This window comes from Rhododendron vialii, chromosome 1a, assembly GCF_030253575.1.
Source record: "Rhododendron vialii isolate Sample 1 chromosome 1a, ASM3025357v1".
In the NCBI taxonomy this organism is placed as follows: Eukaryota; Viridiplantae; Streptophyta; class Magnoliopsida; order Ericales; family Ericaceae; genus Rhododendron; species Rhododendron vialii.
The window spans coordinates 33,600,119-33,672,207 of NC_080557.1; the positions used below are offsets into that span (position 1 = coordinate 33,600,119).

The following is a 72,089-nucleotide window of genomic DNA, read 5'->3' on the forward strand; positions in this document are numbered from 1 at the left end:
CCTACAGCACCCTCCGATCCCAGCTACAGGTCAACCTCATCTTGATTCCATGGGCTGCGGAATATCTAGCTGCCATGTGGTTAATGGAGTGCCGGCACCAGGAAATTTCCATCCCATTCGGATGCATTCTGGGAACGAGTGAGTATCCTTCCCCATATTCACCACCCTCTATTCTCATTGATACTCCATTCAATAGTTAGCACAGCATAATCAATAAAATGAAAGCATGTTTCTTCCCTTTCCCCATTTATTTCCCCCCTCCCTCCTACTTATCACATAACTTGGTTTATTTCTTGTCAAGTCGAGTTTGCAATGTAATATAATGAGTATCATAGGATAGGCATATAAATGCCTGTGTCATGGCAGTTACAATGGGATAACACGTCGATGTGAAGAAAAGGACTCATGGATAGTCAAACTGCACATCATGCCGTTTTGAGTGTCTGTAATATAATTAGTTGAGTAGGTTGGTTAGATACGTTAACAAGGATCCTTTAATTCCAATTGAGCTAACGATCTGGCCACCTCCTTCGAGGCTTATTATCTTGTTACCATGCCAAAAAACATATGAAAAGGAAGAGAAAAAAATGACCTAGTAGTCTGAACTCTGAAGTAATATTATGCTGAAGTCAAACTTTTATTAGCTCAGTGTAGAATCACAGGTTTCTTTCTACTTCCAGTAATTGAACTTTCCATAAATTCGGCTAATATGTGTTGCTTTTCCCTTTTTTAAGTATGGTAATGGACAGCAGCACAGCCGATGTGCCACCGGCTCTCCCACCAAGCAGTGCCATGTCAGACATGGCCGTGAGCCCTCCATCAGTGGCATCTACTGGCCATTTCCCCTTTACTGCTTCAGAAATATCAGGCATGGGAGTAGACACGTCAGCCCTTGACACAGCATTTACTTCTGATGTTGCGAGTTCAGTAGGATTGCAGCTTCCACCAGATAATGGGGCAGGGAATTCAAGAGAGTCCCTCAGATCACTGGCTCAGATACCCTGGAATTTTAGTCTCTCTGATCTGACAGCAGATTTGTCAAACTTGGGAGGTAATTTGGAGCATTTTTCAACTGTTATATGCCTTTGTAATAATGTAATGGAAGAAGGGCTTTTTGTGGTTCTGAGTCTCTAACTATCTTAGTAGATCTTCAAGGTCTTGATAGAATCCACTGTAACTACAAGTAAATCTCTTAGAGCTTGTCAGCTTTAAATTATTTGGTCCTGCTAATTGGTAATTTTTTTTTCTCCAATAGACACTAGAATAAAAACTATTTAGGAAAAAATTCCTTCATAAGCAATGGTATTTCTTCCAGAAAGGAAATTGTGGTGTCAGTAAATTGCAGGCCTGTTATCTGCAATTATTGACGTCCATAAAAGATTACAAGTTCAATTAAAACGACCCCCGTTTCAATTAGGATCCAATGACTTTCTCAATGAACTTGTCTTAACCCTCTGACTGACATAACAGTTGCTTTAAACATTTTTGGTTTGATGGTGGGATTTAGGCAGCCAATGTCCTGCATTCATGGATACCGTGTTTAAGATCATCCTAATACGAAAGGAGCATATAATGCTTTTCGATTGCATAGAGGACTTCTCTTATTGATTGGGTTCTCTGTCGTTCTTCTTTCAGTTTCCCGCCCTTTTCTCTTTTGTAAATTTTTGCTGTTTCCTAAAATTGTACTTCTTACCTTTAAATTACTTGCAGATCTAGGAGCCTTGGGAAATTATCCTGGTTCCCCCTTTTTGCCTTCTGATTCAGATATATTACTTGATTCCCCAGAGCCAGAGGATATAGGTAAAGCAGAATCTTATCTCTTGCTAAAGTTTCTGCATCATTTTCAGGCATTTTCCTGAAAATGATAAAATGATGCTAATTTTCCTCCCCTCTTTTTTTTTTCTTGCTTAAGAGAAACGATTAGAAGCTATTCAAATTTAGTAGTAGTACACTGTAGCTGCCAATGAGCCTCATGTTCAAACCACTTGGGTTTGGTATTTCCATGTCATCTAAAACATCTCAGGGGAAGAAAATTAGACAACTAAAGTAAAATAAGACAGAATTTTGTGTTAGAGACTAGAAAATACTTCAGAACACTAAAATGTACAGCCTTCTACAGAATTTGTAGGAACAGGGACTTTTGAGGCTTAAGAGTGCTTGCTTGTCAGCCTTTCTAAACATGGGAGCGATATCCTATATATGATTATCCAGAAACAAGGCAATGGACGCATATAGCATCCAGTCACTTGTATTGTCTACTTTCAACTCTAAGAAATACGTAACAAGCAACCTCTATTTCAGTTTTGGGGTAATTGAATTGATTTGTCATTTTGATTGTTGCTTTTCTGTTGCTTATTGGATAATAGATCCTTACACCGGAATACAGCTGAAATTCTACGCAATTAGAATTGTAATTCCCGCTCCCTCCTTATTCAAAATAGTTCTTACACCCAGTCTTTCTATGTTTCAGTGGAGGAGTTCTTTGTTGATTCAGCCCCGGGGCAACCAAACTCTCAATCCGATGAAGAGAAACCTTCAATCTGATTGCAGTGTGGGCCTTCTAATTATTTAGGTTAGGTTATGTTTGTTGTACAATAAAAAGTGAGATGAAACTGTAATGTTGCATATTTTAGCTAGGTATTCAAGGTTAGGCTATTAACCTTTTCGAGCATTTGAGGTTCAGTAATGTAGTGAGATCTATATTTCCTCGCTGTTCATGATTTGTAACGTTAGTTTAATTTCTCATAATCATTATTGGATATTGAATTATCTTTTGGAGAGCTTGACAGTCGTAATATGTAATCAAGTGTCTGTCTTGTTACTTTTTTTTTTTTAATTTATGGAGGAACTGTATGTCTTATTACTACTAGTGCCAGTCTAAAGACAGGATTCCTTTATATCCTTCATTACTCAGATTATTGCAAAATCTAATCCATTTGTTTCTGTCTACTTTATATCTTCTTTTCTCATGCAACCCAGTGAACTAAGAATAACTTGTCCAACGTAATGAGCATAAAAATTGAATTGGGTCTCTAGGCATATCCTCTTCCTTTTGCCTTTCATTTGGTGGCATGGCTCTAATACATAAAGTTCCTTGAGCTTCCTATTTTTGGAGGTAGGGAGGGGGAGCAGTATCCTAGTTGTAATTTTTTTTTTTTGAACAGAAATTTTTTATTATTATTAATCTTGAAAATGTTACAAAAACTAATAGGAGTAGAAAAATTGCATCATGCTCAAAAAGCAATCGTCTGTCCAATCTGATACCCAAAACCTATGATTGACAAGAAGTTAATCAAGGATACTCTCAAAGTCCACCTTAATAGGCCGAAGCCCTGATACTCCTATGGGTCTAAATATCCAGATAATACATTCAGCTTAGAAAACAAAAGCCTACTGCCATCAAAAGGCCATCGGCAACTTGAGTCCCGCTAGAGAGTCCACCACCACTGGAGCACCATCTAAGCCCTAATTAGCCCGGGTCCAAACCACAATACAGAGGACGGCCCGCTGGAAACCATCTGCCAGTAACCCTGTCGAACAACAACCAAAACCCAAGATACCATAACCAATCTTAAGCCCAAAGCAAACCCAAACTCGCCAACAACCACTGCGCTCTGTCAGTCACCCTCCCTGCCACCACACCATCGCCTGGGAACCCACCAAGCCGCACAATCAGATCCACCGAACACAACAGACAACACCACCACGAGACTTGCACCGAGCACCGGCACCATGCACCGCCATGTTAATGTCTCCCATGAAAAGCTCCGGTTGTAATTTTTTTTTAGAGTAGTTATCTTGTGAATATATAGCCGAATTTTAGATCAGTCTTCACCTGTCCCCTATCAATTGGGAATTACGTTAGTATTGGTATTGTTAATAACTTATCAACTTACGAAAACTAAAAATAGGTTTATGCACTTAGTCGGGGTTATAAGTTTCAAACCGAACAGATCCAATTCGTCGGTTAATCATTGATAAGTTTGTTCCGTGCCATAAAAAGACTGAAATGTTTCCTCAAAACAAAGAGAAATCTTGAAATTGTGGAGAAATCAGCATTTGCCCGGGATTCACAATTAGGCCACGTTTGGAAATGGAATATAGATGCATCGGTAGAGGGAAATGATAAGGTAGAACTACGATCAAGAAATAAATTGAAAACCTTGTTCACCCGTGTCATTTTACTTCCATTCGATAAATCCCTTGCAATTTTACTTCCATTCGATAAAATCCCTTGCAAATCCATGATCCAAACACAATTGTTTCTGAAGTAAAAAAGCAGGAATGGAAATCACGCAGTGATTACCAGTTTTTGGTTAACTCCCAACACCAAATCCAACACCAAATTTTGAATGAGTACTCAAAACTATGGACTTCATTCCTTGAGGCGTTTAGTTTCTGCTTCCCCCAGACAAATACTTGCTAGAATCAAATGAACTTGGACATCAGTATAAGACCATCAAATTTTGTCATAAATTTAGCTACGCATTAAAATTTACCTTGTAGCATTATTACCCCTGAAAGACCAAACAATACAATACAAAATTGAGGTTAATGAAACAGATACGTTGATGCAGCTCCATTGTCAGGCCTTAAGCATGGCTTATCTCAAGTCGGATAAACGATTGTTACCCAAATGTTAAAAGAGTGCCTCACATGACTACTTCACAAATTGAACAGGGTTGCATGAACTTGCGAAACGGATGGGAAAATGCAAAAAAAAAAATAAAACAGCAATAGGGAGAGTGAAGGTGAAATCATGCATCTTCTACTTCTATACATCTCAATACATGTCAAAACCCGACACTTTTGAAAAGAACCAGAAAAACAAACACGTTATTTTCTAGTGTACCAAATATCACAGGCAGGTAATATTATGCTGTACAAGTAGTTATAATTGGCCATGAGCAGAAGAAGATCAAACTCTATGCATACACCTATTTCACAAGTATAAAAAATTTCAAGATTCGAGTTCAGTCAGCACACTGTTTCTAGTGCCAAGAGCCGGGTGCAACTTCATTTGGAGAGACTTGCTGAAAGAGGCTGGAAATTTGTGTTCCCGACAAACCAGAAGAGAACCCACTTTAAATTGTTGAGAGTGTACTTGAGAGCTCTGGTAAAATTTTCTTCTTCGTTGAAGCTTTGTGCGATAGAGTAGTTTCCAACTCTATCATTCTCAATCCTGCAAAAGGCAGCCCAAAATTCTTAGAGGCCGCCGCTAAGCACGGTGAGAATAGGCATTCCAAGTTATTATCAAAATTACCTGTTAATTGCTTACAGAAAACCCAACTCTAGCACAATAGATGGGCAATTGATGGTCAAATTATTCACATTCAAATAATTCAAAACTTTTCAGGCAAATAATTCAGTATTGCTCTTTAGCCCAATACAGTATTGCTCTTTAGCCTACCACTCTATTAACATTCAAATAATTCACAACTTTATATTATTGTAACTAACAAGTATTTCCATTAAGCCCGACTTCCAAGCTACTAGAAAACATTTTCAACAATTTGTGTGATAAAAGACAATTACAAGAACCAAGTACTTCCAGGTTTCTGTTTCATGCCAAATTAACGGAACTTTTAGGCGTGTTTCCAATAGCTGTGGCTACAAATTTCAGATTCTAGATTTTAGAGTCTAGTAGAAGTATAAATACATGTTCACTATAGTTGTGGCCCTTGTGGGATTATAATTAAGCTGTGGTAAACGCTGGTATTGTTTACTGCAAAAAGGTGAAAATCAGCTTGCAAAGTAGTTAGATTTTAAAATCTGATCCAAAAAGCACTTCAAACCCAGCTTCTATAAAATCAAATTGTATTTTCTCTTTCAGCTTCTAGGAATCCGTATATTCTCAAAATCTGTTGATAAGAATTTATGACAAACACTTACAACATGTAGTGGGCCAAATATGCTAGTTCGGCCACAGTCACTACGTTCAGCGAAAGGCCGGGTTAAACTCCTCGATTCTATTTGATCTGATCGAGGCATTGACTGGGTTGCTAGGTCCGATCCGGTCGGGCTCAGTTCGGCACAAACGGTGTTCGGAAAAGTTAGTATGACGATCGGCCTATGCTGAGGTTGACACTCAAGCTCTCTTTAGGCTCGGACATGGTGGTTCGGCCAACTTGTAATAAGGTCGAGTCGAGCATCAAACTCTTAGGTTCGGATAGATAGGCTCGGTGGCAGCAACATTCGGATATGGAGTATCCAATCGCCAACTCATACAGAGGTCGGTGCTCCTAAGGTTCGGACATTAAGGTTCGGCCAACTCATACTGAGGTCGACGCCTCTCACTATGGTTCGGACATTATGGTTCGGCCAGTGCTCCTCTCTATGGTTCGGACATTAAGGTTCGGCCAACTATACTGAGGTCAATGCTCCTCTCTTTGGTTTGGACATTATGGTTCAGCAATGATGATGCTCGGGCAGGCAACTGGGGCTTGTTGGTCCTTCGGCAATAGACATAGAGTCGCTACAATCGGTCTAGTGCTCAGACACTAAGCACGGCGGTGAATATTGTGCCAGCCCATTCATATACATGTAACCATCTTATCCGGTATGACGAAGGTGACGTCGTCATCCGAGCAGTTATGCGAAGAGATAATCACTAGCGCACGTGGGTATGCCAGCTCATGCGTAAGGTTGTTGGCAACCTTATCTCTTACATCAGCCGAAGCATGCCTACTTGGGGAGCATGTAAGGATGCTCTATATAAAGGAAGCTAAGCAACCCTAAAGAGGTACATCATCTCCTACCCTCAAAACCCTAGTGCTTTACCTTCTTGCTCTGCACTATCTCACTCTCACGCCGGAGGACCATTCCGGAGTCCCTCCGGTGTGGTTTGTTAGTCGTGCTTCGCTGTGCAGGCTAGATAAAGGGTTAGGCAACCCCAGTCGCTGACCAGGAGGCTCAGGTGAAGGGCTAGGCGAATCCAGTCACTGAACCAGGAGGTTCAAAGGGCTAGGCGAGAACCCATCTATCCAAACTAGAGGCTCAGGCGATGTAACCAGATCTTTGATCGATTGCCCCACACAACTTTTTAAAAGCTAAAATCTCAAAATTTGCTCCTACGATTTTTCATGAACACTCACAGAATTTTTTATAAACACCCACGAAGAACCGTTTTCATTGTGCCATTTTCCTGTCCAACGAATTGAGAGGGGCAACATATGAAAATGTCCATTAATAAATGAGTCTGGGTTGCATGCTAATTATGGCACCCATAAACCAAGAAATTGTGACATGCATTTTCACAAACCATTCTAAATGTTGTTGTTAACAATTTGCATACATTTTACTAGAAGGCTGTTCCACATGTAAAGTCCTCCATCCAGTTGGAGATGCAAAAGTAGATAGAATAGAAATAAATTACCAATAAGATTGGCTACAAAATTTCTGTCTTGATGGCTAAACAAGAAGATATTCATGTAGAGGGGAAGAAAGTAACTGCAGTAGTCTCATTACACCCGACCTATGGAGAACGAACACTTTGTCAGACACTTGTCCGACATCGACACTCTCCTGACATGTGTTTGACACCCAAAGCTGAAGTGTCCTAATTTTTCTCAGCGTTTTTGGTTTGGACACAAAATGCTTCGGATACTATAGGGACACTCGCACTACCTTGGGGATGTTAACCAATTAGTAGATTCTCGTAAAGAGTAGGAAAGTCTTTTTTTTTGTGATACATGATTTATTAGTAGTAAAGATACATAGATGACGAAACGCCTTTGGTTTATTCTAGTACTTTTGTGAATGACGGGATGAGAGATTTAAGGTATATATGGTGTTACATATTACAAAATTAGAGCCTTCTTTATTCATATAATTGAACCTCTCTTCTTTTTTAAACGTGTCTCCCAACATGTCGGTGTCCTCTATTTTTTTCCCCTAAAACTTAACGTGTCGATGTCGTGTCCGTGTCAATGCTATATAGCACCCAACAATGTTACCAGCATACTTTTAAAGTCAAACTCATCCTATTATATGCCATGTTCACACAAGCATGCTCACAACGAAGTCTTCGATTTTCTACAAGATAGCGACCATAGCTATATCAACATCACAATATGGAAATCTGCTCAATTCAAATTTCAAGTATCAGAGGGACTTACTTAAAAGGCAGCTTGAAACATTTCTCAGGTGGGATGTTGTTTTCTTTATCCTTGGAATTTGCGAATTCTGCAAACTCCTTAAGACAAGTCAAGAACAATTTCATTGCTTCGTCGTATCTAGAGCTCCAAAACAAGTTCACCGGGCCATACCTAAGAAAAAATATCAGTTATACACTCTAATAGGGAAAAAAGAAATTACGCGCAATGGGAAAAGGAAAAATGACCCCAAATATCCAATGCGAACCCAGGCCACACGAAAGAATGCACCTGAACGGTCAGATGTAATGAACAAGATTAGGAGACTGACTGGCCATGAAATTGTGTGTGATGACACAAACAGAATAGATATTATGAAACAAGTTTCCTTCATAAACATGGTCATAAAAGAAAAAGAAAAAAAGAAAGAAAGAGAGAATAAGAAATCCAAGACAAAGTACTTGGGTTCTAGGCTATATCATTGATGTAATAGTTAACAGGTTAGGAAAGAGAATTGACTTTGATCTCAATATCCACACCACCCACATAGGTTAAAGAACCTCAAGGGGCATGGGTCACCAGGAGAAAGGCTTCCCATTCCTTGGCAAGAAAGATGTGTCATGAAAGAGGGTTCAAGGCAATTTTAAAAAGTTACTGGGGAAACAATTAAGGAGCAGAACAAAACACCCCTTCATGTGCCATGTTTTGGTGGGGATTAAGGTTCTAAGAAGTTATTGTGGAAGGTAGGGATTAAGGTTCTAAGAAGTAATTGTGGAAACACTTGAGGAGAACACATCCACCCATTAGGTATTTATGCAATTTTAAGAAAGTTAGTAGGGAACAATTAAAAAGCGAAAAAAATCCCCCCTTCAAGCGCCAACTTCACAAGGCTAAGCTGCATTGATTTCCAAGTCTCAATGAATTTAGAATGACCAAAGAATCATTACTACATGTACTTACAGCTCATACTTATTGCTCCTGCTGTCCATAATTTGAGAATAACTCCCCATAGGAAGAACCTTTATCCGGTATCTGACAAAAATAAATTAAGGATAAAAAGATCCTCATTCAAAAGGACAACATCTGATAGAGTTAAGTGGGAAACAAGGTAGCTTCAGATCAACTGGCATCACCCAGCTTGGGCCCCGCCCACCTTTAGTCCTAGACTCCCAGGTTATATTGCCTTGGTAGTAGAAACAGCAAGATCTTTTTCCGGAAACATAATTGAGAAAAAACAACTTATGTTGAGATCTATCTAGCACTAAATGCTTAAAGGTTCTAGGAGGGAAATTCCCTGCAGTTTCCTCAAGGAGGAAAGCAGTTTAAATCAATATTTCAAAACAAGGTTACTTATAAATATATATAGTTCAAAACAAGGTTGACTCCATTCTGCAAATCTCATTAGCCGACTACAATGGTATATCCAGCCGGATCATCCCTTATACAACTACAGCTCCTAGAGAATTCAATGACATGATAAGTGTTGCAATCTCGATAGTAAAATGCAGCTCATAGAGAAAAACAAGAACCACGTAGTGATGATACAGCGTTTGTGGTGCCAGCACAGTTTGATGCCACACAGAGGCACATGTATGAGAGGTTTCACACAAAGATTCCACGCGTGTTTTAACATAGAGACCGCCATAACTAGAAAGAGATGTGGAATTTTGGTAGCAAAATGCCTCTAAGCCCCTTCAAGTTAACTTCCCACTATTTCCCATGTACCGCATACATGCTCTTACTCTTAATTTTGGTCCAAGTACAAATCCATCTACTTTAATGGAAGCTCAATCAACTCTGTGCCTATGTTTCTCAACATTGTCTGTCCAGGTGTACATACACTGCTACAAGGCTGATCAGATATTTGCATCACCTTCAGTTGACTGACGCAACTAAATTTTAACAGCAGAATGGTTTCTATAGAAACACAAGAGAGATGCATGTTCCGATAAAAAGGATACGAGAATTTCGGCTGAAAATATTGAGCCATGGTATGGAGAAGAAGGCAAGCTTGGCCCCAAGCAGCATTTTTCTCGTCCCACCCTACCTAAGCATAATCAAAACATGGAAACTCTGTAATCGAGCGATCACTGCAAGATACGGAAAATTAATATAAAGAACAAAGTTTTGATTGTATTCAAGAGTGCCATCAACTGCCATTTTTCTGGCCAATAAACCATTTGAACTTGCAATTGTAAGCTCGTGTAATAATGCTCATTGCCCATTAAGGGACTCTCAACTATCAATCCCTCAAACAAATTGCAATTAGGTTCTTTTTCTCTATCAAAGCACAACATTGGGTTGATGGGTGGTCACAGGACCCATTCAAGTCAACTGCACCTAGAATATGTAGAGAATGACAAACAACTACGCAAATATATTTGTTCAGCCCCCTAATAATTATTTGTTCAGCCCCCTAATAATTGCATGTTGCAGCAGAGGCAAAGAGAAGGGGATAGATCTCAAGTTGAATTGCTCAATCCAGAGAACCCCATTAGTGAGAACTCTCTCCCGATCAACATAAGCTTATGCCGCTTCCTAAAACCAGTTCATTAAAACATAATGAATAGGATAATAGGAGTGCAGACATCAAATTGGCCATCCAAGGACATTTTCAAGTAACAACCATGCATAGTATTCAGACTGGAAATGTCATGGAACTCTTAATTGCTTCAAAAGGTGCTAGAGTGGGAAAAAGAAGGAAGCGGGTTTGGGCGTGATCTCTCTTTGTTTGATGAGGGTGATTTGGCGTGAAAGAAATTCGAGATGCTTTAAAGGGTCGAAAAGCCTTTGTTTAAAATCAAAAGTTTTTTGTTGAATAGCTTGTATAGTTGGGACAAGAGAGATTGTTATCCGTCTCTTTGACCAATTTTTAGATCGGTTTGAGCTTTTTCATCGTGGGAGTTTAAGTGTATAGGGCCTTGTTGTCTTGTGGCCTTCTTTTTGTAGGCAATATCTACAAACCACCCAGTGGGCATCCTAGATGTGGGCCCTAAAGGATTATGGCTTTGACACATGTGCCTGCAATGCACAGTAAAATGGCAGTGAGACATGATGTAAAGGTTTGGCTTAAAAAGACATTAGTAGTCCTATTTTTATTTTAAATCACAATACTAGGTAGCAATTTCTCCCTACTTTTTTTCCCGTTACTTTACGACTTTTTACTTTTCCCATTTTCACTAGTTTCCAAACCAACCGTGCTATTGAGTATTAACACAAATAAGTTTGCATAGATTTGTGTACAGATTTTTTGCAGAACCCACTTTTGGATCTCACACAAATAATTCGATCCATTCATTAATTTTAAAATATTTGATCCCGTAAAAAATCAGCTCAATATGATACATGTAAGTGCTTGATCCAATTTTATAACTTTTCATTCAGGATTTTGGATTAAAATTCTGAATGAAAATTGTAAGATTGGATCAAGCACTTACATGTATCCTATTAAGCTTATTCTTTACATTGTCCCTCAAAAAAATATTTTAGAATTAATAAACAGATCGGATCATTTGTATGGGACACAAAAGTGGGTGCCAAAAAAAATCTTTGCACAAATCTGTGCAAAGCAAACTGCGTTCATAGTAAAGTAGCATGAGATGTCCTAATGCTTGTACTCTTTGTTTTTACTGCTTTAGGCTTTCGAAATGCTGCTGGAAACAAGGGTTTAAACTTTGAGTGGTCTGCTATATAAAAAAAAACAAAAAACAAAACTATAGGTGTTAAGAACAGGAGCTCAAGTCTAGAATTGTTGTGGTATGTTCAGTGTGGTTCTTGTGATTTCAAGGCAAAAATGGACAAAAGGTCTTTGCGCATAGATTCTACTAGACAGATCATGCACATATTTTTTCGAATGGCTCACCTCGGGTCCCTAAAAATGATATGAACTATTCATTTTCTTAAATTTTTTTTTTTGTGGGGGTCTTAGTAAAAAAATTCAGCTCAATCGAATATCAGTAGGGATATTTTCAAAATTTGTAAGGCAAACCACCCAGTTTCACACTATGAATGCTGAAGAAACCCTTCTCAATATTCGACTGAGTTCATTTTTTATAGGAATTCATAAAAAAAATTTAGAAAATAAACAGTTCAAATCATTTTTGTAAGACCTTAGGTAGGTCCCACAAAAAATGAACTGTGAAGTAAAATTGGTGTCCATAGCACTGTCCAAAAATTAAAAAGTGAAAGAAATAGGAGAGAGAAAAGTCAACCAAAAGTATCTTTTCAAAGTTCGCATATACTCTCTAAGGTTAAAATCGGCATTTAGAGAAATATGAGAGCTAGTGTCATAGAAGTTGACAAAAAAAGAATAAACGGGAGTAAAAGGCTGACAAGTCAGACTTTTCTGTGCAGTTGGGAGGATTACCCCTCTACCGAGGCGATGCCCACTGGGTAGTAACTAGCAAAATCCTTTTGTGCATACGGGCGGCAATCCTTAATGCCTTTTTGGTAATATTATCTTATACTTATAAAAAAAAATAGTATTCTTACCAAAATTTTAGGAAGTCGACCCAATCGGAAGTTGCTAATTGTTCCAAATTCTCCATCACTCAAGATTGGGAAGGCATCATTAAGCACATTGGTTTTCTTCAATAACTCCAAATGTGCTTGCGAAACTTCAATCTTAGCCAAAATTGCATCCCTCTCTTCCTGTTTGCCGGGGGGGAAAACCCAGTTAAGTTGTGGAAAAAGCACTACCGTTCTTAGTACTTCAGTGCAACTAAAAGTTCTCCAAGATAATCAGAACGTTTGACAGATGAGGGTGAGATGCCCAGCTAGAGTTACCAGATTAAGGCATAATCCAGGTGGCAACATACCATTTTCATGCATGACATGGAAAAGGTCATTGTCCAGCAGCAAATTTTACATAAACATTAATATCAATTCACATTATTACTGTCAAATCCCCCACCCCCAGTTTCCCCTTTCCCTTGGAAGGGTATCGGACTATCGGGAACAGGTGCAATTAGGGGATGTAATTTACTCACCAGAGGATTTGGTTGAAATATTTCAAAGATAAGTATGTGAGTTGGCCTATAACAAGCAGAAGTTATCTATTGAGGACAAAGCTACAAAATCCACAAAAATGTTATGCATGCAAAATCATCGGAGGTAAATGATGTCCTAAGGAAAGGACAAGCAGCAAACACCTGGTGTGAAATTAGCTGGAACTGGAAATTGTTGAACTTGTGCCAATACCTGGTATACATGTGATTAAAAAAATGGGAGAATTAGCAACAAAAATTTCCTTGATTGACATCATTCACAGTAAATAGCATGTTTCAAAATGAAAAAAAAACCCTACAAAGTCAATGGCCATTTGGCCCATTCCACATTTCATCAGAAATCGTTCAAATAGGCACTTTAGTTTTGCGCAAAATTTCGGGGAAAAAAATTTACCGCTCTTCCAACTCTGTGAAGCAGATAGATTTCAACTCCAATTCCTTTAGTTCGCTAGTCACTTTCTCACACTGTTTTTCTGTCTCTTTAATTGCTGCTTCAAGGTTCCGTTCTTCTTCTTCAATCTTAAATTTCATCAACAGAAGATAATATGACCAACAAACATATTGAATCCAAAGCCACAATTTATGCATGAGATTTCAACTAAAACTAACAGGTACTTTCTCTCTCTTAATAGGTAATAGAAGCTCTTACTGTCTAAAGGTTTAGGAGAAATACATAAATAGCAAGTACGATCAAAACCAAGGTTCTGAATACCATACCAGCTATGGAACGGGTTTTTTCCGGGTACCGTTTCCATTCTATTGATGTAATCATGTAAAAATCACATGATTAGTATTTACATTTGTTGTTTGGATTAACATGAGTAATTAATATGTTTCACCAATAAGCCATGACTTTCAATCTATGAAGTATGAACAACTTACTTAAACAAGCGGGTGATTAAAATGTGAAAGTTATATATACATTTGGTTGGGCAAAACGAAAACCATGAAAAATGTGTACCCCACTATGTATTTCTTTCCTTCAAAATTGAAGTGCATCAACTTCATTGTCCAATGTGTAGCGAATCAGACTACCTCTTGCAGGCTTTCATTGAACTTGTCCAGCTGTATTCTCACAAAAGACTCATTTATTCGTCTCTCTGCAAAAGAGATTAAGCAGCAGGCACCCACCCAAAAGGAACGAAAATTACACGGAATGGCCAGTATGGCCGAGATCAGCCAAGAATCACATGTAAATATGGAGGAACGAACCTGGAAGTTCATGGTACTAGTTTTCAGGTAAAACAGTACGTACCAGACCCTACCGGCTGTTATGGTAGGGTATTCAAAACCTTGATTCGGACAAACTTGATGTTGACGTACTTATCAACATACATAAAAGTACATCCAACATAGATCCACACAGGGCTCGTTATTTTGCGATTTCTCGAAAAATTGTACGGCAAACCCTTTGCCTCAACTAGATGAATGAGTATAAATTGTACAACAAGTAGCCAATAGCCAACAAACAAGGGGCAAAGAGCTCCAAGAAGCACGAGTTTTTACCATAATGTTCACCAACTAAACTAGATATATTTTGGTGTTTACTTGCCGTATTAAAGAAAAATAAGAACAATAAAACTAATGCAAAATTAGCTCTTGTAGAAAAGAAAATACAAACCAAACCGAGCCTTATGTCCTAATCAATTAGGGTCGGCTGACTTGGCTACATGAATCTTTTTTCTCCATTGAGCTTTGTCAAGGGCCATTTGTTCACTCAAACCTATTAGACTCATATCTTTGCGCACAACAGCATCTAATGTCAATTAAGGTCTTCCCCTCCCCATAGCGTTACTACCCAAAGCTATCCTATCTGCTCTCTTAACTACTACATCTCCAGGTCTACAGTAGACATGCTCAAACCACCTTAGTCTATTTTCTCTCAACTTCTCCTCTATAGGTGCTATACCTACCATCTCACACACAAACCGTTTCATTTCTAATCCGCTACACCCATCTTGCACACCTGTTGTTTCTTAATCATGAATGAACAAATGACAACCCTAAAAATTTGGTCTCGGTGACTAAATCAACAACTACAATCTTGGTTGTTCCAATCGAATAAACAGTTTGCAAGTTGCATGTCCTGTAGTATAAGTCAATAATGAACCAAAAGGATTGCCTAGCATCAACATTACATTACAAAAATCAATACTCTAAAGGGCATAGTTCTCTAAATACCCAAGAATGAAAATTTTCGGTAATGGTTGCCCAGTGGTTCATGGTCAAACGCCCACTGGGCACACCATGTCTCTCAAGCTGCTAAGAAAATAATTTAGTGGAAAACAAAAAGAAAACCCACAAAATCAATTACCTGTAATTTTACTCATTCCATAGAAAACATTTGTTGGTTTGTTTTTATGATAGAAAAAGCAAAGTGATCGAAGCATGGGAACTGGATGGGGAATAAAGCACCTTTAATTTCTCCTTGAGAAATTCAGCTTCACTAAGAACATTGGGTGCCTCCCCCTCTAAGAACTGGAGGCAGGCTTCATAAGCTTTGATGTCACTGTCAACATCTTCAGCCTCCTTATCAAGTGTATCAAATAACACTCTCATGCACTCCAGGCATAATGGTTGCTCAACCTGGAAAGGAAAAATAGAAAAAATACCAATTCCAACAGTTAAGTTCTGAATAAATAAAAATATGAAAGCAGTACAATTCCCACTGAAGCTCCTTCTTCCATCACGGAAATGATAGTACTCATGAATACCTGCATCTGGGTTGTAGCAATACCAAATGCACGCTGCAAGACAGTTATGATCGAGTGCAGCCCAGAATTATTTGACTGCATAGGAGAACTCGTTCCTCCCTGTGATGATAAATGAACCCCACCTTCATCAGATGTAGAGTCACACTGGTAGACAGACGCAGCCGGTGGAGGCAACACCACGAACGACTCTTCCATTGCCTTCCCAGACTGACTTGAATTGGGCTGCACCCCTCCGCTGCGAGGACGAGGAGGAACCCCCTGAACCTGATTTCTCTGCTTTGGCAATACAACAAAAGAATGGTCCATACTTGTGGACCCTAACACACTTCCAGAACCGTTGATCAAAGAACCGTGCATTCCTGCATCGTTTTATTTTTGAGGAGGAATTAAAAGCTAATGCTTTGAAATCTTTGTCGTGTTAAAAAAAGGAAGCCCTACGAATTAACATTAGAAATAGATCAGTTCAATGAGAAAGACAAACTGAAGAAATACAAGAAAGCTATGAAGTGATATTTTTTAGCAAAAATTCAACTCATCCATAAACTCCAACATCTTCAAATAACGGAAAGAAGCAATATCATATATAACTTGACAAACACACTACTTTTCTTATACAAACTCAAAATGACGTCATTGGCACAACTTTGTAATCCCAATTGGATTTGAGGTGGAATAAACACCTGACTCCTTTAAACAACGGTCATGTTGTAAAACTGAAGTCCTGTGAAGCTTAATTCACATTAGATACATTAAGAGACATAAAAAATTGAAAGCTCCATAATCAAAATACCCATCTCATTCATAAAACTCAAACACTTCTTTGAGTACTATTCTCAGCAATATTTCTATAAAATGACAACAAAGTACAAACACTTCGCTATTACAAAATCAAACCAAACCAAACAAAACTAGTTCTTGTGTTTCAATGTACTGGTGTCCCCTATATGTATCCCTTTTTGCCATTCTGATATGTCAGGAGCCATATGACAAATCCATCTTCCTTTTTACCACAACTTTCCATGCCAATTTAGGCCTTCCCCTGTCCTGGCATTTTCACTAACAATTTGCATTGCTTTAGAACAAGTGGCGGCCCAATTCCTTGATCAATTGGACCGGTCAAAGCCTCGGAAGGCCAAACAATGTTTAATTGTGGATTTCCCGAATTGGCAAATTTCAGACGAGCTCAGAATGGGCCCAAACTAGGTGGGCTGACTTATTTTTGCGTTGTGGTCAAGACTCACCATCCTAAGGTGTGACTGATGGTGGATTTCGGCCTAATTCCTTCGTTTAGGCCTTCCATTTGATATTTTTGCCATTTTAGGAAAGTTTTAGAACGTTAATAACTCTTAGCGTATAATTCCTTTTCAGTTTGATCTTTTTAGGAAAGTCTTATTATTCTTCCTAATTTTTAATTTTATTAGTTTCCCCAATTTTCAGGATACTGCATTTTTTATGGTAGGGTTTGCTAGGGTTAGGCCTCTTCTCTTATAAAAGGGGTTGTAACAACATTATGCAGTATCTTTAATCAATAATACTCTCAGACTTTGTCTCTTTCTCGTGGATTCGAGTTTTACCTTCATTTGGATTAGTACGCAACTAATCTCTTGTTAATTCCGCTGTGTCATCCTTACTGCTTTTTCCCCCCTTTTTAGAAAGATATTAGCATTGAAAAAGAACAACTAAAAAGAAGGGAAGGGGGTAGCCATTGAACCCCTGACTATAACTACACACTCAAAACACCTTGAGTCACACCAGAAACAAAAACTACATAGCCTAGCTACGCACTTGGCAGAATTACTGACTAGTTCCCTATTCCAACCATACATTCCAAGCACTACTAGTCTACCAAACTATTGAATCTCTCATACAACCTACAAGAACATACACTTCAGAAATATAACCAGACGATATTTAATTGGGAAATCCTTAAAACATTTGAGGAGGCAAAACCATCAAATTCATTCAGCACAACCAAACAATCAAGTTGGTTTCACCATTGGACATATACATGTATGTATACTTGTATACATATATATATATATATATATATATATATATATATATATATATATAGATGGCCAAAAAAGACTATTCGACGCTGTTTTGTTATGGCGAAACAAATTCGGTTAGCCATACAAAATTAAGCAGCTAGACGTCAATTTTATTTAAGAAAGAGCATATGATGATTTGAGAGTTACAACACAGAGAGAGAGAGAGAGAGAGAGAGAGAGAGAGAGAGAGAGAGACCGGAGCGAGACGAGGAGAAGGTATCGTCGAGGATGCAAAGGTAGTTGCGGCAGTTCTGGCAGACCCACGTCTGGAGGTTCGGGTCAACAGGCAAGATCCGACCCTTATCCGCCATGATATTGCTGCTCTTCATCGCCTTCTCTCGGTTTCCAGTAACAGATTTATGCTCGTGTCATGTCATTGTCAAGTGAAGAAAGAGAGAGAGAGAGAGAGAGAGAGAGGATCAGTAGAAGATTGGCATGAGAGAAACTCTCTCGTTTCCGTTCGTTCTTAACAAAGTAATTACTTATATTTATAATTTTCCAGCTTAAAAATAATAAACTTATTAAATTAATTTTTTAAGAAATATGAAATTTATTCAATAGATTTTGATGACATTTTTTGAACAATGCAAAAAAAATCAAATAATTATTTTTTGATAAATATATTATTTTTTAAGTTTAAAAATTATAAATAAATATTTATTTTTTACGAACCTTAGTAGAACAAGCCACATGCTCAGTAAGTAAAGTCTTACCATTAATTCTTATCCCCACGTTTATATAACAAGCAAACAAAAATATGGAGAAACCAAGTTTGTCAAATTGATTGTTAGGGCTATGGAAAGCCTTTGAACTCTCCGTTAACCAACATATTAATACCTCTGATGTATAACGTATGACAAAAAAATAGTATATATTAAATGTACAACGATATTAATTCCTTCAATTTCTTCAATGTTTTGGTGATATATTTCAAGTTGTAACATTCCAAAATTTTAAAATATAAATTCGTAATGTTTAAAAGAAACTTAAAACTTTGATTAACTATGCGTTAACAAGAAGATTTGCCTAATGAGATTTGGTATTATCAAATTTGACTTTTGAACATAGTTGTCAATCTTGTACAAGCCGGTACATACCAGATTTGAGGAAAACCGATACCCTAACTTCCAATACCGTTTCGGACCAAATACCGGTGCTTACTGCTTGGTACCGGCCGTTTCGGAAAATACTAGCCCAGACAAGGTTACCGAAAATCCCGTCTAGTATTTTGCAGAAATAGAATTTTTTTTTCCTGGGTATGATGTATCTCTCACACGTTATTCGGCATCCTCGAAAAAATTAACCAAAAAAAACAAAGAGAGAGAAGAAAAAAAAAACGTTGTCTTTCATAATTTTAGCAAAATGTGGGCTTAATTATAGTACGTGTGCGAGGCTCAAATCCCGGATTTGCACCCCCTCTGCGCGTGAATAACCCGTAATGCGCACCCGGTTAATTGGTTTCCGAATCAATTTTTTGGGCTTATTTATAGTGTACATGCGCGAGGCTCAAATCTCAGATTTGCACCCCTCTGCGCGCGAATAACCCGTGATGCGCACCCGGTTAATTGGTTTCTGAATAAGTTTTTTCAAATTGCCTTCGGCCACGACCCATTTTCCTAAGCGCGCGAGACCTCTTCTTAGGTCGTCATTCACAAGCCCACTAGTGTGCAAAATCATTTAAGATAGAAAAGAGTTTTGTAACTAGGCAATGTGAGACAAAAGACAAACACATAGGTATTTTATGATGAATTGCATGGTATGAGAGATTTTTTTTGAATTATAATTATATATAATTATTATATATATTGTAGTTGCGATAAATTCGAAACGGTACCGGTATTTGATCGATACCGGTACGTACCATACCAGTAGAAAAACCGATACCCTAGAATGAAGATATTCTTGTCATGGCTAATCCATGATCAAAATCAGAAACGTTTATTGTTTGAATTAAAATTTGAGCCGTTCATTAATGAAATGGATGGCCGGATAATGCGAGGTGCACCACAGCGCCCTGAAACCACGTCCTCCTCTTCTCAAACCACCGTAGCAATCCTGGCTTGCTCTAGAGTCTAGACCATGTAAGATGATTGATACACTCAAATCAATTTCAGCATTAATGGATATGCCACACTCCTCTTCTAGTCCAATCACTGCCCCATGGCCACTTTCCTCTCACCTCCACGAAACCCAATTGAAACACATGCAATTCTCTCTCTCCTCTCTTTAAACAACTCAATTTCGTCCGTCTTCCTTGCTAAACTTTCAGAGCATAGTCACGGAGAGTAAGGGAACCCTAAGCTTGAGAGATAGAACTCCATAGCTTTTTGAGAGAGAAAGCTTGAGAAGAAGGAGACCAGCAAAGATGGTAACAAATAGCAACTCACGTGGAAGCTCTTATTAGAAAAGAATTCGTCCCCAAAGACCAAAGATTTATGCGGACCTTGGACTTGATTTGATTATATACTAGACAAAAACGAAAAGGAAATGGATATGAAGAGGGAGAGAGCACTTGATTTTTTTAAAAAAAAATTTTGGTAATGAAATGTATCTCTGGTTAGCTTGTGTGCACTTCAAAAGCGATTCCTAGATCCCTAGAGTTGTTAGCACGGACAAGGAGAATCAATTCATTCTAACTGCCGTAGGAACAAAAACAAACTCTATTCAATTTATTTCTCTAGTTGGTCACCAAATGGAAAGCAAAAAATAAAAAAGCTAAACACTAGTTCATTGTTTTTGTCAGCTATCACCAAGCAAGAAATTTAGCATTGGAAATTGAGGCTCCGTTTGTTTGAATATGAAATATTTTTAACAAAAAACAAATTTGAAGCCGAAGAAAATTTGTGAATTTTGATCACAGGAAATAAGATTTGTAAAAGAATTTGTTAAATCAAGTCCACTTATTGCCACTTAGGGTGCGAAAAGCCATAATTTGACATTTTATTTTTGGCAAAATCCAAGTCCACCAATATGCAATTTTTCATTTGGATTTTGCCAAGCCATTGTCATCTCTCTCACATTGTCTAAGCCATTTGATTTGCACTATAAAATGACATGAGTTTAATCCAATAGTATTGTTTTGAGATTCTAGCAAAATGTTTCCAAACTGATGTAACAACATTGGAGTACTTTTTTTCCGGCAAAAGTAACAATTTATTAAGAAAACTTGATAAGGGTACATCAAGTTGGAAGGAAGGGAAGGGAATTCAACCAAAGGTTCGAGTATTAATTTTTTGGCATTGTAACACCGTAGCATTAGCAAGCCTTAATTGCAATTCAAAGAGAAAGCAAAGCTTGCTGGACTTCATTAATTGTTATTTTCGTAAGGGTTATGATGAACTAACTGACTGATTACAACTACACCAAATTGATTTATTTGCTGATGTAATTAAACCGCTATCTGAACAGAAAAATTCAGTAGAAATGATGTGGAAGAAAATTCCAATGTACTGCACACACGCACAGTGACGCACACAATAGTGAGGGTAGATTTTGAGCAGAATTACAGGAGCTGCTGAGAGATCCGAATTGCAACGACTTCTCCATCAGTTCCAGCTCTCATGGCATGGTATTTTATCTGGAGTCCTGCTTCCACAAAAAAACCAGACATGGAGATACTTATGTTGGACTGAATTCTTTCACAGTTTAGCCATGTAGAGTTATAAAAACAGGAAGATCTAAGTGCCATGCATATAAATGTTCAATACGAGTGAGCCGTTCGACTACAGTGATTCATTGGCAATGCTTTGTGCAGAAGTAATAATATATGAAAGGGAGATTCATAATTCAGGAGGCTCTTTTACCTTCATTTTCTTGCAAATTGGTGTTGACTGCTACTCCATGAAGTGTTACGATAGCTTTCGGCTGCCAGTCATATGTTTTGCCCACCCATGATTTGAGATCAAATACCTCTGCCGATGCATTAGGAAGTTCGTACATCAATGGACAGAAGTAACTACCCATTTCACTAGTGGATATTAAGAATTGCGGGACATATAACAGCTCAACACTCATTATTTCCTCTGGTTAAATGTTTATCTATCGGATGAACAATTTGATACTATAGTCCTTTAACATATTTTGAAGCAATTGCAAAACGCATCATTCATAGACTATATCACATTCAGGTTTCTAAGAGAAGATATTGACAACTAGTGACAGAATGTTCCAACTTACAAATGCTCAATGAACTTGCAACCAGTCTAGCAAGATAATTAAGGTCTTCAAAAACAAGAAATTTTGTTGGGGGAATATGGTGATTTATGATTCATCAGAAAGAATTTCTGTAATCTTTCCTAGATGAGTCAAATTGTATATAATAGCCAACTTCTCTATAGCATTATTCGAAAGTAAAACTAAGTCAGTATTTCCTTTTCCAAAAGGGACCTCAAGACTTGTTCCTATTAAACTCAAGTACATATTCCATAAATGAATTTCTAGTTGAAACGAAGCAGGTGTCATTGCAAGATTCACACAATGTTGGTTAGCTTAAATTATTATTGGTCACTGTCTCACAGTTAGTGCTGTTTTAGATTAAAACTGAAATTCAGTAACAGAAGTTACCAGACGTTGATGGATCCCTAATATGTTTGACGTCAAAAATGCCACCAGAAGCTCCATCGGCATGCTTTTTGATATCATAAGATCCTAACACCTCGTATTCCCAACTCCCATCCTGGTATCCCATGCTCAAGAACAGCTCTATATGCCTTGCGTCCAGTGTCTGCATTGTTCCTGTAAAACACAATGAACTTTAGTCCTGATTACTTCCCCAGCCTCATTCAACCTTCTGTTTTTATATGAGATTGTTATTATGGGCTCAAAATGACAATTACTGAACTAAAAATCATTTTGTACTAAGGTACTCAACAAATGTAAATGTACTGAGACTGTACTAGAGGAAAATTTTCTGCAATTTGAGTGAAAATGGAGCTCTTAAGAACCAAGTCGTCAAATTCTACAAGTCATCAGGAAATTACAAATGGTTTGGGTCACATGCTTTAGTTTGATAGTTTGATACAATTCAAAATTGTTCACAACCGGTAAGAAGAATGCTGGTTATAATTTTAATTCAATACACCTAGGAAATGGAAACAATGTGACTGTTGGTTTGCTATTACTGAACAAGAGCATGAAAAACACTATCCAAACCTTTTTATGTTACTTCAGCAAGACATGAGGACAACACTTCAAAACTTTGTGCATGTGCCCTTTTCCCTACAAGGCCTACTGATGGACTTCCATATGCATCATAACCATGCTCCACAACCACCCATCTTACTAGCCGTAATTGATTACATGGAACTTCAATTATGGTGAACATATTCGCAAGAAAAAGAGAAGAATTTCACTAACCATCACAGGTGTTGAGGTCACAGACAGGGCATCGAACTAGCTGTAAATCTGAAAAGATAAACAAAGAGAATATGCAGTTGGGACAAGTGATTGGAATTTTGAATGCTCACTAAGAAGTTGTGAAGGTAGTAGCATGAACTTGGGAAAACTGACCGGCTATCCAGATTCCGGTTTTAATGTTGTTTAACTTGCAAGAGCCGCTTGACTGCAACATTTTCTCTGTGGTTTCTTCTTGTGATTTTCTCACAGGAAGGATCAGCTTCTCCGTCAGAAATGCTACTGGCGAATCAAAGAAAAATGCTCCGATTCGCATCCAATCTGATCCAACCATCAAAACAGATGTATATATAATCATGAACCTTTTAATAGATTGGAGTTACAGCATAGATCGTGTATCTCACTCGCTCTTGTTTAGCTGAAAAGTAGTCCAAACAAAAACATCCCCCACTAATTTCTATCCCCTCATGCAGCACCTCTGTAAATTTTCTATACATGGAGATTGATTTAGATTGGAATTTAAAGGAATATTCAGCTCCTTGTTTAGTACACAAAGTCACTTCGCTATTAACGTGTCCTCTATAGACGAGAACGGATCAAATCAAAGGTAGAGTAACCTTAGGCCATCTTTCTGCTCGGCATTGACTGTTAAAAGCACCCTCACTTAATGAGATGCGTATATTCCAAACGCTTTTAGACATAGTTATGCATCCTCAGCAGTGTACAGATCGACGTGTAGTACCTCATTCTACTCACAAGTTCTCATTACAGATTCAAGAGGGATACAACAGTGGCCTTTAAAAGAGCTGCACAAGTGCTCTACACATAATCCCCATGCCACTCATTGTCCAGCTTCTTGTTTCATACATCCAGTCACTTAAACTTATAATGTCTTTCTAGACGGGAAAATGATCTAAAATATCCCGATATGATGGTTTTTACTTTTCTGCAATCTTTCTGTACTATGCACTATTGGTGGCACGTGTATGGATGCTATGAGGGAATACAATTAAAGCTAACATGCAGGGTGAGAAGGTAGAGTCATTCAGTCAAACAAATATGGATAATTAAGCAACTTAGCCAACGTTTGATTTACTGGAATGAAATGGTCATTTCACGATGTCCATTGGCTAAAAAGTTGCAGAATTACTTCGTTACAAATGAATCATCATTAACCAATTAACTTAATGGCCATTACATTGGAAGGCCAAAGAATGACCATTCCTTTCCAAAATCATTCGAATGAACTAAACACGACCCTTGACAATTCAGAACTTATGTACCCACTCTAGGTGGTGCACAGATTATGTACCCATGCTAAACAAAGGAATATAACATCCCGAAGAAACAATTTATGAAAAGCCTTAAATCCAGGGCCATAATCTTCAGGTATGTTCTGAGACCACAAAAATCTATTTTCACCAATCATATCCCTGTTAATCTTTGCAAAAGTCCTATATAGAACTACTTGAAGTTGGGGATGAAAGGGGAGATTTACCAATATGTTTCTCTGGCTGACGGAACATGTAAGAGTGACTTCCATCTGAATTAAACAACCAAACTTGGTCAGATCATTAGAATCTCATTAACACACCAATTTATCTAACTTTGTTGCTCTACCTACAAATGCAACTGTCAAGAAAGCTTGGAAAGTCTAGATCATTTACTGAATGCTGAAGCATAGAGTTGGATCCATTTGGAAGCCACAACTTGAGGATAGGGGACCTGGAGATCTCGCAAACAAGCAAACTTCCATATGCTTTCCTCCATCATTACTTGGTTAAACCACCTGCATGTTGATGCGAGCTTCACCAGAGATTTACCGTCCAAGTACTTGGCAATTTCAGTCCATAGATCATCTTCATACCTTTGTAAACAGAATAGAAACAACACCGATCAGTATGTGCAGCAAATGGAATTACAATGAAATAGAACTAGTCACCGATGGAAACTACCTTCGAAGTTTAGTTAAATTTCCAATGGAAATTCAAAGTCCGAAAAACCAAAGAAGGTGAAAAGTATGAGATGTATGTTATAATCAATGAAATTCAAGAAGTACCAAGCCCTAGGTCACGTAATCCTTTGGTAGGTAGGACTCCCCCTACTAAGAATGTTTGGCCTGGCTCATTAGCTGCAGCTCAAAAGGTGCTTTCATGCTCGCACCCATAGCTCACGCACGCACATTATGTGACTTGGCTATCAACTAAGACTCCCAGGTTGGTTCAAGTTACAATCACTTATTTTCTAAGCAGTTGCAAAAGGAAAAATAAATAGAAGCTTTTAGTTTTTTCTAATTCTCCTTGCGGAACAGGAGTAAATGAAAAACCTTCAACTAACAAAGTCTAAACAACAATATATCAATAATCAGCACAGCATTTTCTCCGAGAATGATCCAGAATGCGATCACATTGTTAAGATCGACGAATATATTCGAGTTTAAATAAGAACGGCAATCACAGGTTCAAAATTCAATCAAAAGTCTCAGACCCCAGTGACCAGTTGAGTCGGCTGCAAACGAACCGAGTTGCTCATGGCGGCTCGGCTCGCAAACAGATCGGTTCGTTTTTATAGGCTCGCCTCGTTTAAAGAGGCTCGTTAATTAAATTAGCTAGGCTCGGCTCCTTAAAACAAGCCAAGCTTGAGTTTTAGGCTAGTTTAGCAAACGAGTCGTGTTAAGGAATGTAACTGAGCTCAAACACTACGGATCGTTTACACCCCTTCAGCAGATCAAAGGAGGATCTAGATAGTATTAGGATCAGAAGTAACTCAATCTCCAACATCTTATGCTTTCATTGATCTACAAAATTACGAAAATGCCGTAAAATTTGACTTGACTTCCTGATCGAATTCAAAGTCCGGGTAGGGAGAACTGTATAAAATTCAACCGAATTTTAAATGCCTTTCGTTTTAATTTTATTTTTCCTCGGAAAATTAGAGCCTGTATGTAAGAATATCTACGTAAAACATGCACACACAGCAGCAGCTCAATCCGACAAATATCTTCTAATTGATGTCCGAAAATTCAATTCCTATCGAGTCCACTCGATTTCGAGGTTAAATTTGAAATGCGGAGTAGATTATGAAACTCGAGCGAACTTCAAATGCTTTCAGTATTTAACTATTTTCGCTCAGAAATGCATGTAGAAATACCTATATGTACGTAGATCTCACACACACAGCAGCTCAATCCAACAAATATGTGCTCATTGATGTACGAAGAATCCTAATCCTATCGATTCCGTCTCGATTTCGAGAGTAAATGTAGAATACGGATAGAAAGAAGTTTACGAAACTCAAGAGAATTTCAAATGCTTTTCGTATCTAACTCGTTTTTTCTCGGAAAATTTGATCCTGCATGTAGAGTACCTATACGAACGTAGGAAAAACACACACACACACACACACACACACACAGAGCAGCTCAATCCAACAAATCTCTGCTTATTGATGGGGGGAAATCCCGATCCTATAGAATTCAGCTCGATTTCCAGATCAACTTTGGAATAGGGATAAAATACAGCTAACAAAATTCAATTCAATTTCAGATGCATTTCGTAATTCAACTCGGAACATTTTGAGAGAGAGAGAGAGAGAGAGAGGACCAGGAGAAAGTGGAGTGAGGAGTGAGGAAGGTGTGTCGAGGAGAGAGGCAGGGGCAGATTGCCTTGGCTCGTCGCAGTCGTTTCCCCATTGGAGTAATTGTTTTCCGCTTCTGCAAGTCCAAAGAGTAGAAGTGGTATTATGATCGGAGTTTGAATGCGAGAGTCTTTATTTATATTTATAGGCGCGGGAACACCAGCTTCAAATCGAACTCCTAATTAAAAATTCAAAAAGGGAAATTGGCCTGGTTGTAACTTCACATGTTACTTATTTACAGACTTGTACTATAACGGTATTTCAAAATTAAAGCATAGGGACCTGTTTGGGGGGTTTTTACGTTGCCCATTTTCTTACTTGTACAGTTGTAACAAGTATATGGAGTATTATTTACTCCAATTAAAACAACTACTACTGGTAAAACAAAAATATGAGTTTTTGTATTTTAAAAGAGAGATAATGTTGAAATAGTATCATTGACCAAGTAAATACTAGGCAATAATATATCCCTTCCAAATAAGCGACCAAACAAGACCTTATCACATTCATAGAGTTTTCTTCTACTGTCTTGCCAGTAATAACTGCCGAGCAATGGATAAAGATCATATAATGCCCATATCAACACTTTAATACGCAAGTGCAGTTGGTGCCTTCCTTGTACTCTCATGCATATGGACAGTATTCGATTTTCGTAAGCACGCATCCCCTTTCCAAGTACCTAAGAGGCTAGGATAGAGTAAATTAGAATTAACGAATGACACACATTAAAAAAAAAAACTTTAATACACTTGCACATATTCTTGAAACACTTCTATTCATTCCTAACATGTTCATTTTTCTTTTATTTAATTTACACATCTATGAAAGGAAAAGGGGGAAAAAGCTACATATTCCACATCATCATCTTCTTGCTACATTATAGTAGGATACAAAACTATAGTCTTTTGAAGAGCACATGTGTATGCTATTGGTTAGACCGTCCAACTAACAGCATACACTTGGACCTATATCAAATGTTTTCGTGGAGATATTGCAAACTTACTTACAAAAAACAAAAGAAAATGAAAGACGAAGAGCATGTTACAATCGCACTGCCACTCAACAAAATCTTTGTACGCACTTGATTTAAACTGATATGAAAGTGGGTCTTATTGATCTGTCAAACAAACGAAATTGTGATGTGTATATAATCTGATTCTGTGGGCTAGGTGATGAGATCTAATTGATGGTACTCCCAGTGATGGGATCCATTTAAGAGTATCATACCCATTATGATATTGTATGTTACGAATACTATGAGATCGTATAGTCATCTTCTCTTATGAATATTTATTCCCGACATTATATTTTGTAACTAAAATTTAGGAGATATATAAAAGCTATGAATATATATTTTGGTCATTAAAATTTGTAACTGAACACCGGCAATATAATCATCTTTAGAATATAATAATATAGTCCTATTGAAATAATACTGACAACACCTAAAACTTGCATTCTCTTGTTCTAAGCTCCTAAGTCCTAACCAAAAAAAACCTCTGCTCCTAACCAAACACATTGCGCAAAGATAGAATGTTCGGACATAGAAGATCTTATTTGGTAAGCTCCACACATTATCTTGTCTTACCATCCACTCATACTTCCATAAGATACCCAATTCTTTTTTCAATCAAAAAAAAAAAAAACAATTCCATTGCCTACCCTTGATGGGATTAATTCATCCCACTTGGTATAAATTCCCTTTTTGTTTGCTACAGAGAAAACAAGAATGATAGTATTCAGAAATTTATAATAGCATATCGATGTTTCATCAACTCAAATGACTTCTTCCAAAAAAAATTACTCCAGTATTTTTTATTTGACAACCAACCTATATATTCAAATGTATTCCACTTTTAGCAACACAAAAACACAATCTGCATTATTCGTGCAACCCAGAAAACTTCATTCATCACCAAACACTATGTGGGAGACAAGACGAAAGATTAACACACAGCCTCCAAGGGGCCAACAAAGAATTATACTATTTCATTACATGGGTGAAAAATACAGTAATCTACAAAAATACCAGCGCACAGCTGGTAAATTTACAAGTTATTTGCTCCTGAAAAACAATTGAAATAAAACTTCTATGGGTGTAAAAGAATTACAAAGTTACAATGATAACCATATGAAATCTCATCGTTGTGACATGGGTCAATTGTTTCTTCCGGGGGAAAAAATTGCTGTCCATTCTCGTCTATAAAGAGTATCATGTATGTAAATCTAATTCATGAATTTCCGACAGTTAGGAGCTCTACAAAGACAAGGGACTTTAGATTCTTCACGCTCGTCAGTATCAAACAAGTAATCGTACCTGTTCATCAACAAAGAAAGAAGTTGCGAGAATAAAAAGGAAATGCTAATTAATGTTTGTTGTAATTCATCAAGCAATTTCAAGATAACAAAAAGAATGTAGTTTATCAAGCACATTTCATACGTTAGTTCATCACCGGCAGCCACATCAGACTTCGCAATCAGAACTATCCGACTCACTTCGTCATCCATGCTTATAATCCTTGCATAGCAGTTGGGCATGCACTGCAGCAAGGAAACTAATGTTAGGTCTACAAGCAAGTAGTGACTCTACAGTAAGCTTAATAGACTGGTAAAATCTTGTATGTGTAAAGGAATTTTGGAAAATGAGACCCGAAAGGGTAAGTTTCCTTCATAACATTACGTCAATATCTTCTTACTTTATGGTTCACCTTTTCTCGTTTCTATCCATTAATCCCTCCCCAATCCAAGATATCTGAACACAGCCTAACAGTACTTCAATTATACAGTTACCATTCTTGATAACCATACATACCAATAATAAAATAACAAAAAACGGTTGTGTAAACAATGCTTGACAAAGCAAGTGAAGTGGTAGCCAAGTGATAGTCACCATGTATTCCCATGCATTTGACAAGGGTTCAAACCTACTAACTACAACTAACAAAGCTGACTTCCGCCAAGCAAAAAAAAAAAAAAACAGTGCTTGACGAAGGCAGAGGCACGGGTGCATATTCCAACAGACAATATTAAGCAAAAAGGCTTGGGCAGCCTAACCCAATCAGGGCCCAAACTAATTCATCGGGCCTTATTCCCCTTGTCCTTCCACAGAGACTACAGATGTGATTGAATCTTGGACTTTTGGAGGGATTGTCTAATGAAAAAGAAACGTAAAGGGAAAAGAGAGAAAATTAGTTTGACAACTCCTTTTGCCTTCTGGTTTAATCCATGAATCCCTCCACAAGTCCAACATCAACACCCAGCCGTCTCTGTATCTGTTAAGAAAGCTGGCACCATGTTCGTAGAGTGTACAGCCACCCGTACTTGGGGTAGGCAACTTGTGTTTGGTCAAAGTTATAGAATGGGCAAGTATTAAGTGATATGCCTGTCCTAGTAAAAGAAATCCAATCTGCCTAAGCTCTCACATCTGTGCAAACTGACAAGTTCTCGCTGTTTACTATCTAAAATAAAAACTTACAGAATGGTTGATCAAGCGTGCTATATTCCCCTTATTTGTGGCATCAATTACTACTTCATCGCTGATCTTGAAAAGCTGCAAAAACATTCCATCACAGTTCTGTAATCACATCAAAGATATAAAACCGGACTTACCAACTTGCATCACGAAAAATAAACATCTGAGTAAAGGGTCTTCCGAACACAATGAATCAAATACTAGCTTGTATACCTCAAAATGCTAAACCTAATATCATTAGAATCAAGAATAAAGGGTTGCAGTCAGGTAAGTGTTTATGGCTTTACGAGAATATCTCAAGCACATAAGCAGTTGACCGTATACTCTAAGTCCAATGATGCAGGTGGTGTCACAGACATAGGTTTCCCTAATCTTGACTCACTTTGACAACAGCCTTACAGGCAAAGTTGCAGAGGGTGGACTGACGCATCAAGGAAGCCCACTTGAAACAACCTCAGGCATATAAAGGACAGTAAGAGCAAGGGAGTTTCTCAGCACTTCCTAAACTGAGACTTACATAGCTATATGCCATATACAACGCGGATGAAGAAGATTCGGTAATTGACAGAATATAGAACCATCCACTACTTAAAGCAAATTCGAGACAAATACTACTCGGTGGTTTTCACTCAGAAGTATTCAAAGCTTGAAGGAGTGAAACACTGACAACTTGGAATTTTACTTCAACTTTGTTCAAGTCACATCTAAAAATGGTACAAGCAAAACTTTAAAAAACAGCTTGAAATTGAAATGCATGGACGCATGCATGCAAAGTGTCATAAGCAATTGACTTACATAACAATCTTTGCCCTCTGACCGGTAGCGTGCCTCCCTTAAATCTGCAATACTACGCCTCACCTGCTCACCACGATACTCGAGAACCTGGAAATGTGTGTTACAGTATCAAACAGCATATCCAAAGACCAAGACTAATAGACACTAATGACTAATCCAAATAAGTGTATGACACAGAAACTCCAGCCCAGTACAATACTTGAAGATTATAAGTCAGCGATGAACAAAAAGGATAAATGCATCAACCAAGAAATATGTTTATGTCTGCAAAATCTGTAGGCATTATATGGAAAGCAGCTGGTATAGAAAAGATTTTCGACATTGGTAACACATGTGCATGCACACAAACATACACACACACAACTTCCTAGTGTGTGCAGTACCATGTCTCCTTCTTGCATGCTCCGACGTGCAAATAGGCCCCATCCATGTATTCCAGATCTACCGAAACAAACACGGTATCTTTCTGTCTTCTGGAGAAATCAAAAAATAACGATAGAATTAGAAAAATATATAAGGTAGGCAACAACAATAGCTCATAAAGCTAGAGAAAGATGGTTTGCCTGTAAGTGGTTAAGCCTGTCCCAGGATGAAGCAAAAGCCTTTGGATCTGCACTTTCAACTAGAGAATCTATCACATGGAGAGAATGATGACTTGGCCCCCTCACTCGGTGGAATATTGGCTGTGCTTCATTATTCTACCAAAGAAAAAAAGGAGGAAATTAAGGACTGGTACCAAATAATAAACTGTAAAAGACTAGTTACATTGAAAGAGAGGGACCAAGCTTTGCCAGGATAGATTGGAAAACATGCAAGAAACCGACACGAACATTGCCCAAACAATGCAAAGAATATAAATTATGAACACACAGGAAACATTTAACATGGTAACTCAGATCGAAAAAAGATTAAGGACAAAACTACCAAACCTTATTTGATCTTCTAAAGATACGACACCTTGCAGCAGAGAATGGTTCTACATCATTAGTCTCCGCTTTTGAGACTTCATGAATTTCTGCTGTCTTACATGGAACTAGCCTTGAGCCCCTGAAGAAATGTTCTTGCTTCTGGCTTTGAAGCAAACTTCTTGTAGAGAATATCCCTGATGGAGTCTGTATAACTAAGACATTATCTGGGTTTGGGGCCCTGCACAGAAATCGAAGTATGAAGACAGCCTCAGAAATACCCAATGTAAAACAAGAACTTGCCCTCAACTTTTCTCGTCTTCATGGGATCCAGTGGTAGTGAGAACACAGGTGGAATGTGAATCACTGTTTGCTATTACCAAACCAAACCGAGCCTTATGTCCCAATCACTTGGGGTTGGCTACATGAATCATTTTTCTCCATTGAGCTCGGCTACATGAATCACTGTTTGCTATTATAACTCTTAAATGTTTGTTCAAGTATGCATTAACGTCAGTTAATTAAGCACTGTACCACCACCGTACACATGCACAGACAATATACAATAATCAAGTTTCAAAGCTAAGTTCCCCTATAAGGAAGCAAGAAACTAGACCTACTTTTACAATTGTAAACCTACATTTCAACTCTTTATAAACCTCGTCATTTCCTTCAGGAGAGCAATTCATGATCTATTCTATCTTAGTGGAAGCAACTTTATAGCACTAACATGCATACAACAGAACGCCGGTTAAAGATAGTTTTTGCAAGCACATGTGGGGCTTCTTTATACAGGAAGGAAGCATCCAGCTGAGATGTTATGCCAACTGATATTAGCATGTCATATACCAAAAAACCTGGGTTTAAACCCAGGCTTTCCGTAGCAGAACTAATATTAGCACACCTTAAATCAAGAGGCATAGGCTTTACACCTCACTCATTATATAAGCCTCTGTTACAGAGCAAAGTATGACCTATTTTGCAGAGAAACCCCATTAATTGCCAAGGGAAAAAAGAAGACAATGACAACGAATAAAACTAACTGAAGGAAAGAGGAAAGAGACTAAATTTTTACCGGTGAACAGAACAGTATGATATCCATTTGGTAATCTGCGTCCCATTCTTCTCCGAGCAATGCAACTGAGTTAAAACATGGGAATCATAAATGTCTCCATAACTCAAAGTCTCATACCAACCAGTAGAAAGAGAATAGAAAAACCCCACCAATGAATAGAATAGCATAATGCATTCTGAACACTAAAACATCACAAACGAATCAATTTACATCAAATAAAAGAACAGAGAGAATGTGCTTTAGCATCTTTAGTCTCACAAAAATAAAAAAACTACACAAGAACTCTGTATAAGATGATTATGATGAATTGCATATGTTGGCGCACATGATACAGAAGTTCATTTTCTCCATTCTGCTATCAAGGTCTACACGTATGTTTACTTAAATTGAAATATTTTTCCACCACCACTTCCCATGTCAATTTAAGCAAATAAAGAAGTGCCATATTATTCGAAGACATTATAACTAGCAAATTATTATTAAATTAACTTTAAGTAGCCTGTGGAAAAAAAGTGGTTCCTCAAAAAGTATATGCCCTTAAACGGAAAAACTAAAGAAAGAAAAAACTGCAAACTTACTTCCATCTGATATCCTGCTCTAGATGCACACATTGTATGAAAAGAAGTGGCGCATTTGTAACACTCGGTGCAGGAACCATGACTCTGTTTGCAAATTACGCATGTCTGCAGTGCAAGCAAATGATTGACAATCAGAATAGAAACATTGACAACCTAAACAGCAGTTACACATTCATCAGCGAACAAACAAGCAAAACATAGCCAAACAATTTAGTTCACCCATACGAAAGCCACCCACTTTCCAAGTTTAATATTGATTGATATTTCTTGTCTTACATTCACCCAATCTGCTGGGGTGTAATTAAGGACCTTTTTCCTGTTGAACATCAAGCATAAAAACCATCTCAAGAAAAATTGCATGCTACGAAAAACTAAATTCTGCTTTGCAATATTTGGCAGTGTGGAAGAAGACATGCCGAAATTTTCATCTCCTCAATCGTGTAAAATTACATTCCAGTCTCACCAAGCACTGCAAGCAGATAAACATCATTGCAGCAGTAAGAAATGCCATTCTGCAATGATTTTGGAAACAAGACTAGTACCTTAACAAATGTATGTGATGGAATTTTAAGAAGTCCAACTGCAGGCTCCATAGTCACACCATTTAAAAAAGCAATTTCAGGCCGGAACCAAGCACATGTGACATGAACCCACAGGGTGTCAACATCAGTCGGCTTCAAAGCACCCCCTGCATAAGCAGCTTTCAAATTCATAAGAATTAAAAAAACAGAAAATGAAACCGTGTATTTGACAGATAAACATGGATATCGTGGGTATGCCTTTTACAGGGCAGAGGCAACACTCCCTGTCAACATCAGGAGTTTCACATGCTCTGCAAACCCATGATGTAAAATCCAGAACATTGTTTGCTCCATAGCACTCTTGATGGACAGCCATTTGACACCTGAACCAAAATGTTAAAATACAATATTGACTCAGATGATTAATCTTACGCCAGCAAAAACAAGCTATAATTTAGTGCATGAAATATGACGATTGAGCATAAAGATTCACAAATAGAGTTAACACCTGTTGCAAATTATAATCTTGTTATACTCCCAATCCTCAACCCATCTGCATACAGCACATCGCTCTGTAGTCCACTTTGCATAGACAGGTTCATATTTTTCTATTACAGTGGAAACATTAAAAAATCAATTCCTTGGTCAGGAAGTTCTACGCACCAACAAATTAATACTTTCAAACGGTAAAATACTTGGTGAAAAAGATGTTTATTACCTTTGAGAAAAGAAAGTAGCTGCTGTTTATTCAACTTCAGTGGATTGAAGCCATGAGCATTATACTCTTCAATCTGCAGCATTACAATTCTATTCAGATTTATCAATACTATCAATTAACATACTAGGGTCAGCAACCCAAGGAAAATAATTATCATAAAAGTTGAACATCAAGGGAACCAAAAAATGCATTGTAATTCCCTATGTCACAAGCTTATTGTTCCACAGCAATAAGCTAAGTTACATGCACATACATTTGCTTCTAACCAATGCTACACTCTCATAAATTTGCTTCTAACCAATACTCTGGGATATTCACAAGTAATACAATAGCTCTGATTAGGGTAGAGAACACAAAGATCCACATCAAACATGATTGCACCCAACACAAGCAAAAACAGCATAAATAATCCTAGCAAAAATAAAATCACAACTAAGTTGATACATGGTCCTAAACATGGATGCTACAAGCATCCAATATCACGAGACAATCACCAACTCAAGGATGCAGAGATGGTTATCGAGTTAAGAACAACAGAATTACGGTACGGGAAGGATAACTAGTACTTATTTATTAGGGTGTCCCCAATCGCATAACCAAAACTAAAAGATTTCTCAAGTTAGCAATGTTGGTCCAAAACATGGCTTCCAATGGCATAACCAAACTTAGCAACCACTTAACCAATATCCAAATTTTGGCATTTGGATAATCAAAACTAGCAACCTTTTCTCTTTGGATAACCAATTTTAATGGGGACCACACTCTATCCTTTTCCTTTCTCTCTCCTCCCATCACTAACAATGGACCCACCCATTTATATTTATTCCCAACTCTCTCTACTAAAATTTTGTTTTTGATTATGGACCATTGTGGACTTCACATTGTTAAGCTTAATGCATAACCAAAAGACGAGGTGGCAAGTTTCGATTATCCAAATTTGGTTATTCCATCAGAGATACCCTTAAGTGCCAATAGCTAATCTGAGATACAAATGACCAAATTACCACTAAAACCTTGAAGTAGAACAATAATCTAGGTACAGAATACAGTAACAAGTAGACACCACTGTCCACCATCAAGCTACAGCGCATGATATGTTCATTACCTCGTCCAGACTAGACAAGAAAAGATGGTATAAAAGAATTTCAGAAATCAACATTTGAAATGATAGTCACACAATTGCACACGGCCACTGTCATCACAACAAAATAACAAATTAAGCTGTCTAAGAAAGTCGAAACAAGATAGTTTGGTACAGCTTTAGAATGCAAGGATCCAGTACAAACCCATTTCTCCAGTGTAAGCATCGAACCCTTCACTTTGATGCTAACCTTCCATTTTTTCGCTCTTGAACCTGTATGTTTTTCCCATTCACTAGGCGTTCGTTTCTTTGTTCCACATGAACCACACGTACACTCAACTCTGAGGAGGGAAACAAAACCAAATTAATATTACTCATAATTACAATTTAAGAAATGAGATCCACACAACATTTTCTTAAGATCGTTCTCAGAGAGAAGTCAGATTGATCAATTAAGGTCCAAATGGGTGATTAATTACAAAACAATCTGTTTCTGAATGATTTGTTTTAGCATAAAAGGTTAAAGAAAAAAAAAGGCAAAGACCCCAATGCGTCCTCAATATCTTGACTTTCTTCCTAAAATTACTACTAATTCCACCCAATCAAATCAAACAGAATTAGAAACCATATTGCTAGGTGCTGGCTAAGAATGAGATTATAGACACATGATAGGAGATACAATAAGAAGTAGAACGGCAGACAAGATCAGCATGAGACATTGGATCAGTTCGTCATTTCATATGGTATCTTACTGTTGACTGCTAAATTACTTATCGCCATACATAAAATCATACTCAGATCTCTTTGACTAATAATTCCCAGTGACGAATGACACCATATCAGATAATAAGTTTGCAACCCCAACTCAACATAGAGAGATAAATCCAACAACTACACCACAATTTAGCACAACCTTGAAAACATGCTTTGGAAAGCAAAGGTAAATCATACACCTAGCTTTTTCCTTAGATGCAAAAAGCAGCACCAGGAAAGTGGACACACACATAAGACTAAGATTGGGTGTGCACATAGAAACTAAGAAATAGTATTTCTGAAGTGGTAACATGGTCTAAATAAATTGAAAAATATTGAAAATGTGCTGCAATTGTTCTTTGAAAACATTATGTAATACAAATTTCTAGGAGGCACTCTGATATGGTAGAGTAGCTATCAATTCTGACATGCTACGCTTGGCGCTTTCAAGGTCAGCATGTCACCAGCCTTTTGCACTTTTTATCTCATTCTCCCTCCTCAGGTTTGTAGATTTCTATACCATGTGACGGTTGCTATGAATTTCTCTGGCTTGGTAACTTTTTCTTTTTTGTTCAAAATCCGTACTGATAGCTTAATGTGGTTCTTTCCAGGCTGGAACAAGGTAAATAAAAAAACCGGGCTCGCAGTTTAGGAGGATAATCAATTAATCATCAAAGCCCTAGGCGATTTCTGCAACTAGCATGTTTTATAAAGGAGATGGTTCTCCTGCTTATTTAGAAGTTACTTGATAGCTCATCATGCAAATTTAAGATAGCACTATGTGAACAACTTTCTATTTGTTTTAAGCGATGCTATCTAATTTATCACTTTGTGTATTCCTTCCAAACTTACTTTTGAGTTCCAAGTTTCTGTGAGCAACATTGGGAGTCGAAAAGGTCATACCGACCATAGATTCCTCTATGGATGTTGTAGATCTGCTGACTTAGTAGTTTTGACGCCACATAACGTTACTTGTCACACAAAAGACTATTGAGGTTCCAGTTCAGGTCCAGAAACCATCAAAAGATAGAGCAAACACAATACAACATTTTAAAAAAATCGTTGCTGCTATTTTTACAAGAGTTCATTGTCGTGGTTTGGATTTAATAAGATTGGAGAATCACATTTTAGAAAAACTCAAAGTTGACTACCATGTAAATATGAACTCAATCCCAAGTTGAGCAAGCATTTTCAAGGATGGTAAAGAACATTGAGACGATAACTGTGAAATCAATAGTAAAGTAGGTGTCAAAACTTACAAATGCAGACTTGGAAAATAGAACCCTTCCATGCCAGTACAGACTACAGTGATCTTGTCAGGTATCATGGTTTGTCCACTGTTTACTGTAGACCTGTTGAAAAGACTCACATTACCAAGCATAGAGCTTTCAATTCTTAAGAAAGCCAGATACCATTTGGAAACCCTCATAAAATGTTGATAGCAAATAGATAGAGGACAAGATAAATTGCATGGATGCTAATTTACCTGACTTTTGATTGCCCTTTTTCTGCAACTGAGAGTTCATAGCTAGAGTTGCTTTTGCACTCAGGGCAGTAATAATCAAAGCCATCCAGACCCTTCAAAATATAATCCAGTCAGTAACTCTTCCGCATAACCAATTGAAGATAATGGAAAAATTATTCTCTAAGGGTCTATTTGATTGGCAAGAGAAGGGTACAAAGTGATGAAAAGAACAAATTACATGTCTAAATATACACGGAGTGTCAAATTTTCATAAAGAGAAAGTGTCTGAAAATAAAAATTCAAGTACAACCCTCATGCATTTTAAGTTGTCTCTATGCTCCCTAAAAAGGAAAACACAGTAAACTAATTAATTCTCTCGTGCAAAAAGTATCTTCAGTTGGAAATTTCAAATGTACCCCTTTCCCACCAACTTACTCCTAAGCAAGTTACTAGATTTTAAATATGTAACTTTAATTTAGGCAACGCATATATTTCCTTGTGATTTTATTTGCATAGTTGCATCCAATCTTTAGAATGAAAAAACAAAACACTTCCTTTCATTATCTATCATTCTCATTTCCATCTCTTTTCCTTCCTAATCAAATGGACCCTGAGGTTGCAGATTCTGAATCATGAAAACTAGGCACACCTTGAAAAGTTTGCTGGAAATTTTGGCACACTCAGCGTGCACCCAAACATTACAACCATCACAACACACCTGATAAGAGATCAATCCCGCAAAGAAATTAAGAAATCCTGTTAGAAGAATCATAAAAAAAAAAAAAATCCTAAATATGGCACCATAATCTCACCCATTTCCCACCGTCTGAATGATGCCAAATCTTCTTGCATACACCACAATACTGTTTCGATTTCCATAACTGTAAACACCATCCATGCATACACAACTCAAAAAACAGAACTACTTGTGACTGAAGAATAATTTCCCAAAAATAAAGTAAGCCATTTCATATGAACCTTAACGCAGTGTTCGCATAAACTCTGAACTTCAAAAGTTAAACCCCTCCTTTTCTTTGTTGTTTTGCATGGCATAATCAAACCACAGCTATCACATAGTCCTGTGCCCTTCCTATCATATGAACCCTGAAAAGTCAGATATTTGGACAAAGCCAAGCCACAATTAGAAAGTATTGCAGTCTAACTAATGCCTTCCGGAAAAAAATTGATTTCTCAATGCAACCGAAAATGGCAAAGGCATCTGAAGATGCATTAATGCAACACTTTGCATTTGTTGACTTCAACTGGTAAGAGTTGTCTATGTTTTTCTTTTCTTTTTCAAAATATTGTTTAAGTTAAGTACTTATACAGATTTATCGATAAACATATCTGAAGCCAAAACCAGCTAGATTCTTATAAAACCAAAGACCGCAGAATGTACAATATCAAATATGGTATTGGCTGTTACAGCATTGAAGAGAGTATCTCTTTACAATGACGGGATAATCTTTACCATTACAGTAATTATCTAATGCATGCAGGAAGAGATGCATTTGATAAGACCATTGTCTTCATTTAGAGGACACAAAATCCGCGAGACAACAAAGAATGTACAGGGCCCTTAAATGCACGAGGAAAATATGAAAACTTCCGAAATTACTTCACCAGATAAAACCACTTATGCTCAACTCTAGCACTTTTTATTTTCTAATTCTCCATCAACAAGTTATTGGTATCCTATGAGATTAAGAGCCCTGCAGACAACAATCTTGTTTCCAGGGCATGAGTCTTTTATTTTCTGAGTAGTATGAGGTCCTGATGCTCCCAAACCTTCTTGATAATTAGCTTGTCACAGCGATTGTTGAGACTAAAACAGAGAAAGCCTCTAACACCTAGACCTACATTTAGCAGGAAAACTGCGTGACAATGGAATAAACAAAAGGACTTAAATTGTATGCCTGAGGCCATAAACAGAGAGAAAAGAAAAAGAAATAGATCCTGCTAAAATAAAAACAAGTAAAATGGAATCAGTATGACAAGCCCAGACAATCTTTCCTGAACCTACATTTAGCACGAAAACAAAAATCACATCAGCATAAAAAAAATGGTGAATTCTGGGACTATAATTTATGAAGAATTATCAATTTCATAGGCATTTGGAATGAAACCATCCAAAAGAGCTCATCCATGTTGACCGACTAATACGTTCAATTTATGTTGTGACTAAAAGAAGGCGAAAAAGAACATTTATTAACGTGTGATATATTATTGGCATCAGAAAAAAGTTGGAAGAAATGGAGATAAAATAGGGAACTGCAACTTGCCTGGTTATGAGAGTAGCACTCTTGATCCTCGTTCGAACCAGTTGCCTCCTGAATTTCAATGTGATCTGCTGCCGGAGCTTCCTGCTCAGTTCCATGGCCCGTTTCACTGTATCCACTTTCTGCTAAAAATGCCTCCTCTATTGCAAACTGAAAATCTTTAGGCTTGCTACCATACAACTTTGTCTGTCCCCGGAATCTGAGAAGATAAATTTTGGTGAAATCCCGATACCCTAATCAGAATAAAATTGCAATTTTCGTTTAAAAAGAAGTACAGACCTGTCCATGTACTCTGAGAAGGGAAAAATCATTCCATCCTTCACCCATGCATAGTCCTGCAAAACAATTAAGTTAGAGAACAGAATACAAAAAATAGTGGTGCAAGCATGTGATGTTTATTTATAACCACTATACAATGAGTCCGCATTTTTTTGTAGAGAGAGAGAGAGAGAGAGAGAGAGAGAGAGAGAGAGAGAGAGAGAGAGAGAGAGAGAGAGAGAGAGATCACCCTTTGTGTTCCATTCTTGGAATATCCATAATACATCACACAGATAGTGCCAGGAACACAAGCCTTGAGGACAGTATGAGGAGCTTGCCACAGGGGATCAATGACAATAGCTGGCCAAGCTGGGTAATTCTTCCCTGATTTTGCCCAAACTATGTCGCCCAGAATAAAGTCCTCTGGCTTGTAAAAGTCCTTCTTAATTGCAGCTTTCTCTTTCACCAATTTCTCTTCAGCTCTAAAACTACTACCAAGCAACTTGGGTGGATACTCATCAGTTTCTAACAAAGGTGAACTGCTCCCATCACAAGCCGACGTCACAGTACTACGCGAACTCGAATACATTTTCCCGCCGAAATCCTTGATTCCATTGCAGCCAATTTCTCCTTCCTCCACTTTTGCGGAAAACAGATTCAAATCATGCTTTTGGAAGCTGAACTTGTCCGCCATACCATTACTCGTCCTTTTCTTGAGCATTACAGGTTTGCCATTCTCACAATTAGATTTGTAATCATTTGAACAATCCTTCTTCCATGGATGAATAACTGTGTCGTTGAAACGAGAAGGAAGTACCTTTTTTCCATTTTGGGAAATTAAGTAGTTAGATGTATGACAAAGAAAATCAATACACATTCCCCTTGCACCATTTAGTTGCTAACAATTTGTAGTACAGTCAAGTAATTTTCGGTTGAAGAGAACTCAAGTAAACTAAAACAAAAAACTGTGTTTCCTCTTGTACACAATCTATTTTCCTAAGGAATTTCGTAGAGAAGTACAATGCAGTTTAATTACGTAGATAACTAGTTGCTCAAAACGATTTCAGCAATTTCTTGCATTTTTTGTAAATAAGTTTTGAAAGAAAAGAAACTCAATTGGGGAGGTTAAAAAGATGTGACTTCACAAATGCACCAGGTCACTTTTACCCTCTGTTCCGTGCAATTTCAGCTTTAGCTTTAGGATCGCATAAAAGACTCTAACCGCGATCATGCCTCTGAAATTGCATGCGGAAAGAGTGGTACAGTTGATTTGAACTCACTCACAAACTTTTTTTCTACAAACCTGAGTGTGAACAAATGAAATACACGAGGAAGTACCTGAACACGTCCTCGCGCCGATTTAAACAGTGGAGGACGATCACCTTCTGTGTTCTGATTCACTACAACCCGACCACTACGGATCTTCGTATCCAAACCAATTTCACCGTCGAAATAGGATACTCGAGAATCCACGAGGTCGCAGTTGCCAACGCCACCCCGTATCTGATCGAAGCTCCTTATGGGTACGTTGTAATACCCATCATTCGTCTTCTGCCTCTTCGGCTTCAAGGAGCACACCTCCTCCTCCTCTTCCTCTTCCTCAACTTCTCCCGAGAAATCAATGCCCTTCCCCGCGGCCTTGTTCCGCCGAGTATAAATCATCTCCTCAGCCGACGAAAACTGACCATCAAAAAACCCTAATTTCGTCGACTGAACCGGAACACATAAAACCCTAGTTTCACCCCCGAAAGTTTGATTCAATCCAAGACTCCACCAAAGCTGAAACCTTTTTTTCCGAATTTTAGCCGAAAATTATCCTGTGCCGCTCCAATCTGGATACCTAATCTAATGCAAAGCAATTTCAACGAAACCCTAATCGCCTGACGGAACTGTTTAAGCCGATAATATTCAGCAATCACTGGACGAATCTGTTCCTCGACGAACCGAACCGCAGAGAATTCAATCTCGTCGTTCGATTACGAATTGTCCGAGGAAAAAACAAAGCAATCGACGACGTAGAGAAATTCAAAACTGAAAGCTGTTGTGTGTGTGTGTGTGAGAGAGAGAGAGAGAGAGAGAGATCTGTTCGTCGGAGACGAGGAATTGGGAATATATAGTGAAATATGTTTGGAGTGTATCTATCTGTACATGTGTATAAAGTGGCGTTTTTTGGGTTAAATATTTAGTATTTATTTAAATGAGTAAAGAAGTTTGATTTTTGTAATCGACCTTTTTGGAGTGATTTGATTTGGGAGGGGTTTTGGCTCGAAGATTTGCTGCGAAATTCGAACGGCGACTGAAAAATGCGAGGGAGACGAAGGAATTGGGCTCGGGGGTCGAGGACGGGGTATGGAGGGTTCCGTGCTACCGTTGGTCGTTATAAGCAAGTTCATGTCGTCAACCTGGGGCATCATTTCCTTTCCAAACTGTAACTCCAATTTTGTGGCAACGGCTTCGTTTGGAAGCTTCCGTGTCTTTTTCGTTTCTTCTTTCTTTCCTAAACGGTTCAGGTTTTGTTTGGTTGATAGTTTAGTTTAGTTTAGTTTAATTTAATTTAATTTAATTTTGGTAGTGGGTGGAGAGAGAAATAGAGTAGTGATTAGAGAGAGAAATGAAATTAATAATTAGAGATATTGGATAATAATTGGAGAAAGATATAGAGTAATGATTGGAAACAAAACTAGCAACCGAACACATGTCTATAGCCTCAACTATCTGTTCCACTAAATTTTTTAATTTTTAAGTATTTATTTCTTGTTTTATGAGACAAATTATTCTTTCTCAATACATCAGATTTAATTTAAAAAATAAGTATTATTTATTTTAGTTAGTGAAACGGAGTCTGTACAAATTTTATTATAGTCACTCTATTTCTAAATAAATCATTTTGTCACTTTTGAATATAAAAAAATAGCAAGGAGTGGAGTAATAGGTGTGAGTCGTGTTAAGTTATCACTTTAACAATAATTGTCGATTATGTTTGAATTTCGCCAAGTATAAGTCATCTTCTTCTCAGCCAACGGAAAATGCATCATAACCCTAATTTCATTGACTGAACCAAAACATATAAAACCCTAATTTCACCCTAAAGTTAGTTCATGCACGTATCACTTTTTACATATAATGGTTAGTTATATTCTTATTATGCAATACTGCAAAAATATGAAGAAAAAAAATACTACGAAACCTTGTCATGTTTGAATAGTTTGTTTTACAAGTGGAAATTTACATTGAGGGTCCATAAATTATTAAAGTTTAATTACAGATTAAAGCACTGCAAAATTGATTTTAAGTCAAACCATGCTAAACTAAATCTATAAGTATACGGAGTATATTCCAACAGAGTAAAACTAATTTATTACCTCAGCAACAATCATGGCACAAAAAGACCAAAATTCATCGGTTTTCTCACGCGAAAACACTAATTGCACAGACTTATTTTTGCACAAATTGTGCACATAATTTTTTTGGGCCCACTCCTGAATCCTATTCAAATTATTTGAGTTGTTTATTTATTTTAATATATTTTTTAGCAATCTCATAAGAAATCAACTCAATTGATTACTTTAAAGCCTCGTTTGATAAAGGAGATAGTGGATGAGATTCACAAAGAGATGTGATAATGAAATGAGATTGGTAATGAGATGAAATTGGTAATTTGCATGTTTGTTTGAGACGGAATTAGATGATGAGATTCACAAAGAGATGAGATTAATATTTTTGTTTTCCAACATTGCCCTCGTCCCTAAACACAACTCAATAGTCAAGCCATTACTAAGAAAAAAAATTCTCACGCCTAAAAAATCAGTCAAACTTGCCACTTTTCTCTCTCTCTCTCTCTCTCTCTCTCTCTCTCTCTCTCTCTCTCTCTCTCTCTCTCTCTCTCTCTCTCTCTCTTCTCTTGAGAAAGTTCTCGACTGACGCGCACCTAACTCAGGTCGCGCGTGCGGCCACTCCAGTGGTTTTCCGGTGACCAGAAAGGATGCTTTGGGATCGTCTTGGACAGAGAAACATGTTCATGTGGTTGGATTTCCTTTTCGTGTTGTTTCTACAGCCCAGAGGAAAAGGGGATCACATCATCGTCTTGTGGTTTTGTTCCGATCAGTTCCTCTGATCACATCGTCGTCGATCAGTGGCGCTAACCACAAGTTTGGATTATTATGTCTTGATTTCCATTTTTAATTTGGAGAAGCATTTCAGGTTTGCTTCTATTTCAATGGGGAGATTTTTATCGATTTATACCTTTCCAAATAACTATTTGCCAAAATATACCGTTTTTCAAACTATTTTTAAAAATAGTTCAAAACGCACATTTCATGTGCATCATGCATATGGGATATGCGTTATCCGAGCTGGCATATGCGAGCCGGGCCAGCTGGATTTCCAACGTGTATCACGCACACCCAACCTGCATCATGCATATTAGATATGCATGATGCATATCCAATATGCGTCATGCATATTGAATGTGAGTGATGCGTTATATATATTCCAACGACTAACAACCCTACAAAAGTAGAAATTAAAATTGAAGTTTCCTAAATTACATATCTTCTTCATCCGAAAGTTCGACATCGGACTGCAGTTTTTCTTGATTGCTCCAAGATAGGTACCACTGCGCGTCTTGAAGGAACCCCTCCGATGCACATTGAGCTGCTTCATTTACTAGTGTCAATTAATCTCTTAATACGCATACTCATTCGATTGCATTCCTCACGCATGCGGTTAATAGCTTTGAGCAACAGTTCATGGGTATATATCGGCATGGTAATTGCCAACTGCCTCGGGATTCTTGCATTACAAACGCGACAATCTTCTAATAGGATAGGTAAGCGCATTAGCCAATATGCCCACTCCGCTTGCATGGTATTTATGCAATGTGTAGACCAACGGAGACGGGGATTCAAAGGATAATCAAATTGATCTCATTCATCCACCCATGACCTACGTACCCATTGTTTTGTAGATGTCCCTGACAGTATAAGAAGTCATTTTGAACTCTGATGATTTTCGTTGAACATGCTAGAACTATAAATACAAGGATATGGTTATACGAAAACGCATATACAAAAGGCGTTAACCATGTAATTATTATTGTTAGATTGATGTGACAACATGGCCAAGTGGCAGGTGTTAATTACAAATAATAACTATTTCGCATATGCCCGTTATGTATTTTTTGGAACAATTAGTATTATTTTTAATAGGCATAGAAAACAGAAAATTATTGGCAACAATGAGACAAGTAAACTATAATGTGACCACAATCATAAATTACAAACATAATCGAAAGTTACAAACTACAAATTTAAAATTTAAAAACACAGATTTCAAATTAAAACAAGTACAAGACCACATGGCTCCATACATATATAAATATCTTACTACTACTGACTATAAATTCGTTCTTGAACTTGACGCTTCTGCCTTGTTTCCGGAACATTTTCTTCGATTATGTCCTTCTTGTCCACACAATGTGCATGACTATCTCTGTGATGGTTGGTGCTCAATCCAATCCATCTCGTTCTTGAACCGTGTCACTTGGGGTCGCCCTCGCCCCCGAATACGTTCTCGATCTGGAATGATGGTTGACCCATTGATTTCAAGCCAATATGCCTTGTCACTCGGGGGTCTAAATGGTTGAGAGGCGTACATTTGTATAATTGAGTTGAGCGACCAAACATCGCTGAAGTATTCAAAAGGGAAAATTTTCATGAACATACACGTCGCAAGCACATGCGAGCACGGCATCTTCCATTGTTGAAACTTGTTGCAACTGCACGTATGATTGTAATATAATCAAAGACGGTGAAAACGAGTTATTTGTTTTGTAATAAAACCAACCAAGCATAGCCTGTAATTGGAACAACAAAACTATAACAGGATTGTAATATATACTCTTTTTTTTGGCTAAGTTATAATAGGATTGTAATTGGCACCAAACATGCTCTGGAATAGTCAATTCTAACAAAGTTGTCTCCACTCAGCAGGCTTGTACTTTTCCAATAAGTTAATTAAATTTAGCAATCTGCTAACTTTCACCCCGGGACTAGAAAAGAAGTATGATCGTCATGTAGCTGGTATGCCTACATGAATTTTTGTCTTATTTCCCAGAGCATTTAGAAAGAAAAAAAGTAAATACATGTGCCGAAATTACAGTCCTTACCAACATGAAATCACTTCGAGAGAGAGAGAGAGAGAGAGAGGGGACCATTAATTAATATTACATAAGTTTTGGTCATAATATGGTCTACTAAACTACAGCGGAAGTCTGTCAAGAAATAAACTTTACATACCAACTATCGAAACTAAACTAAGCAAAAATCATCTACGGGCCAAGAGACAAAGACTTCCATAGGCGTCAACCACGCACTTCTCGAGCGAGTCACAAAATGCAAAACGCGACCTGTAGTGGACACTGATATGCATGACGCATCACTCACATTCAATATACATGACGCATATTGGATATGCATCATGCATATCTAATATGCATGATGCAGGTTGGGTGTGCGTGATACACGTTGGAAATCCAGTTGGCTCGGCTCGCATATGCCAGCTCGGATAACGCATATCCCATATGCATGACGCACATGGAATGTGCGTTTTGAACTATTTTTAAAAATAGTTTGAAAAAAGGTATATTTTGACAAATAGTTATTTGGAAAGGTATAAATCGATAAAAATCTCTTTCAATGGGTTTCACTGGTTTTGTGCTCGGAGAGAGAGAGGTTGACAAGGAAAGAGGAGGAGGAGGAGGAGGGATAGTTTGGCCATTGCACCATTAAGGGAGGGGATTGGACTATTAATACCATATCCCAAGGGGTATTGCTAATACCCCCATTTAAGGGGCTTGCTCTTCTCATGGGATTCACAATCCGAAGGGATTTGTGTTACCAAACGAAGGATTCACAGTCCGAAGGGAGTGTTAGTCTAATCCCAAGGCTCAATTAGGTTAACAAATGGGGCCTAAGTGCGTAATCCAATCTTACAATTTTTCATTCAGAATTTTAATCCAAAATTTGAATGAAAATTCAAATAATTTGATCAAGCACGTTAAGTTATCCGACTGAACTGATTTTTTACTGAGTCAATTGAAAAAATATCTTTTAAATTAGTGCACAACTTGAATTATTTTTGTGGGACTCTTAAGTTGGCCACACAAAGGATCTGTGCAATATTTAAGTTGGCCACACAAAGGATCTGTGCAATATATATATATATATATATATATATATATATATATATATATATATATATATATATTGTGTAAGTAGAACGACTCTTTCTCACATGGCTTTGAGTCCACATCCTCAATTGGCAAAGACCACATAAATAGTAATGCAAAAATGCTACTTGTACGTACAACCGTTGTGTTGGTTGTGTGTAATTCTAACCGTCCAGATGTATTTGGACGGTCTAGATTTAAAAAAAAACTCTTCCATGGATAAGTTTAACTTTTATGAGGAAGAGTTTGAGCGAATCCTGACCATTCATTACAGCCATGGATGGTTAGAGATTGGTTGTGTGTTGTGTTTTACACAGCTCAGCTACATACTACAAAGACTGCATTAAATACCAAATTTCATCGCTTTTCTTACCTGGCTTTGAGCCCCATATCATTAAATCAATTAGCAATGACCATGTAAAAAGTAATGCATGGTACGCATTTTTTTTTATTAATCTTTAAAATTGTTACAAAGATTAACAGGAACAATGAGAATGGCATCAATTTTTTTTAAAAAAAGTAATGTATTACAGCTCAGCTACATATATACTACAGAGACCACATTGAACATCCAATTTCATCGCTTTTCTTACATGCCTTCGAGTCCCACCTTTTAGATCCTTTTAATCTTTATAATTTATTTCAAAAAATTAATAAAATTCTTTTTGCTGTTAAAAAAAAGTAGGGGTGTGCACGATCTAGATTGGTCCGGTTCTCAAGAAAACTAGTAACCGGACCATTTCAAACGGTTCTAGAAAATTAGAAACCAGAACCTAACCAATATATATATAACCTAACCAGAACCAAACTGCAAGACCAGTCCAATTTTGGTTCGATTCCGGTTCTATCCAATAAGCATCCAAACACTTATTCACAAAATATGAACTCATAAAATTAAAGAAATAGAAAGATAATCTGCTGGAATACGAAAGGAAGGAATAAAATAAAAACTTTCCTAACAAATGAGATTTCATCTCTAAATAAATTAAGTTTAGTAAGGAAAAGATTAACCTACCAAATTCAAATACATATTTAATTACACACACATATGTATTTCTATATTTATCTTGGTTTTAAACGGTCCGGTTCGGTTCTAACCATGGTTCATTAATTGAAAATCAGTAACCGAACCAAAATTAACGGTTTTTATTTTTTTGGAACCATAACCTGACTGTAGAACCTTAGAACCAGACCAAATAGGACGGTTCGGTCTGGATTGGATTGATTTTATAGTTCGGACGGTTTTCTTGAACACCCCTGTTTGGCTGGAATTTTTGGCTTACTTCAGAAATATGATTATGTGCGAGTGTGCCAGAAAAGACTTGTAATTATCCTTTTTAGATGTAACTTATAAAAGCCAAACTTAATCAGGCGATTGCGGCGTCAATTCAATTACCACAACAAAAAGGATTTTTCTTTCTAGAAATATTGAAACGGCACAACGATTTACTAGAAATTCGATAAACCAAAGAATAAACAAGATACCTTGATCAATTCAAAACAACTTGCTTTTCAATTGATTCTCCAACTTCACAAACGAACACTCCAACTTCACAAACGAACAGAACTGATTACAATGTGATTACTATGACTACAAACTACTCTTAACTACTTCGAACTAAGTCTAAGTTCCTAAATTACTGCCTAAAGGACAAACCAAGCATAACATAGCAGGTTGTTTGATATATTGTCTAGGGTTTTTTCCATCTTTCATTTCTTCTATTTATAGGCAAACTCTTGAGTCTTCTCCATGGCTTTCATTTTTTTGCCTAGCTGCTTTTGAAGTAGCCTCACCTTTGAATTCAAACTTTCCCTCCATGATTTCTGCTTATAATTATCCGTGGTGATTCAGTTAATTCATCACCCTAGTTGCCCTTAACTGCATCGTGTTTGAAAATGGGCAGTTACATGGTTGGATCTCAACTCCTCTGACTGTGTCAACTTGGTGTAACTGCCTCTTGTTTGAATAGTACGATTCGCGCCTTTGAGCTTCGAATTGCTTATCTTCTGAGCTACCATTTGAGTGACATCTGGCAAAGATTATCATTACCTATAAAACGATACTAGTTAATCAGAACGTCATCGTTCTTTAAATTGTGTGATTCCATGTATTTCAGTCTATGCGTACTCTGTCTTGTCCAACATGAATGGCCACTTGTCATTCTCTGATTGAGCCAATAAATTCTCATGCAAACAACCCCTAAAAAAAAGTAATGACTAAGTACAAAAGTACTAATATATTACAACTCAACTATAGAGAGCGCATTAAACGTCAAAACTTATCTTCTCTTCACAAGACTTGTGAGCCCCGGTTAACAAGTTATAATTGTGTGAAATAGAGCTCTAACAACGGTAACAACATGCATTATTGTAAGCACCAAAACTCCATTCCTCCTTCTACAAGCCTTGTGAGCCCCACCACACCATCCATGCTTGCCAATCCTCAATCCTTAGAGCAAGTTTACCGATGGGTAGGTATACTATCTTGTGAATAGTTTCCAATTCTACTTTAGCTATTAACTTTTTCTTTCACAACTACACCAATACTATCTATTTTACCTAACACTAATTAAAATAAACATTTTTTTCACTCTTTTCCTATTATCTTTATCGTTTATTTTTTCCCCCCAATTGGGTTTCCTTCTTCGGGAGTTGAAGAAGAAGAAGTCTCAAACAAGCAAAATCCAGTCGACGACGCCGGGGGGAGAGAGAGAGAGAGAGAGAGAGAGAGAGAGAGAGAGAGTTGGTGGAAGATCGACGCCGGACCAGGAGAGATCGAGGTTGTCGGACCTCGCCATTGAAGATCGACGCTGGTCGTCACTTTAAGCCCAAAACTTTCTTCGTCGGTCGAAGATTGACAACATTGAAGATCGAGGTCGTCGATCGTTGGACCTAGCCCAATACTTTTTCTTTCGGTGGCAGATCAATGCAGTTGAAGATCGAGGTCGTCAGACCTAGCTCTTCGTTGTAGAGAGAGAAAATCGGGTGATTTGCAGAGAAGAACGAGAGGGTGGTAGGGAGGAGAGAGAAAAAAATAATATTTTAATTCTTACCTTGTGAATAGTTGTTCTGTAGAAGTAATTATCAATTGTTCACAAAGGGAAAATACAGCCATGTTTGCCGAACCTGCTGCAAGCTTGTTTTGGTGCCTTAATTCGGTAAAATAGCTACAAATATTGGTTTTGCTACTCTGATGTACTTGCTCTTAACAATAAGGAAGACAGTACAATCGACGCTAAATGAAAATTGTTAAAATCAACTCATTGGGTGGTTGTATTAAAACATGTCAAAATATATCGAAGTATGCAAAAGTGTTATAAAATATGTAAAAAGTTTAACAGAATATGTTTTTTTGTCTTTTTTATAATTTATTGACACCCCAACGAGCTGTCAACTGAAGGACTCATACTAAATATATAGAGGGCGCTTTGGCTTAGGCTGCGTTCTTTTAAATTTAAATTAAACTTAACTTAAAATGAGTTGGTTTGTCATTATTTGAATTTTTTTTTCCACATTTGTTAGTTTTGCGCCGAGCTTTTATGGATTATTGATTCGTCTTGATGAGAAAAATCAGAAAAGTAAAAAATTTGTATTTTTACCCAATTATTTTGGGAAATAACCACTTATTTCTCAAAATAATTCAACTTTCTCATTTTTTCTGCTAAAAAATAGTTATTTCTCAAAATACTTGGGTAAAAGTACAAATTTTTTATTTTTTTGATTTTCTCGTCGAGATGAATCAATAATCCACAAAAGTTTGGCTCAAAACTTACAAATGCGAAAAAAAATCAAATAATGACAAATCAACTCATTTCAAGTTAAGTGCAAAAGAACGTAGCCTTAATAATTAAGCCAAATTACTTTGTCCTTATTTTACATTTGTTAGTTTTGCGTCGATTTTTTGTGAATTATTAGTTTGATTCAATCGTAGGAATCTACATGGTGTTCTTTCATTGGAAGCCTCTTTCAGCTTCAGGGTTTTTTTTTTTTGTCAAAACCGATAACAGAGGTACTTTATTAACCACAAAAACCATACACTAGAGGAAACTCCATCCCTCAATAAGGGACCAGGAGATCTAACAAGAGGGGATTCAGTCCAGTGACTATACTGAACTCCAACACACACCACCGCTCCAAACGGACGAAGCAAAGCCGAGAGTATCCATGCAACACCCACACAGGGGTAAGAAAAGCCCCACAGACGGGGAGATATCCCACACAGGGGTGAGAAAAGCCTCTTTCAGCTTTGGTTTAAGACGCCTAAATGGTAGGGGACAGAAGTGGACCATTGTCTGTGCGTCTCCACCGCGCCAGGCATGGTGGTTGAATGGTCCATTTGACACCTCTAGGAGAGAAGGAGGAGAATACTGGAGGAAGATTGGAGAGTGGGGCGGATCTCCATCCCTGAAGCCAACTGAAATGTGGAATGGATAATAGCTTTATTTGGACAAATTTATAGAGAAATCATTTTCTCAATGGAGAGAATACGCGGCTTGGAGAGAGGAGAGAATGGATAGTAGTTTGGTTAGGCTTTCCGTTTATGAGAGTGTCTGTCGTTTTAGATCAACATGTGAGGCCGCATGTGGCTTCATGTGAAGCCTTTGGGTTTTGCAAAGTAAATCCTAATCGTGTATTGGACCATAATGGACAACAACAAACTGGTCTGGAGCTGAGCCTTCTGAGGAGTGCTACATACACATCAATTATCCACATCTCCAACCACACCCCTTTTACATTTATGTGGAAGTTACACATAGGAATATGAGGCCCACATGCAGTGAAAGGTGTAATTGAAAAGTGATTAGTGGGTGTATACCTATCTTTTATTATAATATTTAGAACGCAAAACATATTATGTACTAGTGGATACCCGTGCCTTAAGGCACGGCGCAATGTATTTGAAACACAGTCTAAATAAAAACATGTACGTAGTTTTCATACCATTTTGCTATTCAAAAAAAAGTTATCCTACCATTTTTCTTGCCTCTTGATTGTCTCCACAAATCTGTAGACGGATCATATCCTAAAAAAAGAAGCTATTTAGTAATTAGAACACACATACTATTAAGAAAAGGTTGAATCCATCACAGTGGCACATTAACCAAACATGAAAATCCAAAATTTAACATGCTTCTTGAATCCAACAAAATCCAATTGATTGAAGTTTGAAAAAAATATTAAAATAAAAGAATATTGTTAGTATCTCACCTTCAATTGCAGAGGAGCCATTGAACCTATTTCTCCCCCCCTCTCTTTCACTATCTTTGAACATGAGATTTGGTTGATTTTGAATATAAAATTAAGCAAGGTTTATGAATTTGAAATTTTGACAGATATATAGAATATCGGACAAAAAGTACCTCACAAAGCAATATTATGACATATTATCCTTCTTTTTGAGACGTTTCCTAATTTAATTAGAGCATATGGAAAGAAAATTTTGGGCATCCTATCTTGGACATTCTAATTAATTTTGGATATAAAGACATTTCCTAATCAATTTTGGACATTCTATCTTCAAAGAGTAATTGGCCAGTTTGTTATGAGGATGTGAATGAAATCGATGAATTAGTAAATCTTCTATTTAAGAATGATTTATTGTCATTGATCTTTTCCATTTCAACCAACATAATTAGCACAAATCATGGGATCACTTTAATCACGTGTAACTTCTTTTTTTTTATATTAGGAAATATTATTTATTCAATCCAATGACTATAACTTTATCAGAAAGTACGATCCAATAGCTGTAGATGCTACTTTGTTTGTATGTCTAGACATTTTTAAAGAAAATTGCTCTGTTTTATAATATAGATTGGATAAAATAAAGTAGGTGCGTGTTTGCAAATGACACTAATGGTATGAAAATATAGGAAAATAACAAAATAAAACAAGAAAAGTCACTCATCGCCGATGTCGGATTTCGTACTCCGCTCAGCGCCCATGTTGTTCCTTGTACTCAGAGAGAATGCAAAGTGGTTTATAAGGGAAATAACAATTGAGTACAGCTGTTTGACGATATATTATGGTCAATGCCTACAATTTAATAAATTTGAGATTTTTCAGTTCCCAAAAAATGCATGAAGATGTCTTAGTTCGTTCAATTAAAGGCACAATTGTAGAAAAACCAAAAATAAATTGAGCGATAAAGAGTACGTTTTTCAACTTACTCAACATTATATACTATCGAGCTTAAATTAACGTCAATTTTTCACTATCTTTTTGGTTATTTCCTCTAAAATTTACTTAGATTAGAGTAATGTTTTTCGGATCACTCATTCGTCTTAACAAATCAATACACTTGTAATAAAAGAACCAACAATGGTAAGCCAAGTCATGACTTGAATTTACGCTATTGCCCCTGTAGAATTACTCTTCCAATTTGTTTTGAGCGGTATTGAGTTGGGGGTATTTTAGGTATTTAATGTTGTTCTGCCCTAAATTTGTCTGTACTTCTGGAGCTGATTCGTTCAAGAGTGAGAGCCCTTATTTTACTCAACCAAACTGTACTCTCTTCTCCTTATTTTACGCAAGTTTTGTACCTGTTCCGCCGATCGATCGAGTCATCAAAGCACTGTTGTAGCGGCTGTTGCGGAGATGATGTTTGAGCAGCTGCATAGAGTACTTTGAAGAACTGTTTCTGCGGCTTCTCCCGTAACTAATTTGAAGGTTCACTATTTGAACGGCGCCACAAAGTCCTCTTCTGATAGAAGAACTGTTCTAGCGGCTGTGTATAAAAAGTTTTTGGGAAGGATAGAAAGAAGCAGTCATGCGATTTCCTTGCTTGTGTTTGGGCATTCTTCGCTAGGTTAGTTTGTGTTCTTTTTACCATGTGAGTTTCAATCAGATGATGATTCTAATCTGAAGCAAAAATATTAATTGGTGAGTGTGAAAAAGAAACAGTTTGGGCCTTATTGTTTGATCCAATTCACGGCTCTTCTGAATTTTGGAGAATTTCTTGAGGATGGCTGTGACAAAATTGGGACAAAGATAAGAAGGATTAGTTACATGGGAAATTGTTACCGTAGTTGGGTCTGACCCTTATTTAAGACGCACTCCCTGTGTTTGTAAAAATCACTCAATTGCTTTTACATAGCTATTCCTTTTGTTCATCCTCTCCGCTTCCTTGAACTAGATTTAAAGGTTTAGAGGACGGTGATTTATGTTTCTGACCTAGCTTTTTCTGATCTATTTATCCTCTGTTTTGTTGTGAAAGTTGAAAGATCTTTGAATATACACTTGCCCATGTACATTATTTTCTAGAAAATTAGATTTTTAGTAATATACTTATTTTTTGTTGTTGTAGATGTTTGAGGAAGCTATGGAGCTTTGATCAGCTCATACCTTATTCACTATTATCTTCTCTGCAAGGTTAGTTTTCCTCTAGCTTCTATTTTCATGACTTCATAAGTTCGTTTTGCTTACCCACATGGCCACACATGCTTTTGTTCTGTACATAATGCATGCTGAAACACCTATTCAGTCTTCAGACAAAGGAGACGCGTGATTTGGTCTTTTCTGGGGTTTACTATCTTGGAGGTAAATTTACGTTGGTTGTAAGTTTCTATGATCTATGATTTGTGTGGTATGGTAAGATAATTGTAAGTTTGCTTTAGTATTGCTGCTTTAAATAATACATGTACTCCATCTATGATCTCACGATGATCGTTAAATCACACAAATCACTAGATTTTACAACATGTCACTGAATCACGAGGCTTAGAAGGCTAGAAACGCTACATGAACAAACAGTGGTATATTCTATTTTTCATTTCTTTGGGCCTCGGTAATTATAAGATTGTGTAGGAGGGAACTGTATACTCTAATTGTTAGAGAAGCCACAAATGGCAAAGACTCTTTATGCCGCATCTTAGCTCAAACTAGGGACTCCATTGCACGAGCTTGTCCCTGCCACATAAATGGTAACATTATTCACAACCACTAGGAATGAGTCACTAAAGAGAATTTCTATGGAAGTATATTGCTCCCAAGTGATTAATATAAGGAAATATAGGCATGGGGATTTTGTTTTTAGATTGTAAGGATAATCTATACTGTCCTTGTCCTCTCTTGTTTAGTCATGTTTTAAACTTAGGTCTGTTTTGGTTTTTTTTTTTATATTCGTTTACTTTTTCCCTGGTGTTTCTTATTCTCGATTTGTTTTGGTGTATGCTTTAGGTTCTTTTGTATGATTCCTTATTGCTTCATTTATGTGTTGACGATTAGGGCTATAACAAAGAAGTGTGATTTGGTTTGTTCTTGGAAGGAGAAGTGTGCTATGGTCTGTTCGTAGCGTTTCTTTTTTGTTGAGGTAATTATTTTTTCTTTTTTTTGCTCTCTCATTGTATATAAGGGATGTATGTATTCCATCTATAACGTCAACATGAACGTTAAATGTAGTTTAGAGGTAAGTTTGGCCATAAATATGTGAATTCTTCTTGTACAGAGTCAGGGATTAGATTTCCTAAAATACATCTATTTTTCTAGGGAATAGAGTTGTTTGTAAGTAGAACACTGCAAACAATTCCAATGCAGAAATCTATGAATCATAGACAAGATGCTAATTGGTATGTCTGCGTTGGGACTTCGATGTATCAACATCATTGTGAGGGTGCTACTAACAGTTGTGCAAAAACAGAGTAACTTCGTAGATAGTAGCTTCATGGTAGTTCTATTTTTTACTTTTGCTTTGATATTAGTGTTGCATGTATTCCATCTATGATACCAATATCATTATTAAACATAGTTTAGAGTAAGTTCGCTCATTTTCGGAGCTTCATTTATCAATTTTCTGATTTGCTCTAGCAATTCAAGTATTTCCCTGTTCAAAATTGAATTTTGCTGGTAGTTGCCGTTGCTTTCTTATGTATATGGTCACAACATATTCCTTGCTGAGATCACAATGGAGCCCGAATTGACTTGTTACTGGTATTTGTCCATCTTTACAGCAGGTTTATTTTGAAGCCAATCAGGGAACTTTGATTTGAACGCTATACTTGTGCAACAATGGCAGAATTCAGAAGAAAAACCTAAAAGTTAACTGCCAATCTTGGTTTGTGTTTTTTTTTCCTACTATCATCAAACATACGTATATTAATTTTTCGACTACCAATTAAACCAATGAGCATGCGAAAACGTGCAAAGCACGAGCATTACACTAGTATAATATAAAAGAAAAATACTTAAAGTCGCAAAAAGTTCATAAAGATTCAAAAAATATCGTGAAATAAAGTTTTCACCATCTTCTAGGTTTTTTCAACTTTAGTATATATTTTTATAATTTCTTAATTTCCCTCGATGAGACATACAATTAACCAAGAAATAACGATGAAAAGCTTAAAAGAAATAATTAAAAATAGTTTTAAAAGAAATTAAGTTTAACCAAACTTACTTAAATTGCAAGCTGTACATTATCGAAGACAACTTCAGCGGCATAATCTTGGGGAATTTAGCAATCTAGAAACTTAAAGGTTGGTCCTACTTTTTTAGATTCAGTTTTTTCTCAACTCTAAATATTATTGCCGAACTTAGATAAGCTTTGTTATACTGTATAATGATTTTTTTTGCCCTTGTGAACTATATGGACTGTATTTGTGGACTATGTGAACTCAATGAATATTTTTGTCTGAAATAATAGGTCAGAAGTCCTAGGAGTGAGCAAAAAATCAGTCAAACCGTGAATCCAGTCCAAACCAATCTAAATCGAAAGGTTTGGTTTGAGTTTTTTGTAGTATGGTTTAGTCATGGTTTAAAAAAATTTGAAACCGCGTTATGTGATTTGGTTTGTGAATTCACGTTCACAGTTATGATTTCAAACCGATCCAAACCGTATAATACAAACATACATATATATATATATAGTTACAAATATATTTATTTTGATTATGATTCACCAAATAAATATGGGAGTCTTAGTCAACTACTTTTCTAATTTATTGATCCTGTTAAATCCATCGCAATATTCAGTTTTTCTTCCTTGCCAAGATAATTTAGACTAAACTTCTATATATAACAATATATTTTTAATTTCTTATGATTATTAATCTATTATACACAAAAAGCACATGAGATCACAAAATCAATCAACTTTCACGGCCCAATTCCTAAATTTCTCTAGATTTTTATGCATGAAAATCAATTCCAATTCCTATTCCTATAATTCCTTCACTACCAAGACTAATTACTCTAACTTTCTACGTAGCTTAGCTCAAAGTAAACCGCGATTTAAAACCGAAATCGAACCATATTTTAATGGTTTGAATTGGTTTGGTTCTATGATTTTTGTGGGTTGGTTTAGTTCTTCAAATTTATAATCCATAAGTATTGATCTGATTCTTGGTTTACTATAAGAAAAATCGAATAGAAAATTAGAGGTCGGTCCTGGTTTTTAGGCTCAGTTTGATCCCAACCCTGAATATTATTCCCAAACCTGCATAGGCTCGAATATGTTATCTTATGACTTTTTTACCCTTTTTATTTCGATCGTCAACTCCATCTCGCCATTCCTCTTTTCTCTCTCTCCCTAAAAGACACTAAACCTCTCTCTCTGTAGAGACCCGTATTTTATGAAAATGGTTTAAAAGTTTTACAAATGCTGAAGTATTAGATAAATAAGAAATTTGTGAGTTTATTTGATTTAGGGCTTAAATGATAGGATCGTTATTGGAGAAAGTGTGAGCATAATTGGTTTGGGTGCTAGTATAAAAGGGGTGTGTATGTGTTGTAGGAGATCAAAGTCTCCCTCAACTCTCTCTCTCTCTCTAGCCAACTTTCTCTCTCTCACCCTCTCACGCCAAAACCCATCTTCTAAACTCAAAAGCTCTCAGCAATCAACCTCCGTTCCACTCTCTAGACGTGATTTCGAGCTTGTGGTTCGTTGGATAAAGCTCGGAGAGGAGTATTCATGGAGGATTTCGAATTCAAAAGCTAGGGCTCGCTTGTTTGGGTTGGATCTTCGTGTTTACACTTCGAGGTAGGGATTTCTTGCTCTTGTTATGTGTTTATGAGTTAATTTCATGCTTAGATCGGGCCTCGGTTCATTGTTTGTGGTTGGCTTTCGCCATTTGAAATTCTGCAGAAATCGCCTCCGTAACGTTCGAGTATCAATACAACCAAAATGGTTGTATGGATACAGCTAACTTATCAGAATTCCAGCCGCTCCCATATCGATACAATAAAAACTGTTGTATGGATACCAGTCCCTTATGAGACAGTTTTGCCTTTGCTTATCCCACTTCGATTGTTTTGACCCCCGATCACTTCTAACACTCATTGAACACCTTCAAACCAATTCTAAGCTTGATTGTTCATACCTTAAATGATTCATTGATCAAACTATTTTCTTTGACTCTCGTTGTGCAAGAGAAATGTGTCAAATCCTATGAGTACGGTACCTCTCCATTGTCTAAGTCTTAAAATGAGTACGTGAACATTGTGGCATGATATGATGAGTGATATATACATGTTAGGTGCTATGACTTGACGTGGTGAATGGTGGGATGGAAAAACGTATTGTAATAAGGTTATCAAACATTATAGGCTATCAGGTATGACGTGGGATGCATAGTTGGTCGATGGGGGTTTGCCTAGTGGTCCGAATGAGAATAAGGTAACTCGTATCCTCGTGCTTCGTCTTATTGACCTTCCTAGGTTCCTTTGGCGCTCGTTCTATAAGATTCTCGTTCAGAACATAGCAGGTGATGTGTCTTGGAGTCATTTGTGGCTTCAGTATGTGAAGAAGGATGTCATGATAGACTTAGAAGAATAACATGAAATTAAAGTATTTATCGATGTACAATGGGACATGTTTACAAGTTTATATTACATTATGTGATGATGAATGAAAGAATGTGAACTTAGGAAATGTTGTCTGCTTATATTTCGATTGATGGTGTGTGTGTGTATGCTTGAATTGAGAATTTGGATAGAGGGTCCCACAACGCAAGGTGTGGTAATGCAGAGGCCCTAGAGGCCAGCAACGCAATGCGTGAAAATGCAGAAATCCTGGTGGAAAGAGAGTTCACCGTAACACAAGGTGTGGTAATGCAGTTAAACTTCTCATGAAATGAAGAATGTTATAGTCGACATCGGAAGTATATGATGTAAATTGAGTTGTTTGCTGCTTGAGATTGTGACCGTTAAAGAAAGAGATAAACGATTGATTCCATTATGGTTTTTGAAAAGAAAGGATTTTGGATTTTGAAAAGATTAAAAATCCTCCGGTATTCTTGAGCGAATCAACGGATCCGGTATTTGGGCATAAATCAACGGACTCTGGCATTCAAGCTCGAATCACCGGAGCTTGACCCATACTGGTCTTGGGTAGGGATGTTTTTATAAACCGGAAAACCGGACTGAACCGGTCTAAAATTCCGGTTTCTTGGTGGAACCGGTCTGGTTCGGTTTGAAATTCCCTTAAAAATTTATTCTGGTCTGGTTCCCGGTTTTGCAGATTTTCACATCAGTCGAAATCGGACCGGACCGATTTTCTACCTGCATGTAAAAATTGTAAGAGTTGGGGTGTAAAGACCCGGTATTTTAATAAATAATAATTATTATAAAAACAAAAATATTATTTTTTGCTTGATAGTTTATTTAATGCAAAAATTTATTTATTTCGTCACACAAAATTTTATTCCTTAATCGATTGAGTGCGCACTCGTATCCAGTGAGTACTTTTTCTAGTGCGTGCATGTGTTGCACCAGATCATTTTTCCAACCCAACCCTTCCCCATTTTTATAATTTTCGGCAGAGAGGGAGAGACAAAATCCCTTGATATCCTCCTCATTTCCCTCCAAACTTGACAACACATCTTTACCCTTAAGTTAATACCTTTCATACAAAAAATCCAAAACCCAATTTTATATCCCCGTTCTCCATTTCCTTTTATTATTCCCAGGCTATACACACCACTCGGCAAAGAGAGAGAGAGAGAGAGAGAGAGAGAGAGAGAAAAAAGAGGGAGACCATGGAAATTCCTTAACATCAACTCCGGTTGTTTCCCATTCTGATCATCACCACTCAATCAGCACCAAACCAACCCATTTCAGCTTCTATTTTTCCGGCTCCCTTGCACCTCAAACACAACTCTGTTTTCTCTCCAAAAATAGCTTGATTTTGCTCAAAAATAGCTCGGTGAATGAGCCCCAAAATCAGTTCCAATCCAGCTCCGAAACAACCCAAACACCGCCCCATTTTAGCTCCATAACAACCTACAAAATCAGTCCACGCCATCGCAACCGAGTCACTACCGAACCGCCGATTCACTCCGTTTATTTTCTTCAAACTACTGCTTGCTCTTCGGGAGGAGAGGTAGTTGAAACCTACCTCCCTAAGTATATAATGTTATTAATGTGTTCATTTTGTTATAGATTAGACAAGTGCATAAGTGATATTTGATTAAAGATACTCAAACTTGAAAAAGAAGTTGACTGTGCTAAACATGATAAGGGAAATATTAATAGCTTAAGTTTGACTAGCATTATGATTGAATATGGTGATTATGTTGCAGCTCCTGGGTAAAACGTGAACTTGGATATAGATCTACATGTGGTATAATTTATTTGGAAAGTTATATTGGGTTAATCGGAAAACTTGAAGTTGGATTAACTAAGTTGGGTTAATCGGTAACTAGATATATTTACGAGTTGTACCATGATTATTATGCCTCTTATTGTTACATGCTTCATGTGTTAAATAAACTTTATTTGGTAACGACATGATTTCCATTTCGTGATTTATCATGCTTGATTGTTATCCACCCTGTTGCACGAGAACTTAGAACGAACATTAGGTTAACTGGGGATTGGTGTACGTAGTTAGAAGATCACATAGACGATTTTTAAGTTAAAGGAAATCGGAAGATAAGAGATGATCACTGTGTTCGGTTGGGCATTTTGAACTTTTATTTCACAAAGTAGTTTTGAATGCAAAAAAATTTGGGAACCAACAAGTTCTAACAAAGACCAGCATTTTGACTTCAAAGTCAGACTACAACCATGTGTGATACAGTAAAAATGGCCCCCACAACTCCCACCCTCCTCCATCTCTTTGATTTCCCTGGCTTTTTTAATAATTAACGAGTAAAGGCTGGCCTTTTTTTGAAGAGAGAGAGAGATGTGTCAGAATTTGGGACAGAATTTTTTATCCCACCTGCCAGACCCACAGGCTTTATCACGAAATTTTATTTTTTTTCCTTTTGCTTACTCTCCGATATAGGGACCCACTCATCTCAAAAATAACTCATTCAATCACATGTTTTTACATTTTAACTCAAAATTTTCATTTCAAAATTGTGAACCAAACGCAGCAGATGTGTTTAGCGGTTAGCCAGAGGAATGATGTTTAAATGAGATTCTTGGAGGTTATCCAGTGAATCCGGATATGTTGGAGGTTATCCATAGAGTCCAATTTATGAGAAGAGAAATGAAGCCAGGGTATGGCAGTTGTTTGTCGATTTGAAACCTTAGGATATGGCATTGTGTGATCGCTCTTTTTGAATAGGAGATAAAAGGGTGATATGTATTATAGTACCAGGTTATGGTCTATATACTCCCAAGGTTACGGTTAGTTCCTTGTGGGCCCAGTGGTTACGGTTAGTTCCCTGGGGAATTCATCCTTGTGAGGTGGCCGATGACTCCGACTAAGTAAATAGCTTAGGCCGTTTCATCGGGGCTCCCGGTTAGGGCAAGCAAGGGGGAGCTGTATCACGAGTGGCCATAGTCCTAGTGGTTAACATGGGAGGATGTTTCTCAAGGGTTGAGATTCTAGATTTCACTAAGTTAAAAGCTAGTAATTGAAATTGATCGCTTGCTACTTTAATTGTATTGTGCATGCCCTTGTTTGTAAGTTATGGGTTTCGGGTGGGTTTTAGCTATTGAGCGTCATCGCTCACGGTACTATGTTGCCCTGGTAACTTGAACGCCAGGTACTGAAGACAGAACAAAAGTGTTGTACAATCCGATTGGAGTCAACGCTACTGAGGAAGGAGTCGAAGAACCATGGTTTCCGTATGCGTAGTCGCTCTGATTTAATTTAAGTCAACTTTATTTTGGAAGCTTCAAAGTTTATTTGGGGAAATGTAATATTTGGTCAAATTCAGCTACTTAAACTTAATTTGATATGGTTGTAATATGATGACATCTACTTTTAAAACAGTGATGTATTAAATCTATGAATTTTAAATTGGAAAAATTATCTTTTAAATGTTTTTCTTAATGTTCCGAAATTTGAGGCGTTACAACATGGTATCAGAGCTTTAGGTTCAAACCCTTAGCCTTGGGTAGATTGGGGTAGATCACTTTCCGAGTGTGTATCCCTACGTGGTTAATCATACATATTATTTAGTATACTTTTAAGTCTAGTCTATAAGTACTTAATAGTTGTTGTCTGACTTCGACTAAAAAATGTACCGTGAGAAAACATAAGCCTTACATGTTTGACTTGCATATAGCACGTTATCTGGTTTGGTGGCATTTTGTGTAGTTAAATGCTAGTAGAATCTTAACTACTTGTACTATTAGTAAAAGAACATGATTTAAAAAAAAATTATTACGAAAAATAGAAACCCCTTTTGACATCCAAATCCGACTAATGTAGATAGTGGGGACACGAAATGGTAACGGCGGTAACAACCACCACCATAATAACAACTCAGATGGGGACAACAACAATGGGGACACAAATCAGAATGTCGCGGCCGCCCTAGAGAACGTGGCCCAGATACTCCAAAATCTTGTCGCTAATTCGAGAGGACCTCAGCCTCGTGCAGCCCCAGATCGTACCCATCTGTTCACTGAGTTCAGGAAGCAGAGACCTCCAATCTTCCATGGAGCACCTGACCCACTTGCCGCTAACGCATGGATCCGACAAGTCAGAAAGATGTTGGACATAATGGGAGTTCTGCGAGGAGCTGATCAAGTGGCTCTGGCCGCTTATCAACTGGAAGGAAAGGCTGACTACTGGTGGGAGGCCATCAAGCCCAGTTTGAACCTCACAACCATTACTTGGACACAGTTTGAGACTACTTTTTTGAACAAGTACTTCCCAACCCCGATGAAGGATGAGATGGCGCAGCAATTTCTGGCACTAAAACAAAGAAACATGACCGTGACTCAATACATGGCACGTTTTGAGGAGCTATCCCATTATGCGACAAAATACCTTCCCAATGATGCTACTAGAGCAAAGAGATTTGAATGGGGATTGGAGCACGATCTCAGAACCAAAGTAGTTGGATTGAAATTGCGAACATTCGCTGAGATGGTAGAGACCACGTTAATCAATGAAAGGGAGATCAATGACTCGATCAAAATTGCGAATCAGAGGAAAGCGGCACTGGCATCTGGAGGGCCGATCCGCAATAACAATCAAAGGTATGTCACACCTAAGCCGTACAATCAAAATAACAATTGGAACAACCAACCATGGAGGAACCCTAACCCAAATCCTAACCTGAACCAGACCCAAGGCCAAATTCATGGACAAAACCACAATGGTCTCGTCAGGTGCTTTAATTGCAACGAAGAAGGTCACTACAAGAATAGTTGTCCTCATCTAAAGAAGAATGGGAACCATGGAAATGGGAATCAGCAGATCCAAACAAGGTCGATTGGATTCGGAAATCCATCGCAGAGAGGTCAGAATCAGCAAAGACCAAACCAGAATCTGCATCAGCAACCTCACCTGTTTCAAAATAGTTGGTCAAATGGACAGAATCAGCCAAATGCAGGCAGAGTGTTCGCACTGCAGAAAACAGAGGAGGAGTATGATCCTTCAGTGAAACAAGGTAACCCCGTACTTTTGAGCGCTTTTGTTGAAGTTCTATTTAATTTTGGAGCATTGCAATCATTCAAATTTGTTGTGTGCGCACATACTTTGTCGTTAGAAATTGTACATCAAGGAACGACGATGAGTGTCACTTTACTGTTAAGAGGAAAACTTTCAGTGGGTTGTAAGTTTTACGCTGACACGTAACCTCTGGTATATACCAATAGTTGACCTTGACGATACCTTGAGCATGCATTGGCTACCCGCTAGTCGCACCATTATCAACTGCTATAAGAATAGTAGAGATTTAGTTTCGAAGGGAGGTTTTGCTATTTTAAGGGGGATAGAAGAGCTATTGACAATTATTTATCTAAATTCCACATCTCAGTTACTTGATTTTATTCTAACTGTCCACTATTTTCAATCCCTCTTGACTCTTCTTAAAATCACTTTCGCTTTGATTCTTCTTTTTTTTAGAGCTACGAATTCAACTAGAATTTTTAAGAGTTAACTCCTCGTAAACTCTTAGCACCCAATTCTCGCTACTTTTTTTTTTCCTTTGTTCGGTATAGGGATCACTTATAAGCTTTAGATTCTTTTGATATCACATCCGAGCATTTTCCAACCTTTCAAAACTTTTGTTTTGTAAACCTTGTTCGATTTGTTGGGGGTTGTGAAGTCCTTGAATGCACTTGTTGTTATGCTTCACTTTCTTTGAGCTATATACCCTATTTTGAGCTGATTATAAGATCCAATCATCATTTTATCAATTACTTGTCCTATCCTAAGAATGGACCCGAAAGTCATTATTTATTCTTCACTCGTGTCCATTATTATTATTCCTGTCCTTTAAATAACCATAGTTAGATACTTGTTTTGAAATACATTTGGCTAATGTAGTGCAAAACAAATATCTAGTTCGATTTCATCGTTGGACCTTGTAATCCTTTCAGAACCTATTGCAGTAGACCTATATTTTGGTATGAGAATCCTTGTATATTCCACAACAATATTTGGAAGCCCAAGTATTTGTGTATTCCATTCACTTGTTAAACTTTTTATCAGCACTATTCCAATGATGAAATTCTTTAAATCCAAATCATTGAGTTTGACTTCGGATAAATTGATTCTTGTTGTTCTCGTGTTTCAACTCAACTCAAAACTACTAGTACTTCGACTTGTGGAGGAGGAGGAGAAATTCGAACTTTCTATTTCGGTGCTTTAACCTACAAACATTTGACTCGTGCTTGAAACCTCTTGAAAATTCTTGTAATCTTCGTGTTTCTTCTGGAGAAGAGTACCATCCACCGACTAAGAGCTAAGAACCAAACTTTCAAGAATTGACCGAGGAAGGTGATACGCTGACGACATACGATCACTCAAAGCTTGTACAAGGGTTACACCGACAAGGGGACGAGACCATAGACTTTCAACGTACTTTTTGTTCAAGCCGCGCCGTGGGATCATCTGATTTGTCAAGAAAGGGAAGTTATTGCCTCGCTACATTGATATGTTTGAGATCTTGGGAACAAATTGGAGAAGTAGCCTATCATCTAACTTTACCGCCGCAGATCGCCAAAATTCACGTCGTCTTTTACGTTTCTATGCTGCGGAAAGATATGGACCATTCCACCCACGTGCCCATTTGAGAAGGAGTCACACTGGACGAGGATACAATCTTTAAAGAGCAACGGGTGAAATTTATGATTCATGGAGAAAAAGTTACCCGAGGACGAACAATCAAACTAGTCAAGGTCCTATGGAAACACCGAGGACTGGAGGAATCAACCGGGGAATGAGAAGCCGCGATTCGTGCCGACTACTGACAATTGCATTCACTAAAGAGTACGATTTAATTTCGAGGACGAAATTGTCTTAAGGGGGATAGGTTGTAAAGACCCGGTATTTTAATAAATAAATATTATTATTAAAACAAAAATATTATTTTTTGCTCAATAGTTTATTTAATGCGAAAATTTATTTATGTTGTCACACAAAATTTTATTCCGTAATCGATTGAGTGCGCGCTCGTATCCGGTGATTAATTTTCCTAGTGTGTGCATGTGTTGCACCAGATCATTTTTCCAACCCAACCCTTCCCCATTTTTATAATTTTCGGCCGAGAGGGAGAGACAAAATCCCTTGATATCCTCCTCATTTCCCTCCAAACTTGACAACACATCTTTACCCTTAAGTTAATACCTTCCATACAAAAAATCCAAAACCCAATTTTATATCCCTCTTCTCCATTTCCTTTTATTGTTCCCAGGCTATACACACCACTCGGCAGAGAGAGAGAGAGACCATGGAAATTCCTTAACATCAACTCCGTTTATTTCCCATTCTGATCATCACCACTCAATCAGCACCAAACCAACCCATTTCAGCTTCTATTTTTCCGGCTTTATTGCACCTCAAACACAACTCTGTTTTCTCTCCAAAAATAGCTTGATTTTGCTCAAAAACAGCTCGGTGAATGAGCCCCAAAACCAGTTCCATTCCAGCTCCGAAACAACCCAAACACCGCCCCATTTTAGCTCTATAACAACCTATAAAATCAGTCCACGCCGTCGCAACCGAGTCACTACCGAACCGCCGATTCACTCCGTTTATTTTCTTCAAACTACTGCTTGCTCTTCGGGAGGAGAGGTAGTTGAAACCTACCTCCCTAAGTATATAATGTTATTAATGTGTTCATTTTGTTATTGATTAGACAAGTGCATAAGTGATATTTGATTAAAGATACTCAAACTTGAAAAAGAAGTTGACTGTGCTAAACATGATAAGGGAAATATTAATAGCTTAAGTTTGACTAGCATTATGATTGAATATGGTGATTATGTTGCAGCTCCTGGGTAAAACGTGAACTTGGATATAGATCTACATGTGGTATAATTTATTTGGAAAGTTATATTGGGTTAATCGGAAAACTTGAAGTTGGATTAACTAAGTTGGGTTAATCGGTAACTAGATATATTTACGAGTTGTTCCATGATTATTATGCCTCTTATTGTTACATGCTTCATGTGTTAAATAAACTTTATTTGGTAACGACATGATTTCCATTTCGTGATTTATCATGATTGATTGTTATCCACCCTGTTGCCCGAGAACTTAGAACGGACATTAGGTTCACTGGGGATTGGTGTACATAGCTAGAAGATCACATAGACGATTTTTAAGTTAAAGGAAATCGGAAGATGGGAGATGATGTGTTTGGCGGTTAGCCAGAGGAATGACGTTTAAATGAGATTCTTGGAGGTTATCCAGTGAATCCGGATATGTTGGAGGTTATCCATAGAGTCCAATTTTTGAGAAGAGAATTGAAGCCAGGGTATGGCAGTTGTTTGTCGATTTGAAACCTTAGGATATGGCATTGCGTGATCGCTCTTTTTGAATAGGAGATAAAAGGGTGATATGTATTATAGTACCAGGTTATGGTGTATAAACTCCCAAGATTACGGTTAGTTTCTTGTGGGCCCAGTGGTTACGATTAGTTCCCTGGGGAATTCATCCTTGCGAGGCGGCCGATGACTCCGACTAAGTAAATAACCTAGGCCGTTTCATCGGGGCTCCCGGTTAGGGCAAGCAAGGAGGAGCTGTATCACGAGTGGCCATAGTCCTAGTGGTTAACATGGGAGGATGTTTCTCAAGGGTTGAGATTCTAGATTTCACTAAGTTAAAGGCTAGTAATTGAAATTGATCGCTTGCTACTTTAATTGTATTGTGCATGCCCTTGTTTGTAAGTTATGGGTTTCGGGTGGGTTTTAGCTACTGAACGTCATCGCTCACGATACTATGTTGCCTTGGTAACTCGAACGCCAGGTACCAAAGATAGAACAGAAGTGCCGTACAATTCGACTGGAGTCAACGCTACTGAGGAGGGAGTCGAAGAACCATGGTTTCCGTATGCGTAGTCGCTCTGATTTAATTTAAGTCAATTTTATTTTGGAAGCTTCAAAGTTTATTTGGGGAAATGTAATATTTGGTCAAATTCAGCTACATAAACTTAATTTGATATGGTTGTAATATGATGACATCTACTTTTAAAACAGTGATGTATTAAATCTATGAATTTTAAATTGGAAAAATTGTCTTTTAAATGTTTTTATTAATGTTCCGAAATTCGGGGCATTACATGGGGCTTGAACTCGAGACCGAGTGGTAGAAAAAGCCTCAACTCACCACTGGGCTATTGTTCTGTTTGTGTGTAAAGGTATAATAATTATATTTATTACATTACTTAAGCGATATTCATATATAGAAAGTTAGAAACCCAATTCCTAAACTCCAGTTATCGTTTTCTTTTCCAAAAAAGACCCCCCCCCCCCCCCCCCCCCCCCCCCCCCCCTCCCCCCCTTTCTTCTTCTTCTTCTTCTTCGATGGCAACGGCAATGGCGAGTCCGGTGATGGTCAGTCCGACGAATGTTGGTATATTTGAAACTGTGAGTCTCTCTCTCTCTCCTTTTCCCATATCTCTCCGTTGATTTTTGATTTGAATTTTGTTTTTCTTTTGTTTGAAACCCCAAACTCAGATCTGGTCTGAGATGGAGCTCGGTGCCAGCGTTTGATGCCGGCGGTGGTGCGTTCTCTCTCTCTCTCTCTCTCTCTCTCTCTCTCTCTCTCTATTCTAGAAGTTGAAATCGGATAAACCGGAACGAAACTGGTTGAACTGGTCAAAACTAGACCGTATTATCTCAACCGGTTCCGGTTTCTAAAAATTTCAAACCGGATAACCAATTTTGACCAAAAAATATGCCAAAACCGGTTGAAACCGGACCGGTATCACCCGTAGTCTTGGGTTTTCTTTAAATTATTTTAAAAATCAAAAGGGAAAGTTTTACAAAAAGAGGCTTGATGGCAAATGGTATGAAATGAGGAAGTAAATTGTGACGTTCATTCAAAGAGTCATTAAATGATTGAGAAATTATCGTTGGTTGTTTAGATTGATGTGAGTTTAAATGCTACTTCTAGTTGATGTATGAACGGTTAGGGTTACCTTCAAAACGTCCAGAATCCCGCCATCTTAGTTCGTCAGATATTGTGGTAATCCTTTGTATCTCATTTTCGCTTGTTAAAATCCCATTCACACCTGGTGCAAGCTTCATCGTATTTTCTTATAACTTGAGTATAAATTTCTCTGCTGGGCTAGTGTAGCTCAACCTATCATTTTCACGTATAAGGCAAGGAAGTTGGCATGGCATGCATCTCGTGCTTGTTGGTCATGTGTTTCGAAGGTATAAAATATGCGATTAATTGCATTTGTCTTGAAAGAAGTATTTGAAAGAATGATTATTGTGAAGTGTATTACTATTTTGGTATTTTGATAACTTGGAGTCTTGAGTCATGATTGTAACTTTTGAATTTAACTTTGAGAACATGGGAAGAAATGTCATTTGGATATTATCGGTACTCTAGTAGTGATTTTATTTATTGTAAATGATTATTATTTATGTTAAAAATCGAGGGCGTGACACACACACACACACACACACTCTCTCTCTCTCTCCCTGGTATCCACGTCCATCATCCCTCTTAATTGTTGAGACTCCATCATCCCTCTTAATTGTTGAGACAGTTATGAGCGAGGCGAGCCGCCGAGCCCTAGACTCTAGCCGCTGAGGACTTTAGCGATGTCTTTGGCGGGCCGTCGTGGACCATGACCTCGCACCGATTCTCTGCCGGCTATTTATATTTCACCCGGTCTCCATCGGATAAGTTCTACATCTCACTAGTTTGAACTGAGCAAAACAAAGATCAATTCACCAGTCCGGCGATGAAGAAAAAGTCTGATTCTGTTGAGAACATTTTGCAGATGTCGGTGTCTACTGATTTAGGTAGATTCCTTGTTTGGAACTTTGTAAAACTTTTTTTATATCAGAAACTATGTAAATCAAGCCCTTCAATGTTTTTTTTTTCTTTTTCTTTTTCATTTTGCTTTTTGTGATGGTAAAGTATATATAAATGGGTTTTGGAAATTGAAATCTCTTTTTTTATTTTTATTTTTATTTTTGTTTAATTTTTGTCTGTCTATGTATTTTTCTATGAGAAATGTCTATGAGAACTGTGTATGTTCTATGAGAACTGTCTATGAGAACTGTGTATTTTTTATGAGAACCGTGTATTTTAGTGTGTGGTGAGACTATTTGAATTGTGTATTTTTCAGTTCACATAGCCCAATTTTTATAGCTTGTTCACATAACATAGAGAACTGGTAGTTCTCATAGGATTGGCTATAAGAATTAGCAGTTCACATAGCCAGTTCTCATAACTTAGTTCACATAATCAGTTCTCATAGAACTGATTATGAGAATTGTTAGTTCTCATAGCCAGTTCACATACCCAGTGGTATTTTTGTCCAAAATAATATGGGTCAGGAATTGATTTTAAAAATATAAATTTTACTGAAAATGAACATGTACACAAAAAGTTAAGAAGAGACAAAATAGTAAAAATGCATAAAAAATAAGAGAAAAAACTGAAATAAAGAAAAAATATTTTTGCTAGGACTATTTAAAGTCCAAACCTAAAAAACGGGGCCGGCCTCTAAATTTTCCAAAACCAAACTAATGTAGACCTTGCTCATGGTAGCAATAATATGCGAGGACAGAGCTTAAAAAAAGGGCCGGCCTCCAAATTTGCGAATAGTATTAATTAAAATTAGGGAAATTGACGGCTAAGGATGTGTTTTGATAATTAATACCCGCCAATGACATTTTCAGTTTTAATAAATGTTCTTAGCATGTCATTGTCGAGTATTAATTAACAAAACACGTTATGGACCGTCATTTTCCCTATTAATTATCAACGGTCTTGCTATTGTCAGCCTACTGGGCTGACGATAAACACACTAAAAGACAAAAAAAATATGTATTTCTGTGCATTTTTTACATCTTTTAATATACATTCATACACCTACTATCGTCAGTCCATTGGGCTGATTTTAAAATTTTCCAATTATCAAAACGGGCCGTCATTTTGCTTTTGGCTGGGCTCAAATTTGGAATTGCTCCAATTTGGCCCTAATCAGCAGTTTTTTTTTTTTATCAGCGCCTAATCAGCAGTTCACACAGCATACGCTATAAAGCCCTACCACGCCAAACAAGTACGGTTTTGTGAAGGTTTAGGGTTTAGTTTCCACCGTCGTCCTTCCGTAACCCCTTCCCTGTTGCCTCTCAAATTATCAGATGACACGGTCTGTATAATACTGTAGAACAAGCATACACGTCGTATCTCTAGCATCTAGGTTTTCTACTGCTATACGTGAGAGCAGGTCGGGGTTGACTCCTTTCTTCGGTCACCTGCTCTAATTGATGTCTGTTTACGTTTTGCTTTATTTTG

The 72,089-nt window shown here is 37.5% G+C and overlaps 4 protein-coding genes and 1 long non-coding RNA gene across 10 annotated transcripts in view; 2 read left to right on the forward strand and 3 right to left on the reverse strand.

The window, feature by feature from the left end:
* LOC131306987 (uncharacterized) overlaps positions 1–2,769 on the forward strand; it is a 6,931-nt gene extending 4,162 nt beyond the window's left edge. For both annotated transcript variants that reach the window (XM_058333422.1, XM_058333423.1), the window contains exons 6-9: positions 1–138; positions 735–1,051; positions 1,711–1,800; positions 2,471–2,769. The exon at positions 1–138 is cut by the window's left edge and continues 28 nt beyond it. In XM_058333422.1, coding sequence (XP_058189405.1) covers positions 1–138; positions 735–1,051; positions 1,711–1,800; positions 2,471–2,544 — 619 coding nt within the window. In that variant the 3' untranslated portion in view covers positions 2,545–2,769. The remainder of the gene's footprint in view (positions 139–734; positions 1,052–1,710; positions 1,801–2,470) is intronic.
* Positions 2,770–4,746: 1,977 nt separating this feature from the next.
* On the reverse strand, positions 4,747–18,326 carry LOC131306963 (beclin-1-like protein). Of its 5 annotated transcripts, XM_058333396.1 has the most exons (11): positions 18,061–18,326; positions 15,814–16,172; positions 15,515–15,685; positions 14,135–14,311; positions 13,494–13,618; positions 13,244–13,292; positions 12,585–12,743; positions 10,055–10,140; positions 9,054–9,125; positions 8,118–8,267; positions 4,747–5,182 (listed from the first exon to the last, which is right to left on the reverse strand). In XM_058333396.1, the coding sequence occupies exons 1-11, from the start codon at positions 18,191–18,193 to the stop codon at positions 5,017–5,019; spliced, it is 1,647 nt and encodes a 548-aa protein (XP_058189379.1). In that variant the 5' UTR covers positions 18,194–18,326; the 3' UTR covers positions 4,747–5,016. The 5 variants fall into 5 exon arrangements, with proteins under 5 accessions (XP_058189379.1, XP_058189387.1, XP_058189382.1 ...); XM_058333404.1 differs by lacking the exon at positions 14,135–14,311; XM_058333399.1 differs by lacking the exon at positions 12,585–12,743 and having other exon boundaries at positions 18,061–18,316.
* Positions 18,327–21,262: 2,936 nt separating this feature from the next.
* On the reverse strand, positions 21,263–26,926 carry LOC131307013 (probable F-box protein At3g61730). The gene is made up of 8 exons (XM_058333444.1): positions 26,819–26,926; positions 24,884–25,083; positions 24,715–24,759; positions 23,373–23,537; positions 23,220–23,267; positions 22,428–22,598; positions 21,668–21,775; positions 21,263–21,449 (listed from the first exon to the last, which is right to left on the reverse strand). The coding sequence occupies exons 1-8, from the start codon at positions 26,905–26,907 to the stop codon at positions 21,367–21,369; spliced, it is 909 nt and encodes a 302-aa protein (XP_058189427.1). The 5' UTR covers positions 26,908–26,926; the 3' UTR covers positions 21,263–21,366.
* Positions 26,927–28,781: 1,855 nt separating this feature from the next.
* On the reverse strand, positions 28,782–43,119 carry LOC131307006 (histone-lysine N-methyltransferase ATX3-like). Its single transcript, XM_058333436.1, has 23 exons — positions 42,091–43,119; positions 41,003–41,569; positions 40,774–40,829; positions 40,498–40,693; positions 39,194–39,319; positions 39,028–39,096; positions 38,865–38,933; positions 38,237–38,328; positions 38,010–38,102; positions 36,203–36,338; positions 34,917–34,989; positions 34,707–34,806; positions 34,457–34,581; positions 34,220–34,365; positions 33,678–33,782; positions 33,100–33,164; positions 32,049–32,265; positions 31,683–31,817; positions 31,503–31,592; positions 31,120–31,206; positions 30,328–30,402; positions 29,293–29,393; positions 28,782–29,169 (listed from the first exon to the last, which is right to left on the reverse strand). Exons 1-23 carry the CDS (start codon positions 42,412–42,414, stop codon positions 29,079–29,081), a joined length of 3,138 nt encoding a protein of 1,045 aa, XP_058189419.1. The 5' UTR covers positions 42,415–43,119; the 3' UTR covers positions 28,782–29,078.
* Positions 43,120–54,469: 11,350 nt separating this feature from the next.
* On the forward strand, positions 54,470–56,629 carry LOC131307022 (uncharacterized). The gene is made up of 3 exons (XR_009194005.1): positions 54,470–54,788; positions 55,287–56,291; positions 56,468–56,629. It is a non-coding gene; the product is annotated as an uncharacterized LOC131307022 (long non-coding RNA).
* Positions 56,630–72,089: the final 15,460 nt, after the last annotated feature.

Excerpts from the sequence above, each read along its gene's own strand:
- LOC131307006 (XM_058333436.1), bottom strand. The coding sequence starts at position 42,414 with ATGATTTATACTCGGCGGAACAAGGCCGCGGGGAAGGGCATTGATTTC. Across the intron at positions 38,329-38,864 it reads TTTCCAGCAAACTTTTCAAG|GGTCTGGATGGCTTTGATTA; the intron begins GTGTGCCTAGTT and ends TATATTTTGAAG. Across the intron at positions 30,403-31,119 it reads CAGAGGGCAAAGATTGTTAT|CTTTTCAAGATCAGCGATGA; the intron begins GTAAGTCAATTG and ends ATGTTTTTGCAG.
- LOC131306963 (XM_058333396.1), bottom strand. The coding sequence starts at position 18,193 with ATGAAGAGCAGCAATATCATGGCGGATAAGGGTCGGATCTTGCCTGTT. Across the intron at positions 16,173-18,060 it reads CTTCTCCTCGTCTCGCTCCG|GAATGCACGGTTCTTTGATC; the intron begins GTCTCTCTCTCT and ends AAAACGATGCAG. Across the intron at positions 15,686-15,813 it reads TTGCTACAACCCAGATGCAG|GTTGAGCAACCATTATGCCT; the intron begins GTATTCATGAGT and ends TTTCCTTTCCAG.
- LOC131307013 (XM_058333444.1), bottom strand. The coding sequence starts at position 26,907 with ATGGGGAAACGACTGCGACGAGCCAAGGCAATCTGCCCCTGCCTCTCT. Across the intron at positions 24,760-24,883 it reads ACTCTATGCTTCAGCATTCA|ATGGAAGTCACTCTTACATG; the intron begins GTAAATGATCTA and ends TGTTTAATTCAG. Across the intron at positions 23,268-23,372 it reads AACCGGAATCTGGATAGCCG|ATTTACAGCTAGTTCGATGC; the intron begins GTCAGTTTTCCC and ends TTATCTTTTCAG.